Below are 72,089 nucleotides of genomic sequence, written 5' to 3' on the forward strand. Positions count from 1 at the left end.
AGCGTAGGTAGCTGCGAAAAGCGCTTACGTCATTGTAGCCCATACCAAACTTTAAAGCGTCTGACGAGTTTACTAACGCCACAAATTGTATAGAATAACTTGACCCACATAAGCGTACGGTAACATTCGTATAGCTATGTATACCTACGACGTAGCAAAGTTACTAGACGCCGGCCGCGAAGTACATTTTTGGCGCCGTCTGGCATACGTGAGTGCAACCGGTGCAACTTCTCGACCGGGATCGAAACGTGCCGCGTAGCAGCGGCGGTGCGTCGAGCGCGCTCGAATAGGCAATCGCGCTTGGCTTCAATCCGGATTGAAAGTTTCCGTGGGATAGGGGTATAACGCATAGGAAGTGTCTAGCGTTCCGTCCAGACGGAACGCTAAAAACTGCTAAAGTTCCGACCAGACTGAACGCCAAATCAAAACCAGCCGATTAGCCGCCACTTCTCGTCCTGGGATTTGGTGTAGCGGTTCCGCCGCGGTGTACGGACGCCGTAGTCCCTGGTTCGATTCTTGCAGCTTTTTTTTTTTTTTTGCTGTCGTGGTTAGCGTTTTGTAATAGATATGCTTCACGCCCGCTTTGCAATTCACGCTATGAGAGCAGTCGGTCTTGATTTTTTACTCAAGCAGACGAACCGCTCCCGCTCACTGGAGCTAAGGCCGACGTAGCCATCACCAGTTACGCCCGATCTCCTGTAATTATTACCAGTGATTAATAATTAACAGTGACTCTGGCTAGTCAGCGAGCGGAAGCGGTTTGGCCGGTTGGGTAAAAATCAAGACCGACTGCTCTCGCTTAATTATTGTGAAGCGGGCGTCGGGTGGCGGCTTTGAGATCCGTCCGGATCTGTATCTGTACTTATTAATAATGATTAATAATTATCAGTGATTCTGGCTAGTCAGTGAGCGGTAGCGGTTTGGCCGGTTAGGTAAAAATCAAGAAAGACTGCTCTTAACGCCAGTTGTGTTTCCTCTGAACGGAACTTTAGTGACAGTTGCCGTTCCGTCTGGGCGGAACGCTAGACACAGCCTAACGCATAATATTGTTACGTGGCGATGCCGATGAGGACGACGCAGCTGGGGCCGGGACGGAGATGAACCCGCACCACTCTACGAAACATGTTACGCGGCGCAGGACGTGAACCATAAAATGCGGACGATGTTTTTACACTATTTACATAGCGGCTATCGCAGAGCGCGCACAGGCTGCACGTGAGCCACTCCCTGATCATCGTCGATGGTGGAACATCGGGAATTGTCCACTTGTTCCGTAATGTAATTAAGAGCTCTCGTTAAACTCATCCTTAGAGCCTTTATACAAAATGAACTTCCAAATTTTCTTCATTAAATGTACCGGTTGTACTTCTTGTATACGTATAAGATTTGAATCAACAATAAATTCACTCTGAGCAACCTTTATTCCGAGGAGTGACACAAATACCATGCTTTATGAAGGAGCCTCTTTATAGCTGTGCCAGGATTTGATCGCTAGGTTATTAAAAGTAAGTACGTTTGCTCGTAGCTGGAACCAAATGGTTTAATTTACAAGTTTGTCAGCATAGACAAGCAAGGCTCAGTTTCGCGCGTGCACAGGTGCGCGCCATTTGTGCTTGATCATTCTCATCGTACAACCAAATTGAGGCCAAATGGAGAAGCGTTGCTCCTGGAAGACGCATGACTTCACACGGAGCAAGGAGAGCGTGGTGGCTTAAGCTCCGGGTCGGCGTCAGTGCCAGTTGAGGTGGATCAGCACCCCGACCATTAGGCCAAGTGCACACAGGATGAAGACCCCGCAGAACACTTCTTTCGTCATCAGTGGCAGAAAATCGCGCAGGAGGTTACTCCTCCACGTGTCACGGGCGCCCGTGTCAGCGGCGTTCCCAGGATGTGGCGCTGGGACGAAAGGGAAGAAAAATAACGAGCAAAAATGTTGTTACTTCGGTATGCGTTTGGAAAAGTTGGGATATTCATTCTGATAGTAAAGCTGTCGCATCAAAATTAGCCGCAACCATGCGAAGGGCGACCGCCTATGAATCCGTCGTGTTAGCGCCTTTGCAGCGTGCAAAGAAGCAAAAAAACCATGAATAGCGCCAACAGTATACGGTGTGAAAAGGAAGAAAACATGTACCGTAATGCAAGCAGAAAGAGATCCGTGCAACCGCGGCTTCACAACAATAATGTCGGGCTGACAGAAAAACAAAAGAAATGTGCTTGAGATATAAAAGGGGAAAAGAAGAGCGAGATTGCTCTCACCAATTGCTTGAATTCTGTAGCTATTGAGTATATGTACGCCTTGAGGATGAATGTTATATTTACTCTGGGGCTTCAACAGAAAGCAGTGGGTGTTAGTTGAGGGTAAAGTACGCCAAGGGCGCATTTGGTTTGGGGTTTAACGGGACTGTTAGGTGGAGGGACTGTTTACTGTACTTTCATGATAAATTCGGCATGGAAAACTCTCCTAACGAATACCGTGACGAGAAAGTTAAGGTTTCACTCTCAGATACACATGACCCCAAACCAGCCGACAAAACGACCACCTTAGAACACTGTCAGAAGTTGTCGATATAAAGTAAATAGCCAGTAGGTTGGGAATAGAGAGAAGTCACTATAGGCTGAGAGCCGAGGAACTGTGCTTACAACTGCACTGCCGGATTTAATGGCGGTAAAAGCTCCTCCAGCGAAAAATCTACTGGAAAAAAAGCCAGACATCGCTAGAACTCACTTATTATTTCCGCGGAAGGAGGCATCCGTACAAGCTCGATGATTCGCGACCGGCTGTCGCTGTTCTGATTATTGGAGGCCTCCTCGTTGTTGACGGCCTGGTTATTGGCTGCCTGGGTGCCGGGCGCCGTGTTGACATTCCCAATCTGTGTCGCTGACGGGAGCGCAGGAAAGGACTGCGACACCAGGGCCTCGACGTCACTCAAAGATGGCGACCTTAAAGGGCGGATTCTGGCCAGAATTTGCGCAAAGCGGCCAGTTCCAGTTGCTTCGCCCATCGCGACCGAGAAGAGCGCACGACGATGATGGCGGAAGGGTCAATGTTTGGCACACACCCGCGAGGGATATTGCGTCCTGTCATAGGTTCAAACCTGGCACTTCCTCAGTGGTGCAGAGCGTTAAAAATATGTGTTCATATATTGTGACTCCTCCTAAACCCGCCTGAAACATGCTATATTACCCTTATTTGCAGCATGTGCGCCAGGATTGATCTGAGAGTACATTTTACAGAGAAACATCCCAGATGTTGCAAAAAAACATTAGCATTGCTGAGACTCGAACGTAGGTCTCTCACTCCAAAACCTGCGATGTGGAGTGAGCATCCATTCGGCCACTGCGGCAGAAGAGCTGACTGTCTTTACCATTTGTTCAAAAGTACGCAAAAAGTGCTACGAGCAAACGAGTAGATTGCGCATGGTGCATACAAGATATTTGGTGCTTGTACCCATCTGGGGACGGAATGTCGCAAGCCGAAATGAGCTAAGATACAGTTGAAAGTGACACTGCTTTTGTTGGGACCATGTGCTTGGTTGCAACGAAAGGCTCTGGAATGATTTTGACCAGCTGAAAATCTTTAACCTGCACCGGGATCTTGACCCGCGGAGTGCGGTTTCGCTTTTCGCCTTTACGAGAAACGCTGCCGCCGGGGCCGGGAATAGAATTGGCGTCCTTGGGCTAAACAAAACAAATTACATTTCAATGGATTCTCTCCCACAGCATAATTCCTGGTCACGCAGCAGAAGAAGGTGAAGGCGAACAGCACATGATATTGAAATGGTAGAATCTTTCTCAACTTCAGTGGAGTCACACGTGCTAAGGCCATTTCTTGCTCGCCTTTTAAACTCTGAGTGCTTTTGTGGACCAACGCAAGATAGCATGGTAACATCACAATTATAATAACCACACAACGATGCCTTAAAAAAGCCTGGAAATTAAAACAGCTGGCACAAAGGTGCTTCATCTCGTGAGTGCGGACCGGTATATGCATATCTCTGAAGGTCCTATCTTCACTACGGGTTCAGTAGCAGAAGTTTGTCATGAAGCGGTCGCAAGACGGTTTACCATCCAACTTGCCCGCAAATGCAAGACCCCGTCGGGTCACTCAGCATACAGTCTGCCTTACTGTGCTATAGGGTTGAAGTGCATGATAATTTAGCAGAATACGCTGGCTTCAGAATCACAGTGCGGCCACGTCTTTGGGGGAGGACGAGTCACACTTATGTCTGGAACAGCGCGAGACCCGTTAGAGGCTCGACGTCGCCGTTTAGATAGAATAATTTAAAAGTTGTCTTCGTACGAATTCAGTACGGCGTTCTTGGCCTACTCGTAGCTCATGCTCATTGTGGTCAGATACTCAGAGACTCAGGTTCGTAGCTAGAGTGCTCAGGGATTATATTAACGGTATAACTGAATGCAACCTTTCATGCCTTCACTCATGGAGGCCATTTTGAGGGTTCCTAAGGCTAGCCTGAGACTGCTCAAAGGGACTTCTTTTCAACCCGCAGCGGCACAATTTCAGGAGCAAAGAAGGTTCGCGGCGCACTAATCGAAGTTAGGCATTTAGATCAGTAGGGTTTGCCATTTTTTGAGGAAGGCATCCCTACCCCGGCTCAAGCTTGCGGAGTGCTACTTTAAATGATAGAGGTTGGGCACTACTTGTGTCGGATGACTTGTACAGGACACAGAGGAAATCCAGCTGCTCTCACTGTGCATTCTACCCTGGGATCTTCCGCACGCATGACCGCGAATGTATCTCGCGATGCAGCCCCCGTAGGAGACGTTTTTAGGGGCGAAGCTCCTCTTTCTCGGGCCCTGTCCCGTCCCTTGTTGCTGCTGTATCCGGCACATAAATGATGATTGTGGCAGGATCCCCCTAAGGATTGGCCAACCAAAGATTGGCCGAAGAGGTCAAAACGTTCAACGCGTTCGTTGCTACCCAACAAGGAGGAGAGGAAGAAGAGGTTGTCGTTCGTCGCCTGCGAGGTAAAGACACGTACCGGGGGTACGCGACACAAGACGGTCTGCAGAAGGCGACGACCAAGGTGGCTAAAATTTCACACACCGAATTCGCCAACTTACCCATGGAGATTCTCATCGTCCCAAACAAGCCCTACATAATCACCACAAACATCGACGTCGTCGTCGGGCTTGTCGACGGAGCGGTGGTAAGCTTGACGTGTCGAGTCTTTATATGATGTGCTGGCGAACGTTTCACGGTTTTACCGATAACTATTTTAGGTTCGCCCCTCTCATCATCATTTCCTTCGTGGAGATGGCGGGATTTTTGTGGTGTTTTTGCCGGGAATACATAATACCAGAGCTTCAAGAGCACGTGGGAGGCGTGACACCCCAAGAGCGACCCAGCTTGCGTAAGCATGGGTGCTGTGGGCGGGTTGAGGGTGGCGGCTCAACGCGAATGTCGAAGCACAGTAATACATCCCCTGGTAGCTACATGGAACCGGCAGTTCTTGAAAGGAAATTAACGAAGACTTCCCTACGGAAACAGCAGTGCATGCGAAGCAGTACCTCAGTAAAACAAAAAACAAAAAATTCACGCATCTCCACGAAGTGAATCATGACGAGTGGGGGAAGCACTGGGAATCGTTCTTACCGTAAACCACCCGTAGCATTGCCCCTCGCGCATGCAAATGAGTGACAACGCGTGTGTGCGCGTGAGTGACAACGCGTGTGTACGCGTGTGAACTCCGCGGTGGCTTGTTGTCGGCGTTGCCGTTGAGCGCTGCTTCCCGACCACGGAACTCCGGGTCCGCTTGGCGATTTTGCCGTTTCGCCGCCGCTTCCCGAACTCTCGCCTCCGGGGTAGCTTGTTGTCTACTTAGACGCTGAGCCACCGCATGCCGCAGCTACCGTTCGTTTTCATCCATGGCAGAATGAGAATGTGTGGTCTCGAACGCGCTTATATACGCATTTGCACCGCAGCGCGCGCGCTCTCTCTCTAACCTTTTGTTAACCTCTTATTTTGTTCTTGCGAACCTTTTGTGAGCCTTTTGTTCACAGATGTTTCGATTTACACGGAGCTGTGCCGTGAGCACGGACGCCGGACGGACGCCGGACGGACAAGCCTCAGCCCTAAGGTGCTTAGCCCCTAAAATTAGCAGTGGCTTAGCTCGGCTATGGCACGATATACGTTGCGTGAACTAAGTTTCAGCTGGTTATTCTCAGGTTTCCTCGTTTTCTAAGGTTAGCCGATTATCATGCTTACTGCTCCTAAAACGATTTCCAATCCAATCCAAAAAATATCATCTAATCCAATCTAATCGAATTCAATCCTGTCCAGCCCAGTCCAGTCGCGACGGCTGCGGCTCCGGCGCGCCAGCTTTACGCCGGGAGGCGTTTCTGCTCTTCGCTCATGCGCAGCACGGCTCTTCGGGAGCCACACGAAAGTGCTCAACCTCGGACAGTGTAGCTCACGCTACAAAAACGAATCCCTCCTGGTAAAATCAAAACGCCAATCCATTGACGGACCACTACGAGACTCTTTCATTTCGCTCAGGATTACCCGATCGTACGTCGTAGCGAATAAAGCGCGGCTTACGCATGATGCACCTTCTGCAGAGCGTACTTCCGATTTCATGTAATGCGGCGCGCCAGATACGGTGAAGAGCTCCACTGACGGCTCAAAGAAGCCCCCACAAGCACCTTCTAGAAAGAAAGGCTTGAGGGCAGGAAGCGGTCTGGGCACTTCACTTGGAATTCGAGCGTACACCCGTCCAGGTAAAATTGCACAACGTCGTGCATACAGCCTCAGCCAAAGAGAAGGGGCAATGGGAACAATCAAGCCGTATGAGACGTACAAAATATCCAGTATACTGCTGCATTTCGCGCGCTTAGGACTTTAGTGTCACGACTTACGCGCACCCCATGGTGTCGATAGCCACAGTAACTGTAATAGCTCCACGGGCTCTGTTTGGCTGGTTTTTGTAGCGCGAGCTACACTGGCCGAGGCTGAGCAATTTCTCGTGGCTCCTGGAGAGCATTGACCTCACACGGCGCACAGAACGTTGCTCGCTGCCCGGCGTGTTTCACACACACCACGCGCCCAGCGTCTTCGCCGACCTCCGTTCCGCACGTGGCGGCCCGATCCACTGATGATCACGCGGGAGCCAGCTTAGCTCTGGGGCGATTGGTTACGCTGCGCCGGAGCCACTTGTTAAATACACGTGTGTCACATAATGCGTATACCGCGTGTGTGTGTCATTAAATCAGTAGTAAGCATGATAACGAACCTAATCCTAGACAACCAGGAAAGCTATGAAGAACCTTAGCTCACGATACGTTTATCCTGGCATAGCCGAGCTAAGCCACTGCTAATATTTTTTTTATGTTATGGGCGTTGTGTCTGAGTGGTATGAATATGTCTCTCCAATGGGGAGTCCTTATGAACCTCCAGATTATTGCCGCAGGATTGTACACAGGGCTTCAACACCGTCTTTGGGGCGGTTGCACAAAACTTCAATGAATTTATGGATGCAGAGTTGACTGTTGCCAAAAAAAGCGATGGCAAGCCACTCATCGGTTCAGAAAAAAACGGCTAGGAACACTGCACTAATAAATTGCTCAAGACGAGTATTTTTAACGGCAGAACAACTTTTGCTGGACATATCACGGGTGAGATAATATCCATCCAAGTTTGAAGCAGGCAAACACTCTTGCTTAAGCAGGGTACGGAGAGCCATCGCCTTTAAACACTGGCCTTCAGTTCACACTCAAAATGTCTTCGATGGGTCCCGAGGCAGATGGTCCTCAAAGCATGCGAAGCTAATAGTATGCGACAACGGGAGGATTGGTTCATATGTAAAATCAACGACGGTGGCTCCGTGACTGAGGCATTGTGCTGCTGTGACCAAGAACACGGCTTCGATCCCTGCAGACTCCGTTCTAATGTAGGCGAATAGAGAAAATGCCGGTGTGTCGGGATTCTGGCGCACGTTAAAAGTGGTCAAAATAATCAGGAGCGCCGCACTACGACGCGGCGCTAGCCTCCGTGCAGCTCCGGCGCGTCAGGCCCCCATTTTTTAAATTTGCGTACATGCTTTAAAATAAAGGGAGCGTAGTAACAAAGACCAACGGGTTGACTGTACGGGTGGATGCTTCCAAAACAACATCATATTTTACAAACGTCATCATGCACTAAAAACGGAATCTGATATAAATTATAGTAGAACAGAACCGAAGCCGGGCGCACACACTTTCGCGAGCAAAACGAGCCAGATGTTGTAGAATCTCACTAAACTGACTTTACCGTAAACAAACTCTGACGTTCTAGAAAAAATACCTCTACATCCTTTCCAATGTGAAGGCCTCCACTCGTTGGTGTTCCGTAATTTCTCTGCTATGGCTCGGCACACGTAACTCTGCAAAACAAACGGAAACAGCCACAGGCAGCGCAATGCGCACATGAGCTTTTTCGGACTGTATCTTGACGTTTTCATGCGTGAAACTCACAGTGTTGCGCTCTCATGTATGGTAAACTTAGAACCCGCCCTCCTGTAAACCTGTAGAGAGAAATCGCGTTATTCGAACTTCAATAATTTGAATTTATGGATAATTCAACCTGCACTATTTGTTCCGTCCACGCTCCCACAGGAATCCATATACGGTAAAAGCTCGTTAATGCGAACTCAGAGGGGACCGTAAAATGGCTCGAATTGAGTGGACTTCGAATTGGCAGGAGGGCGCTATAATGAATGGACATCCTGCCACATTGCGCGGGTGGAACACAAAGAAGCCACCTCTGGACTCGTTATCGAATAGTAGGCGCCAGCACGCGTTTGTGGCAAGTTATTTATTTAATAATGTTCACAGAGTTCGAAGAGGGAACGAAATTAAGGGGGCAGTCAGTTATACGCCCGAAACAGGCGTGAGCAGTGAGCCGTAATGACGAAATAAAGATGCGGTTTATGCGGGAGAACAAGTTTATTTACCAGGCAGGGTCAAAGCAATAAAATGAAAAGTAATCGGTGATATGCGTTTGCTTGCGTTTCTTCTGACACGACTCCACGAGCATTGCTGGGAACTTGCGGAAAAACTCCACCGCAGCGTCAGAATTCTCATCTGCTGAGATATAACGTGCTGCAACATCCAGACGCGACGCTGCTTCCATGCATCCTCGATGCATCCCTAGTAATTATGGCTTGGTTTGGAATTGCAAATGAGTGTAATAACTCTCGGCCGACTTCTTCTCCCAGGAGCGATGGAAACCACGGGATCCAAGTTCGAAATAACCGTTCCGGATAACGACGCCTTCTAATTACCGAGAGTTTTCTCCTATTAAAATATACAGGGCTGTGGCTGGACCAGGGCGTTAGCTCGAATTAACCGTAAGTTCCAATTAATCGAGTTGGAATTAACGAGCTGTTACTGTACAAGAAAGCCCTTTAATTCGAACGCGGGTGGCTTCGGCCCCGGATACTTCGAACTACGCGCACCACCACGCCGGCAACTTGAGACGTTGCCCATGGCCCGAGAAACGCATCCCCAGCCTAAACATCGAGGCTGCGCCGCGTCCGGAAAGGCGAGAAAAACGGAGACAAGCTATATTGGGCAGAAGCAACGTAAAACACGCCTGGCGGACGTTTCCGAAGTTTCTTTGTGTACCACGTCGATACGAGTTCAACGTGTGTGTGTGTGTGGGGAAGGGGAGGGGGGGGGAGGAGGGGGGGGGAGGAGGGGGGGGGGCTGCCAAATGACATTTCGGATGTCAGAAGCATACAACCTGCCAGCGCCCATGACCACGACGAGGGGGCGAACACAGCATGAAGGTGTCCCTTGCTCAAAATTAACGGCCGGATGGAATGCCGCCCGCCTCCTGTTCAAGTTAAAGAAGCTAACGGGAAGGCCTTGGGCTTCATTCGCTTGTTGATAAAAAAATTAGCAGTGGCTTAGCTCGGCAATGCCAGGATATACGTAGCGTGAGCTAAGGTTCGGCTGGTTATTCTTAGCTGCCCTGGTTGTCTATGATTAACTTGATTATCAGGCTTACTGCTGCTTCAATGACACACACGGTATAGGCATATGTGACACATGTGTATTTATGAAGCGGCTCCGGCTCAGCGTCACAAATCGGCCCAGATCTAAGGTGGTTCTACAGGCACACGCCGTTGTTGTCGCGACGAAAGAACCATCGGTTCCACACCCGGCCACCCCTCGCATGATCATCAAGTGGACCGGGTCACCACGTGTGGAACGGAGGTCGGCGAAGACGCTGGGCGCGTGGGGTGTGTGAGAGACGCCGGGCAGCGAGCAATGTTGTGTGCGCCGTGTGACGTCCCTGCTCCTCGCGCATGCGCAGCACTGCTCTCCAGGAGCCTCGCGAGACTGCTCAACCTCGGCCAGTGTTTCTCCTTCAAGGATAAAAGGCTGTCTTCACTCGCGCACGCCTTGAAGCATTCAATTGCTGTCATGGTCTGTTCCTCCCTAATCACATTGTGCGACGTTTGTTCATAAGTTCGTTAGTGCGAATGTTCATTAATTAGAACTGAGCTAAGGTGCCTTTGCAGTTCTAATAAACAAGGTTTTTACTGTGCTATCATGTAGATGGGCTCACTGAAGTATTATAAAACACTTTATCGAAACTGCGGCGCAAGAAAATTAGGAAGAAAGAAGAAAAAACATGTAAGACAACAGTGTGCTCGTACTGTGTTGTACGCGTTTCCCCTTCGGCTGTCCTTGTTTCTAGCGCCAAAGATACTGTCAAGAGTCACGTACCAACGTTCCCGCATCAAGCTTCTGCGACTGTAAACCGTTTAATTTCGATTTCCAACTTCGAGACTTACCAGACAGTCAGAAAAAAAGCTTAAAGTCGTCATGGACGGCTCAACGAAGTGTGGAACGAGATTTCGGCGCCCGGCGAAGCCCTGAACTGTTTGAAATTATTGTGTAGTCCTCCACTACGGCGGACTCAATACCAACGCTGTGAAACCCCAAAATTCACTTTGTTTCCAAAGATCAATAGAAGGCAGGTGTAAATGTTTAGAGCAGAAAGGTATAAACGACGACAAAAAAAAAAAGAGGAAAGAAATTCTCGTTTCAGACATTGTTGCCTGCGTTAAAAAGAAACCGTCAAGCTGTAGTGCAAATTGCCGAATGCATTTGGATTATGGATAAGAAGCCTTATGGATAACTGGTATTATTGCTTCTACAAAATTCAAAATTAGCGGGTTTCACACGTTGAACGTGCGCTGGTGTCATGGTGCGCGCCGTAATGGAGGGCTACAGAATCATTACAGTCATACCTACAGATATCTTTAACGTCCGGCACCGTCTGGCCACACGACCATTTTTGTTTCTCGCGCCATAAAAAAAAAGCGGCCGCCCTAGTCGGGGATGATGACGCCACAGGGCTTTCTCAGAAGCTGAATGCCAACTGAGGCTCCGGGCCAGAGCTCTCACCTTTCGTAGATAATGCGCCAACTGGAACAGCTTATTTAGGAAGCGCACTGGATAAGGAATCCGGTACAGCCAGTGGGCGCGTCCCTTTTGTAGCCGCTTTTTTCTTGTCTTGGTACCCTTTCCTTCCTATGTCACTTTGTGATTCATTCAGCGTCGCCGCAAAGCCACAAGTCATTCTCTTTAGCTTCACCGGCAATCCTTTGGTTTGATTCGCTTCCCTTCCTTGCCGGGGATTTCATATTAGATGGCGTAGTAGGGTTGAGCAGGTGTTGACGCCAGCGTTAGTTCTTGCGGATGAGGCCACTCGATTTACGCACAACGATTTCGCACACGCCAGCTGGGTGCGCACCTTGGCCTGCTTTGCCAAGCACAACTTTGGCGTTGTGTAATTTGAAATTCGGTTCATATTAGGGAACACAGTTTTGCCGCCACATGGTTGGAAACAGCGCGTTAAAACGGGATCACGAAGGAAAGAACCGGAGAGGACGAGCGCTAACTATCAACTGAGATTTATTGAAAAAGAAGAAACATTTATACATAAAAAATTCAAAACTGCGCATGTGCAATGGTGAGAATCACACTCAAACGCTGAAAGAGATAACAGGAACGATTTACCCTTGCTTCGACGTTTGACAACAATCAACGAAAGCCACTTCTTTCTCGTGCAGACATACAGAGGGCTGACTCACACACTTATCACCAAGCGTGGTTATGTTAAATGCCTCTCTAATCCCTCGCTTATGCTGAATGTGATGACGGAATAATACAACTATTTTATCGAAATGGGGCTGACAGGCGCGCGAGGAACAAGAACGGCAATGATCCGACACATGACATGTGGGTGTGCCTTTCAAGCAATTAAAGTGCTCTCTTATACGCACATTTAAGCACCGGCCCGTCTGGCCAACATAAAACAGACCACATGACAAAGGGATTTTGTAAACAACAGCAACACAGTATGGCAAATATTTGTTCTTGTGATTAACCGAGCACTTTTGTATACCGGATTCCTTACCTTGTTTCTTTCTGTCTACTAACGTACATACTTTTTCTAGTTTGTTTGGTGCCGATATGGCTACCTGCACCCCTTATCTAGAAGCAACTTTTTTTAGCCTTAGAAGAACCCAAACATTATGCGAACATACTCGGTTGTTTATGTTAACCGAAATGTATTGGGGAAGGGTTTGGGCCTGAGCTTTGACTGTAATTAGGCCACCGCGTCACTACGCGTCCTAATTCATTACTCTTCAGGTTGAGCTTCCCCGCAAGCTCATTCCCAAATAATGTTCTTCGCACTGCCCGTGGAGTAATTATCATAACCCTCGTCCAAAATATAGTTTATCGACAGTATTGCCTGACTACTGCCGCTGATGTCATCAGTGGCACCCATAGGCGCATTATTAACGATAATCCGTGTTCAATTATTAGATGTTCCAAGTCTTTGTAGGAAGCATAAGCCTGGTGTTGCTTCTTTTCGAACGCAAGGATAGCAACGCCTCCACACTAGCAAATATAACTGTACTCGTGAGCCCTATTTGGTAAGAAGCAAACGAAGCGAAACATTCGGTATTTCATGACGGCCATAACTTCCGGCAAGGCCTTCCAAGCGCTGACGTCGGCGATACGGCTTTAAAATAGCATCGCTTTCAAACCGGACGTGCCTGTTTCCGGTACAAAAAGGCCCTCAAAGGGTTCTGCGAATGCCTGATAATTGTTCAGACTCCGCTGTGGTCATATAAACTAGACAGAGCAATCTGAACCGCACAAGCAGCCACAACTCCCTGCAAAGAAGGCAACGTAAAGCGGATCACTCCGGCGTCGTAAATGAATCCGTTTACTCCAGTTTACGGAGTTCATGTCGTTTGAAGCAGAGGAGAAAAGGACTTTATAGGATTTAAAGCACTGCCTATTCCACTACAATATTTCAAGGTAAGCCAGCCATATGTTACTCTCCGGCATCCCTGTTCGCTTTTTTGACCTCTTGAAGGCCGGACATGGTGAGTTGAAGCCCTTGCAATGTACAAGAAGAGCTTATGAAACCCAACGATTCAAGGCCACAACTGCAAGGGGGTAGGCTGAGTTCCCCAAATTATACCCTGACGGTTCAAGTTCCCGCTGCGCCAGTTCAGGTCGTTACTCTTTAAAAACATGAAAAACATTGTTTACGATACAGTCAGAGTATTTTCGTCTTCAGAACAAACAGGAGAATTTAAAGGCGACATCGTTCACGGGCGAGCAGGCCTTACAAATTGTTTTCATTGATGGGAAAAGTAACAATTCCTCATTTTTGCCGGTTAACATTTACAGCTGTCGCATCCTACATCCGAATTCCCAGAGTGCAAAAAGCGACGTCTTGAGGGCAATGAGTTCGGGATACAAAAGACATAAAAGAAACTAGATGAATCGAAGAATGCCAACTATGGCAGCTTAAAAGAGTTTTAAGCATAGGTACCGCCTACCTGAATCCTGTGTAACATTACGTGTGTTCATTATTGTTATGATATGCTTAGTACCGCGCTTACAACAATGCACCAAACCTCTCAAGTTTTTCGTCTGGCGCAAGCGAAATTAGCCTGGTTACTGCGTACACAAGGGATTCTTCATGATTAGAGTATAGAACACAGGTTCCTCAGTGCCGGTTCCAGGTGGCAGTTCTAGTATAAAGGATGCTTTCTATATGTATAGAACCAGAGAGTCGCGTGATGGTCCGAACTTTCCAAAAAATGTGGAGGCGAATGCCTGTTTGGCCCATCTGGTCAACTTTTCATCGAATCTTCTGGCCGGCCCGTCAACACTACACCAGCCACCGGGAAAGCATCCTCCGAAGCTCATTCCACTGCCTTGGTATTTCCATTTCTAGGGGTGCGTTGTTTCTCCCATTCCCAGAGATTCGTACCGCACTGCTGTTCTCCTCTCCTCGCGCGCAATACCGGGCTCATATCCCCCGGGTGTCGCCCTTCTCTGAAGCGTGATCACTGGCTTATGCTTCCTGGCTTGCGCACTTAAACTGAACCCCGTTCCGATTTTTTTTGCGGGGGGAGGAGGACGCGGCAGGGCGCATCTTGGTGTTATAATTGTGATACGCACGTTCTGAAATGCAATATACTGAGCTTTCACTGAAGATTGAAACATGTCACCTAGCGGTGTTCCTGTAAGTGTGCAGGAACTTGACCCTAGTATTGTTCAACGCACGCGCTCTGTCAAGTGAGGGAAGCTCAGCGGTACTACAAGATGAGCTCTCGGACATTAAGTGGTATATTATAGGGTTAAGCGAAGTTAGAAGAAGAGGAGAAAGGTGCCTGGAGCTCACTAGCGGGCGTATTCTGTGCTACAGTGGACCCCAAGAGAAGGAACAACACGGTGTGGGAGTTTTATTTCACGGAAAAATACCACGAAACCGGCAGCAGTTTTTCAGCATTAGTCAGAGAGTCCCGGCGGTTGTGATCATGTTAAACACGCGATACAGGTTAAAGACAGTCCATACGAATGCGCCAACAACCAGCTATAATGCGGAAGCCGTAGACGTTCAATCCTACGTCCTACGAGGATGTTGAATCAGCAATGAAGAAGGTAACCACAATGTACACGATTGTGATTGCGGGCTTTTACGAAGAGGTGGAGAGAGAGAGAAAAAATATTTGTATTTCTCCGCTGATGTGCGGGCCTCGCTCCATAGAAGGCGTCCCTAGTCCGGGATGCCTTGACTTCGGCTGGCCGTCCGTGCTCGGGTCACCAACTTAAGCTGGATATCCGGGTCCGGGCTGGCCAGGGAAGCCCTCCACTGCTCCAAGGTTGGGTTGTAAAGGGGGGGCAAGTCTGGAGTTCGTTGGCACTCCCATATGATGTGGTAGAGGGTGCCAGGCTGGGGACAGTAAGCGCAGAGGGAAGGTTGTTGGGTGGGGAAGATGAGGTGGAGGCGAGTGGGATGTTGGTAGGTATTTGTTTGGAGACGCCGCCAAGTTGAAGCTTCTTCTCTGGAGAGGCGCCAGTGTGGTGGTGGGAGGCTGCGGCGAGTTTGCTTGTAATGTGAAAGAATCTCTGTGTAGCCGCTCAGTGGGTGGGGTTTATCTTGAGGGGCTAGATATTGGCCACCGTCGGCAATGGCTCGGTGTACCAAATCGTGAGCCGTGGAATGAGCCGCTTCATTGCCGGTGATAACGGCGTGTCCAGGAGCCCAGACGATGCATGAGCAAATGGGAGAAAGGTCAGTGGGAAATGTCATAATAGCCAATCGCAAGAGTCGAGGTGATACGCTGGTAGGATTTGCAGAGACATATAACATTAGGCTGATGAACAAAGTCTTCTACAAACAAAGGAATAGGAAAGGGATATAGAGAAGACCCAATGGTACAACCAAAAACAAAATTGACATCATTCCAAGAAACAGCCCAGTTATCGTGCACGACGTAGAGGGGCCAAATAAGTTTCGCGGGTAGCGATCACAATCTGGTTAGATTCAAGCTAACGCTAAATCTCAGAAAAGAAGGAAGGAAACTTGTGAATACAAAGAAACCCCGCATGGAGTAAGTCAGCGCCAGATCTCAGGAGTTTAAAATAACTCTACAAAACAAATTCGCGCCTTTGAACGAGCTGAACGAGGTCAGTGTAGACTGGGTAAATGAGAACCTAACATCGGCACTATGCGAATCAGCAGAAGCTGTGGTAAAAGCAACATGGAGGGAACGAACTGGAAAAACTAAGAAAACTAAGAAACTATTTGCCAAACATAAGAATATGAAAGCGTCAGGTACGGTGGACCGGAATGAATCAGCCGAACTGTCAAAGATGATTAACAGAAATAAAACAATAGACAATCGTGCATGTACCATGCCAGTGATTAAAGAAACGCTGCAAATACGGGGCAGATAGAAAGCAACTGAGAGAAAGCTGGCCATCGGCAAAGACAGAATACACGGACTCAGAGATGAGCAGGGAAACATTAGGCACAACTTGGACGACAATAATTAAGGCAGGAGAACGATTCTACACCAGGCTGTATGCGAGTGGCGTGGTGATAGAAAATAACCAGAGCAAGAAAGACGAGGATGAAGAAGGTAACAGACACAGCGTGGCGCTGTGTCTGTTACCTTCCTCGTCCTCGTCTTTCTTGCGCTGGTTATTTTCTATTACCATGAACCAATACCAACTCGCCCAGCTTGCCATATTGATGCGAGTGGCGTTAGACAAGGGAAACTACTGAGAACACAATCGCAACTTGCGATGTCCTAGTAGTAACTTAAGAGGAAGTTCGGAAGGCTCACAAGGGCATAAAAATAGACAAAGCTGCAGGTGACGACGGCATAACCACAGATATTTTGAAGGGGGGAGGGGATATTTTACTCGAAAAGCTTGCTGTGCCGTCTCCTGAAGGCTTGAAGGCTGAAAAAGTGCCCATGGCCCAGAAAAACGCCCACATTATTTTGATTCATAAAAAGGGAGTTCCCAAGGACTTCGAATTACAGACCCATCAGCCTACTCTCAGATGTTTACAAGTTGTATACCAAAGTTACAGTTAGCCGCACAGGTGACAGCCTGGATTCCCATCAGCCCAGAGAGCTGGCTGGGTTTAGGAAAGGGCACTGAACCATGGATCACATCGATGTCGTCAATCAAGTGATAGCAAAATCAGCAGAGTGCACCAAACCCCGCCATATTAGAGAGAGGAGTTTTATTGAAATGAAAAAACACAGAAAGGTCGGCCTGATGATAGTATATCTGGCCAGATATTCTGTGTGTGGGATGGGAAGGGGGAGGAAAAAGCGTGGATAGAGGACGAGAGAGATGAAGATGGCGGAGAAATAATTAAATGGCTATGCATAGAAGACGCCTATACCGATACTGTGCATGTGTTAAATTTAAGCCGGTCGGGCCTCAACTACAATATTTCTGAGAGGCCGCTGCTGCGCAGAAATGTCAGCACAGCTTTAAATGCCTTGTGGGAACGCTTCGCGTCTTGCCAAGGTACCAGCAGCACTTCCTCCGGCACCACACGACAGTCCAAACGGGCCAATGTTCTCGCTAATTGTTCTCGAGGATGCGCATAGCGTGGACAGTGGCAGAGAACATGTGAGATAGTCTCTCGTACATGGCATGCCTCACAGTCAGGGTCACTCGTAAAGCCAATGAGGTGCTTTTAGCGACGGGTAAAGGCTACACCAAGCCGTAGTCGGTGAAACAGCGTGGCGTAGTTTCGCTGAATACCAGGAGGTAACCGAAACTTGCAGTCGGGGTCTAGGCGGTGTAGTCTTCTATGACGATTGTCAGGGTGGGGCCAGTGACTCGCCGAGGCGTGGCGAGAATGGTAGACAGAAGGGCGGTCGTGTCCGTCCTTGCGAAGGGCAGACGTACAACATCTGCATTTGCAGAAATCGTCTTTGCCTCCTGGTCAGCCCAGTCGTTACACATACATAGATAACGAGATAGCGTTTTATTCCGCATTCACCGCAACCGTTTTAAAAACAATGAAAGACCAGGAAAGAGAGAAAACCTACATAAGACTTCCGGAAGACATATATAAGGAATTCAAGGGACAGGATAGCCCTCCACAAGCAAAGCGATAAATTCCTGATCTGAGCGGCAGTAAGCCAGGGAGGTACCATCTCTCCTAAAGTATTCACAGAATGTCCGGAGGGGTTGTTTAGACAGCTTGACCGGGAGAACATAGGATTAAGGACAACCGGAGAAAACTTGAGCCATTGGAGGTTTGCGGACAACATAGTCTTTCTGAATGAGGCTGCGGAACACCTGCAAACAATGCTTGAGGAGCTTCGACCAGAAAGCACGGCCATGGGGTGAAAACAAATATGAATAAATCTAAACAATTGAGGAATAAGCATCCCAAGCGCGTCTTCTTCAGCTTAGAAAACTAAATGCTTGAAATAAGAGAATATAACTACCTGCTGTCCCTAACCACGAGAGAGAACTCCGGCGCAGAATAGATACGGGCCGGGGAGCACTCGACAAGCACTCCCTAATAATTAAGTAAGCTGCGTCTGTCACTGAAAAGAAATATCTACAACCAATATATACGGCCGGTGATGACATACCTAGCTGAAACTCGGAGCTTTACTGAGCAACCACACAGCAAAAGTATGTCGGCTCAATGGCCCATGGAACAAATAATGCTAGGAATAACATCCAGGGACAAGAAACGAGATACGTGTATGAGAGAATAAACTAGAGTAAAGCATGTCACAGTTGATTTCAAATAAAGAATAAGAAATGGACTTGGGCTGGCCAAGTAGTGAGGCGCAGCTGCTACCACCAGTGGACAATGAGGGTAAGAGAGTGTATACCAAGAGACGGGTATAGATGGGCAAGGTCATTAACCTGGTGGAGGGATGAAATAGGGAAAACTGTGGACTCGAGCCCCGCAGGACAGGAACGGTTGGAAGTCAATGGCAGGATGATGATGATGATGATTAAGATGTAAGGGTACAGAAGCAAATTTTAGCAAGGTGACGTCGGCAAGATTATTGCAATTGTTTCAGTTTGTTTCTAATGTTTTGAGGTAATATTCAGCTGAGGTAACCGGCAGCAAAACCAGCTCTCGGGCGGAGACGTGTGAAGGGACGCGTGCGTTTCCGCTCATGCGTTCGACCCTTAAGGTTTCAGGTTTCAGGTTTCAGGTTTTATTGAAAAATATTTGCATGCAGGAGAAGAACAATGGCAATTATTATTACAGAAGGAGGTCCCAGAGTTTACACTGTCGAGGGGACCTCCTGTGCTGAGTACAAAACAAAAGCACACACAGGCAGGTAGAGCGTTACAGAGATCAGTGAAGCGATATTTGGCAAAGAACAAACAAACATCAATAGAACATAATTAAACAGATATATTCAAAAAACGGGTTAGATGTAATAAATTAAGGTATTGGTCACTGATTACCGGCAAACGGTTGACCACAAGTGATTTTTTAAGCAGTTATGAAATAAGCGTTCAGAGTTGATGAATTTGATGTCTGTGGGCAATGAATTCCAAAGAATTATTCCTGAAAAGAGGACTGTTTGTTTCCCATAATTAGTGCGCACTTTTGGTAGTAGCATATTCTTTTGTTCCGCGAATCTGGTAATATTGGGGTTTAGTTATTGTGGGGCAGAAATATTATTAACGGCAGTACCTTTATTTCGAATTCGATGAATTAGAAGGCCGAGCTTTAACTGTAGTGAGTATATGAGCGGAAGAATGTTCAGATTCCGGTAGATTAGGAGGGCAGATGTCTGGACAGGATTGAATGTAATCAGGCGTACTGCTTGGTTTTGCAAGTGTTCAAGGTGAGACATGTGAGTTTCGTACGTGTTTCCCCAGGAAGATAGGCAGTATGTGAGGTGGCTGTGTATGAAAGCTTAATACAGTGACAGAATAACATGCTGCTGGAAATAATGGCGAGATTTGATTAATACACGTATACCAAAACCAATTTTTTTAACAAGGGACATGGCATGTTTGTTAATCTAGTTCAATGGCCCATGTGATAAAGAAAAAACTGAACACGTGTTGAAGAAGTCATTAGCAAAGGTTGAAAAAGGCTGCAATGTGGGCGGTTCATTTTCCCAAGATATGTTTGGAATGTTAAAGTCACCAAGTAGGAACAACGGAATATTAGTATGACGCGTGCAAACCAGGTTGATAACATCGTGTAGCTCATTTATAAATGTAGGAGTATTATGGGGTGGACGGTAGCAAACACCGATGATAAGCTTTTGGGAAGTTAGTTCGATGATAGCCGAAATTATTTCTAGGTTTCTTTGCACATGAATACATTGTGATGGAATGTTTTTATTTCATGATCTGCGTTTTCGTTGTGACCGCAGATAATTCATGATCTGAAATGTGCGGCCGTAGCCACCTCTCAGTTAATACTAAAAAGGCTGTTTTAATTGTCTCAACTGCCGATGTTACTGAGTCACGCTTGTTGAGGATACTACGAATGTTAGTGAAAAGAACTGATACACGCGACAGGTCCTGACCACTTCCCCTCACGCGCCCCTACGAGGACGTAGTAGCGCGCGGGTTCAAGCGACGCTGATCGTTAGTGATTGAGGGTCGTCGTACGTCTTCGGATATTTCATTAGTAGCCTTATTGTAGATGTAGTGCGTCTTGTTAATAACGAGTGTTTTGTATCGAAGGTGAAAGAGTGGTTCGCCAGGTTGATTTTTCGCAAACGCAGTTAGTTTGTTACGAATTTCCCGCGTTGCAGGGCAGAAATCTTCGGACACCGTTATGTCATTTTCTTTAAGTTTCTTGCGTGCAGAAAGTGCTTGGTCTTTTGTTTTAAAGCTTGCGAATTTAACAATTATTGGACGGGATTTAGTAGAAAAAAACGACCCTAAACGATGAGCGCGTTCGAACGCGTCGTCCGGAAAAGTGGGGAGAACGTTAGTTAGGACCCCTTCACGAGCGATTCAGATTCCTCCCAAGTCTCGCGGGGAGAGTCCTGGAATCCATAAAAGATCCGGTTATTTCGACGAGATCTATCCTCAAGATCGTCCACACGCGACTGCAAGGAATCATGATTAGTGACTACTGTCGCTATATCCTCGTCGATACGCTCGAGCACTTCAGTTTTCTCTTCTACTGTCAAGAGACGCGTTTGGATGTTTTCTATGCTGGCTTCAATTTTCTTTTGTCCTGCTTGGAGTGATTTAAGGCCAGCCTCCAAATCAGCCTGACACTTAGCCGCATGTATGGAACGGGACTGCAGATCCTTAAGTAGGTGAAACACGACGTTCATCTGCTCAGCGGGGTCATCGGGCAAACTTTCAAGTGCAATAATTTCGGCAGAGCGAGTCTTTGGGGGACCGGGATTGGTTTCCACATCGCCCGAGCATAGTAGCAAAAACGACATTGAGAAACAGTCGGCGATAATGTCACACAACACCCCGGGGCACGGTTATCTAGAATGATGCTCGGAACTAAAAAGGTTTGCTTATGATGGGTATGAAAAACCATGAAGCATGTTTTTGTGGCGTTTATGTGCAGCGCATTATCCTTACACCATGACACAATGTTCACCAGGTCGTCGTTAAAGGGACACTGAAGTGAATTTGTCAAGCTCCCGTTTTTGCTTGCACTGCGTAGACTGGCTCAAATTAGCACACTTTTCATCGTTTATCCGGTTGACAAATCGGTAATTATTTTACAAAGCGCGAAAGAAGAAAAACTACCATGCGCGGTTTGCGGCGGCCGCACCAACTAAGGCTGTGACGTTGAGAGGAGGGGCGCCGTGATTGGACGATGCCCAAGGTTAGCAATCACACAAGTTTCGGTTTCGGTTTCGGTTCTGTAAAACATAACCAATGGCTTTGTTGGGTGGGCATTCTCAATATCTCAGTAATCATCGTACCGCGCTTCTGCCATGTTGTCGGCTGTAAAATGCACAAGATAAGCCTCCCAGGACGGCTTGTAGTCGTAGCATTCACTAGCCGAGACCTACGCAGTGCATGAACGCCCTCCGCGTACCCGCAGACGCCCAAATGTCATGCGCTTTTCCCCCATATTTGGAGCTTGCCTCCCTCATGCCTGTATCGTAAAAAGCGTGTTCGCACCAGGCCAAGGGTCTCTTCATTCTGGCCTGTGCCCACTGCCTGCAAGCAGTCGGTGCTTATGGCAACAGCACGCCAACGAGAACTCGCTAGCGCGCCAGTGCCAGCCTGCGCGCGTTTTGTGAACTAGTTCGTGTAGCCATGAACGTTGCGGCCCCAAAAAAGGTGAACTCAATATAGAAAACATCGGCGGAAAACACAAAAGTTAACTTACAAAAAAAAAAAAAGCACGTACCCACGGGGATTCGAACTCGTGACTCGCAAAACATTTACGGTGAATTCCTAGCGCCCCTGACTGCTAGGCTACGGAGCGGGACGCGAATGCCTTGCTAATATAGGATATATATTGTAGAACCGGTTTACACTTTTATTTAGTTTTGGCATTTCAAGCCGCTTAGGTGACTATTTGTTGTACTGCGATCGTGCAGTAAGCGTCGCGCTTGTTTCCACAGTAGCTCACGTCTAGCAATTGCATTTCGTAGACGGAAAAGCGTTCGCAGATGCGTAGTCGTGCTGCTGACCGCTGTGCTTGTTCGCCCAGCGCAAAAAAGTGCTTTCCGCGCCCTAGTTTTACGCCGTACGGTAAAAATATCAGTTGCTTTTATTTGCTTAGTACCTATATTGACTTCGCGGACTCTTCTCCCGCCTTCAAGAGGCCTTATATTTTCCTACTGGCGTACCAGTCAGCGAAGCGTCGCATGTGCAGCGCTTGTGTGAAGCGACCTTGACTTGGAGCTAGATACAGTGTACAAACAAACCAAGTAAAGAAAGGCACATTCTTCCATTCACAAACGTGTCCTGGCTTCGTTTCAACTAAGCGAACGAATTGCGACCAAGCAATTTTTTTTAACCTCCTTGATTGCGACGACCCGCCGGCGGCCGGCGGACGAAACGCTGGGCCGACTGACTCTGTCGGCCGGGGAGCCGTGCAGTAGCGCAGCCGTGGCGCAGCCAATTGCCAGCTCATCCCCTCCTGACGTCACACGAAAACGCCACAGAAAATGGGCGAGCGTAAAGAGAGGAGGACAGCGTTTTCGAATTAGGTTTTCTACTAAATAAAATCGCGTAAACGCGCCTAGAGTGGTGGAAACATGGCCTGGGGACTCCGGACTACAATTTGCGCTAGTAATCCCGCTATGTTTACATATCACTTCAGTGTCCCTTTAAGTCGCGTCGTTAAGTTGTTAAGATTCTTATCACCGGCAAAAATAGTCGTGTCATCAGCGTAAAGAATGCAATCAGAACTGTTAAGGCAACTAGGTAAGTCATTAATATACAAAAGAAAAAGAAGCGGCCCTAAAATGGATCCCTGCGGAACACCTTGATTAATAAACACCTTGATTGGCTGCGATACGGCATCGGCAAATTGAACAACCTGTGTGCGGTCACACAGATAACTTTTTAGAAGGGTTATTGCCGGTCCACATATACCATATGAGTTTAATTTTGAAAAAAGTATACTGTGGTTAATTGTATCAAATGCCTTAGTAAAATCGATAAATATTGCCGCAGCCCACCAACCGTTGTCAATAAACGTTTTAATCTGGTTGTTACCATTTTTAATAATTTGATTTTGACAATAGTCCCGTTTTGCGGCTTTTGGAACTTTAGATAACGTTTGGGAGTAATTTTTGAACCGCTTCTGTAAAGCTAGATTAAATTGGCGCTTTTTAAGTTTTTTATGTAGGTTTTCCTTTTTACGAATACACCGTAGTAGATTGTTTGTGATCCACGGGTTTCTCGGTGCAGAGTAGCGTTTGTATATCACAGAAAATGATGAGCATAAATTAACTGTTTCCGTTAATTTAGTAGAAAAATTGCTGAAAGCGGCTTCAACATTCGGTTCCTGGAGTATAACGCTCCGGTCAGTGTTTGAAATTAACTGTTGAAACAATTTGGTGTCGAAGAAAGACCTTGTTAGAGTTTTTCCCTTGCATTGGTTATGAGTTTCGACCAACAAGAAAATGGGGTAATGGTCCGTAATATCAAAGTTAACGATGCCCGCAATCTGAGACGAGATGACGTTCGTTAGGACATGATCAATGAGAGTGCCATGGCGGGGTGAAGTGCAGCGTGTAGGCGATTGTAACAATGATTCCAAACCACGACCAACAAAACAGTTTACGCATTCTGCGCAGCAGCTGCTAGTGATATCTGTAATGTCAATGTTTATATCACCAACTATGATTATATTTTTGTTTTCGTGATTCAGGCGGCTCAAAATGATTTCCAGTTCTGCGCAGAAATTCACGTACGATGACGAAGGTGAGCGATAAATGGAGGCAATTATGGTGTTTTTGTTAGACGGGAAAGAAGCGCGGTCAAATTCAAGCCACACGGACTCTACTTTATCAAGGTTAAATTTTATGTCAGAGCGGCGTCTGTATGAAAGCTGATTCGAGATGAATATGGCTGAACCACCGTGGCGATCACTTCTTCGGTGGGCGTATTCCGCTTCATAACCCTGTATGGCAAACAGCCTATCGTCATCGTATGACAACCATGTCTCCGAAAGGCATATAATCGAAAAATTATGATCAAGGAGTGTTAGAAAGTCTATTACGTCATCCTTATGTTTGGGTAAACTACGTGCGTTAAAATGAATTACAGATTTGTGCGACGAAGACGACTTTCTGAGTAGTTCTTTTAGTTTATCTACGCTGTAGTACATGCTAAACTGGTTATCTGATAGGTGATTGTTCATGTGAAGACGGAAAGATCACTGACCCCCGAAATGCGGTGCACACGACTGTCTTTGCACTTGCGGGCTAGAATCCTTCCGTTTGCGGTCCAAAGGAATTCCCACTGTTTCTCTCGTTTCAGTGCAAGTGCTTGCGCAAAGAGCCGCTTGTTTTCGGGGGTCAAGTGATCGTTGATGTAGATGGGCTTTAGGTTGTCGTTTACCGTTGTGAAAACGATAGTTCCGTCAGTCGTGAAGGTTACAGAAACGAGCGTCCTGGAACAGGTAACCAACTTGAGTAGAGGGTATCACTTCTCAAATAAAACTAATAAAGAAAAAAGAAAGGGACTTGGGCAGACCATGTATTGAGACGCAACGACGACCGGTTGACCACCAGAACAACAGACTGGATGCCGAGAGAAGGGTTCCAGAAGAATAACACTAGTAACGTGACGGCGTAACGAAATAAACAAAATTCGGGGGCAATGAATGTATTTGAGCACCGCAGGACAGAAGCGGTTAGAAGTCAGTGGGAGAGCCATCGTCCTGCAGTTGACCTAAGTAGGATGATGATGATGATGATGATGATGGGTTAGGGAAGCACGCTGATGCCTTCGCATTGCGGATTGGCACGTTATCAACGAGAGGAAAGACAAATTGTGTTTTGTCATTGCGACAGTTGATGACTTGGCTATGAGCAGTTAAGACGCTGCCAAAGGAAGGAAAGCAGGTCTTCTTTTGTCACAAATTTTGCATTTTACTGTGCCGGTGGACAGTCGAATTCAAGAGCAAAGTGAAACCAGACAAACTGAAGTGGTGAGTTATAAAACGTTAAAATGTTCCTACTCTGCGCATCTAGACTGATAACACAAAGAATGATACGGGACTGTTCGAGAGAAACCAAGATGTAGTTTATATAACAGACACAAGGGCTTACTTTTGATGAGTAATTCTTTTTAAGCAAAATCCAGAACCCCCTGCTATGCGCAGGAAAACCCATTTGTAGAAGCACCGCTTTGGTGGCTCAGGGGCTGAAGTGTTGTGCTGCTGAGCACGAGTACGCAGATACGATCCCGGCCACGGGGGCCGCTTTTCTGATGGAGGCGAAAAGCAACAAAAACGCCCGTGTGTACGAGATTTTGGTGCATGTTAAAGATCCCCTGGTGGTCAAATTTAACAGAGCTCTCCACTACGGCGCGCCTCGTCACATGAGTTTCGTCGGTGCTTTAAACCCCAAAATCAATCAATCATGGGTAGAAGCAGCGCTACATGAATGAGCAAGAATACCTGAATACATGAATGAGCAAGAATGACAACGCTTCCATTGTCCTTGCAAGGTCATCGCTAAAAGCGGGCATCTCATTCATATCGATAGAAAGTCACGTAAAGCGGTTAAAGAGCCTCTGCAACACTTTCGATAAACGCTTTTGCTCCTTCCTTCGCGTCTGGAAGTACTGCGAAAGCTATAATTATCGCCAGAACAAAGCAGCACTGCGTGATGTGGTCGACCCAGCAGATATGCCTCCCGTTTCTGGTTTGCTTTTGTGTATTTCTTTTTGAAGTGGCTAGAAAATGCGTTCGTTGCTGCAACTGAAAGAAACATGGACAAAAGACGCTACACAGCCGTAATAACGTAATTTGAGCGCTCGAAGTACTCCAAGATGGGGAAAGAGAGAAATCTCTTGTGAGCAAGTTTTTAAGTTATATGATCTGTACAGAGCAGTAATGTCTGGCAGAGGTACTTTGTGACCCCCTAATCTATTGCTGGTTGGGTTGGTTGATTCCGTTCTGCAAGCATTTAAGACTTCGAAAAAAGTTGAAAAAAGTGTTGCAGGCTCCTTTCAAAAGTCGCACCAACCGACCGCAACGGCCGAGAAGTAACATTGCTGGGCCGACTGCTTGCCTTATACTGCATACCGCAAGAACTAATATTCCTAAACCTTGTGCTGTTGGAAAGTCTTGCGCACTAAAAACTTTAAAGCACATCGGGGTATGAGTGCGTAAAGCAATCTTCGCATCTGGTGCGAAAGCGCAATGAGCATTATATAGGTTCAATGTAATTTTCAACTCGTTATTTTGTACCTGACATTTTTGTTTTGTTCAAACATAGAGAAAAAAAATGCGCCTTTTCAAGCAGTGTTCCTGCTTTGTGCGGGTAGGAAACATTTTTTGCTGCGCAGGCAAAACACACAAGTTCCATTCGCTGCGGACACGTATTCAAGCAAGAATGAGAATCAGAGTTTGGGAGCTGCTGGCTTTATCGGTTGCCTTGGTAAGTAGTGCGTCCACTTTTAGAGGCGAAGCAGTTAGGCCGAGGCTTCTCCGGCGTCCGGCGTCCGTGCTCACGGCGCAGCACCCCGTAAATCGAAACATCTGTGAACAAAAGGTTCACAAAAGGTTAGCAAGAACAAAATAAAAGTTCACAGAAGGGTATGGAGGGAGAGAGAGATAGGGAGAGAGATATAATGAGAGAGAGAGGGGGAGAGAGACGCACAGCACCCTGTAAATCGAAACATCTGTGAACAAAAGGTTCGCGAAGGGCTAACAAGAACACAATAAAAGTTTCACAAAAGGTAACAGAGCGAGAGAGAGAGGGGGAGAGAGAGTGCTCCTGGAGAGCCGCGATGAGCATGCGCGAGGAGCATTGCATTGTATTGGATTTGTTTGAATTGAAATAGATTGGATGGCATGGATTGGATTAAACTGAATCGTATTGGACTGTATTGGATTCGAAGCCGTTTTAGCAGCAGTAAGCAGTCTCACGGGTGATTTACCGCCAAAACAATCCGCAGTGCTTCGCCCCCTCGTCATAATTCACTTCGTGGAGATGCGTGATTTTTTTCTCTTTGCAAAGCTGGACGAGAACCGAATATTCGTTTTCTGGTCGCGTTTATGCTCGGAATATCCTCGTGAGCGTGATGCAACGTGGATTATTCACGTCTAACAAGGTAATTATTCCCATATAGACCAATGCAGAAGCTGTTCCAAGGCCATTGTTCGTGTTTGGACACATGGCAAACAGTTTGCCGGAAGTGGAGGACTTCATGGCGCAGGGCGTTAACGCCATAGAGGCTGACGTTACTTTCGCTGCCAACGGAACGGCTTTGAAATTTTATCATGGACCAGGCTGCGATTGTGGTCGTGACTGCTACAAAAAGACAGAAATCGGGACGTACCTCTCGTACCTAAGGAACGCTGTTGGTGAAGGTGAGTATATTCTACAAATAGAGACGATAGAGGCCTTTACATTGTAAGAAAAAAAAGTTCCGGAATAACTGCTTACGTTCTACTTATTGCAATCCAATAGAGGGCAAAGAGTGCCGCAAGAACCCTTCATCTAAGTATATAAGAAATTATAAGACCAAAAGATTTCATTAGGTGTTAAATATTTACCCTAATCACCCTTAGAAATTAGTTCGCAAAACTAAATTACGAAGTCCAGCTATAGATATCTTACAACACACTTGAAACCTACAAGCTCGCTATACCTGCCCCTATTGTGCACAAGTTAAATGGCACCATCTCAGAGAGACCCACCGTTTGTCTTCTGATCCACACCTATCTCTAATATGGAAGGAGACGACAAACATTGCACACCACATCGAACGTCTCTTGAGTAGGTTGAGGAACAAAAGGCAAAATGAGATTTTGCCCGCCAAACATCAATTTCCTGCTTTCATTGCCGCCCAATGAGACGACCCTGTGCTCTAACATGATGTTGATAACCATAATATGATGATATGATGTCGGCGACACCGTCACAAACGTTAGTTTTTTCACAGCCAGGGAAATAGCATATTCATTCATTGAATTGGTTTGGATTACATCGTTTTCTGAAGGGGGACAGTTCGCTGGCAAGTTGTTGCTCTTCTACTGCGACATCAAGACGGGGGATATCGACGAAGGTAACAAATACGACGCCGGAGTCAGCCTCGCAGAAAACCTCATGTCACACCTTTGGAAAGATGGTAACTTGCCTTTTGCTTTACTAGGTTTGTGATCACCGGAACGGACGAAGTTGTCCTTAAAAATTATTGAATCGTATTTCACGCTTCCGAGGAAATGGTTCGCCAGTAAGTTTAAACTAATTATCCTTAAATCAGGGGGCGAGGACGTCACATGGGGATTCTCTCCTGGTGTGGAGAGGACTTCTTACCCGCCGCATCTCGCTTACGGGTGACTGAGGCTGGCGAATGTCAGGCGGTACTGCGTGTGCACGTCTATGTGGCATAGCAGTTCTTCCGACACAGTCCGGCATGCGCGTGGCCGTTAGCATACGGCTCGTGTTTCTAAATAAGACTGATTCCAGGACCTGCTAGGGTAACACGTATGCCCATTGTTCCTTGGTATACCCAGCGGAGCATCTGTTGTTGTTTTTGTACTGTTTCCGGATAGTAGCACGTTGCTTGTCCGTTTTACCGGCCCTGACTGGCTCCCTGTGTACCGCGCTCTCCGCAAGTGAAGCTGATGAGTTGGTATTTTCGGAAAGCATTAATAAATCCTCAGGCCAAAAATGAGACCTCTCAGGAAAGAAGTGGGGCAAAAAATTGTCCAAGGGCGCAACAAAAAATGGGCTTGCATTAGAGATAAAAAACGTGAAAGAGAGTGCCCGGAGTGACACCAAAGTGTCACAACAGGTTCTAAAAAATGACGTATTCGAATGAACTGGGTAAAAATGTTGACAGGCATTGGTGCCCAAGTCCTCCAGAATGTGCAACAAAAGCTCATTCCCGACAGCTCACCGAGCGCATAGGTTTAAAATACTAAAGTTAGACCTATGAAATGCTTCTGTGCCATAAAAACACAACTTCATCTCGATCATCGATATATGGCCGCTCGGCCCGTGCTCGAGTCCGGCTGGCAGCATTGAACATAGAAAGCTGCATTAGAAAGTCCTGTCAGCCGATACTAATAATTTGAGCAACATAAGTACAATAGAACTATTGGGCGAGTGCGAAAAACGTTTAAAAAAAAAAGGACAATGTTCTGGTCGTGCGACAATGCCACTGATTTGCGCCATCGAATGAAACCTGCGCATGTGCGGTGCTCTCTCCACAGAGGCACGCGACAGCTGTGCGTGCAGGCCAGCTTGATATAATAAACTATAGTCCGAAAGGTATGTCCTATGATTTAATTTGAGAAAATGAAGCTTGGGATAAGGGCGTCTATGCGAGTGGGATAACAGTTACCGAATACGTTCGTGAATGTTGCACCTATGACCTCGCATTCACTGGATCATATCGAGTGCTTATTATTTATTAATTAATTAATTAATTAATTTATTTATTTATTTATTTATTTATTTATTTATTATTTAATTAACGCGCTAGCATTACTATGCTCATTTTTAGATGTTGCCGCGCCGACTAGCCGTCCGCTATCAGCCGTGCTCATCAAGCGTCCACTGAGGTACGTCATCTGTGCTAACAGGAAACTCCCACTGGGCAGCCAGATATGAGGGCTCGCCGGAATCTAGAAGGCGGAGCAGCGGCAATCAGATGGTGGAAAGGAGGACAACGATACTGCGGCCGAGGCAGAGAAAAGATACGCGATTTCAGCAGGCACCGCTCTTGCGCATTGAAGTTCGTTGCTGAAGAGAAACGATCCCCAGCCGTGCCCGCACCTTACGCCACCACCAAAGCGCCTCTCCGACGTCCTAAAATGATGACGGCGCCAACATTGTGTAACGACGCTTAAAAAAGAAGCACACGATTAACGGTAGGCTCTCGAAAACCAAGCAAAGCCTACATTGTAACCAGAAACGAACTAAAATGTGTCCCAGTACGACACCAAACGGAGTAAATATGGCGTCTAATTACATGAATTTAAAAATTACTTTAATGATTTTTGCGGTCGTGTCACCGTCGCAAGATCTGTCCGAGTAACGGTGAATGGTGCCACGCGGCTAAGTAAGAAAACCCCTCAAAATTAACCTGCAGCACGTGATCCCGGATAGAAGTCAATTAAGAATCATATGCATGACCTAATTTGCACAGAAAGGGAGAGCCGATTTCACAATCACAAAAATGCACGAAATATTTCGCCATTTAGCCCACGCCTTCCGCGGTGGCTTAGGGGATATGGCGTTGTCCTGGTGAGCACAAGTACGCGGGCTCGATTCCTGGCCGCGTCGGCCGCTTTTCTAATGGAGGCGAAAAGCAAAAACGCCCGTGTGTTCTAGATTTCGGAGCACGTTAAAAATTTCCAGGTGGTTAAAATTAACCCGAAGCCCTGCACTGCGGCCCGCCTCATCGGGCGTGAAGCTTCGGCGCGCTAAACCTTACAATCAATCAATCAACCAACCATTCAGCTAACATTTTAAAACGCCTTATAGGGGAAGTCGACGAATGACCGTAAAAATGATAAAGCTTGAGCAAGCGGATATCGTACAGCCTACATTACCAGAGACTACTCCCCCGCTTTGAAGAAGGTCACATAAACACCACCACCAGGGTAGCATATATAGGGCAGCTTTATCCTCCCTATATTCACAATTACCGCAAGGCCCTTTGCATTGTGTCTTATAGTACCTTTGAAGAAATTTGAGAGGCCCCTCTCCTACCACAAAAGGAGCTGCTGGGAAAACAGAAGGGGGACCGGTCATCCTATAAAATATAGGCACACCTCTAAAAAAAGGTTGGTCGCTACGATAGATACGTCACCGGTCCAGCGACTCTCCATAAAAGCCCTCCACCCCTTTACTGAAAAATTAGATATAAACCTACGCGAGGACAGGCTATAAGCCAGGATCAAATTTTTATAGGAAAATACCAAAACCACGAAAAGAAAATGTACGCCGACGCTTGGAAAGTTCCAAATTACGAAGGCAACAATTGTCGCAGCACACTATACTGTTGGAATCGCGTGAAATTGCATTAACTTCCCACTCACGCGAATTGAATTCTTTTTGCAATTACCCGAGCGGAACAACCAAATTGGTGCTTAAAAATCATTACACACGCTCAATCATCGACCATCAGCCTCTTAGCTACAGGCAGAGTACATAAACGGTTGAGAAAAATTCTCCAATCCCCAATCAGAAAAATTCACATTACATTAATAGACGGGAACGGGTCTGGAAAGGAGCGACGCATCCGATCCTGGTCTACTGGAACTCACAAATCGTGCTCCCTGTTGACCGCGACTAACACACTCCACTCTCCGAAAAATATGGAGAAGGCCCTTTCATCCTAGGACTAGGAACACTATCCTTCCCGGGCCACGCGGGTATGTCGTCACTTAAAAATGAAAAACTCTGCTCAGGATACATGCCACCACATATATCTCCAATTCGAGGTGCGCGAAAATGTTTGGTAGGTAGTCTCCGACATTACTTAAATATGGGCAAAAACCTACTCTATTTTGAGAAACCTGGTCATAATTAAGGATATGCTCAAGGGGTTAACAACTGAAGCATTACATATGGTACTTATATCGACAATGACACGCTGCCCCGACCAGTTTGTCACGTGAGGATCAGCATGAGCTGGTTCTGGAGCCCTGGTATTCTGGTTGATCCCACAGGGTCTACTGTCTGTCTGTCTGTCTGTCTGTCTGTCCGACAGAAACGCACAGCCAGGCCACCACTATAAATACTTTTTGACTTCGATACTTGTTTTATCTGTCGGACTGACCTACACACCGCAGCCTCAATTTTTCATGTCAATATTTTAAGCCCCGCAAGTTTAAAGGTCGTCTGAGTTTCCGTGGAGCAGTGGAACGCGGTAAATTTACGTTGACTTGAGCGAAACCCTAGCGTGTTTATCTTGGGAGGAGCGAGAAGGTTGAGGAACAGTAGGAGAGATGACTGGAAAAGAGAAGCGTGGCATTTAATTGTAGAGGGGGCAGAGGGGCAGATGACTATCGTGTTTCGTCGACAATTGCAACGAAGTGAGCTGATACGCGGCCAATTTCTTTGACACCTCTATAAAGGCATTGCACCATAACATTAAATAGCATTTGCGATTGCCGCCTTGCCTTATAAAAACCATGCAAGTAAATGCTGAAACTCTACGTAAACGTCTACTGCAGTTCCCAGCAGCAACAGGCTGAACGTTCTCCTGTCGATATTCAGCCTGAACGACAAGAACGTCTTGAAGGGTGCACTGGATACGTTCTCGAAGGCTGAGAACCCCTCGTCGTATCTGGACTACGTAGGTAAGTAGTATTATCTATAATAGTCCCAAATGTATCAATACTCGATTCAAACCATCCGTTACCAACGTAACGCTTGTTGCTCGTTTTTATTCAACAGCCTCTGCAACAATATTAAATTTGTTTGGCCAGTACGCCCATGAAACGTATTCTGTAATAGGTGTAGTTTCGAGGCTTCATTTTCCCTCCTACGTTTACTTTTCTTGTATCTTTGCCTGCGAATTTCGGGTTACCATTACAGTTCTCACGGCGTATCTGCGGTTGTGTGTGTGTTAATTCAAAGAGCCGTTAATACACATAATACGTTGTTCAAGTTGAAAGTAATGGGCTTTGGTAACTTACGTTACTCCATTGCAGCCACGAAAAGCGTCTTTTTAAGAGTGACGTATTTATTCTACTTATTCTATGGAAAAATGGGAAAACAAGCTAGGCAGCCCTCATGGAAGACACTGATGCTTTCTATGCGTATGAAGGGGTTAGGCCCAAATTGGAATAACCTCCCCAATTACTTGTCTTCTTCCACAGGCTTTGATGTGAGTGGGTATGACCTTCTGAGCCTGATTTCAAGCACATACGAAGAGCTGGGCATTGGGCGACACCGGTGGCAAGGAGACGGTACCACCAACTGCCTTATCGACATCTACCCGACTTTACGAATGAAGTTAGTAACAGCCCGGCGTAGCGCAACCAATTCCAGCAAAAACTACGTGGACAAGGCTTACGTCTGGACGGCTGACAAATCCGCCACCGTCCGAAGGTTTTTGAAGTAGGTTCAGCATTGATTGTTGAAGTAGATTCAAGAAATACTCAAGCTGTCGATGACAGATCCTTCGGACGTAATTTTGCCAGTAAAAAGTATGGCCTCATAAGGAAGTCGCAAAGATCGAGTTCGAGAGAGTTAGGGGGTGATTTATGTACGTTCTCTTAGTCAAAGTACTTCAAACTCACACAAAACGGCTCGGCGCAGCTATGAACAACGTGGAATGAGTGCTGAATAATTAGCCTGTAACATATGACGCGTACTATTTGGCTACATTGGTGTCACCGAGACCCGCGGCTTCGGTGTCGTGTTTGTGGTCTGTTAAAAGCGTGCGAGTGCCGTTACAATAGCTATTGAGGATACGTCGAGGCCAAATGAAGCGCTGAACGTACTCATATTTTGTGAACGTTTGTAGTACGGTGTACTGGAGCGCTGATCGCAGAAAGGTCTGGAGGACACACTCACGGATTGCGCCTGTGAAGCGTTTATGCCGGTGCGTTTTTAAAGCGTAGCTTGTTCACCCAGCGCAAACAAAGTGCTTCCTGCTCCCTAGTTTTGCGCTGTACGGTAAAAGTTTCAGTTGATTTTATTTCCTTAGTAACTATATCGACTTCGCTGACTCTTCTCCCGCCTTCACGTGCCTTTGGTTTTCCTACTAGCGTACCAGTCAGCGAAGCGTCGCATGTGTACTTGTGCAGCGCTTGTGTGGAGCGACCGTGACTCGAAGCTTGATAGTGTGCAACCTAACAAAGTAAAGAAATGCACATTCTTCTCTTCACAAACGTGTTGTGGGTTATTTTCAACTGAGCGAGCGGATTGCGACGACCCGTCGCCGGCCGACGGACTAAACACTGGGCCGACTGACTCTGTCCGTAGGTCGCCGAGCCGTGCAGTAACAAATCCAATTGCCAGCTCATCTCCTCCTGAAGTCACACGAAAACACCACAGAAAATGGACGAGGGTGCACAGATGAGGACAGAATTTTCGAATTTGATTTTTCTACTAAATCAATTCGCGTAAACGCGCGCAGACTGGTCGAAACATGGCCTATGGACTGCGGACTACAATTTGCGCCAGTAATCCCGTAATGATTACAAATCACTTCAGTGTCCCTTTAGCGCTCATCGTTCACATGGCCTTTGTTCTGGTGGGAGATTTAAACGTGGGTGTGTTGCGGATCAACGCGACCTGTCTGCAGTCGTTCATGGTCGAGCGGTTTGTGTTGGTGCGTTACATAGAGAGTAAGATGAGGAGCTCCATGTTAGACCCTTACAATAAAACTTCAATCCTTCCATGTCTCATCGAGCTAGTAACCAGATAGCATACTCAGTCGCAAACTAGAAGCAAACGCATTTTGTTATACGCACTTTTTGGACAACGCCCAGCTTCGCACGCTATTTTTCTTACAGAATGGAAGCGCACTTCATTTTTAGGTATGGCTGAATCACAAACCGGTGTTTGAGGCAGCAAAAAGGTAATATTACCAAAAAAAATTGTATTTTGAAGGCTTCGCTAGCATGAAACCAATTTCAAACACGCGTGATGCACCAAAGACGTTCGTGCGGCAGCCACGAACGACACACGATGTTCGTCTCTTCAGCCGCTGATTACAGCCGTGCTGAGACTTTAGGCTTCCGCTGAACAGTCATATTATGAATCCCTTGGGTTACACTTAATACGCGGACACAATTCGGATTTCGACAAAACCACTTCACTGTCAGTCTTGCGTCTGACCTTTTCTTTGTTGCTGGCCTTTTTTTTTTTAGCGCCTAACTTAGGTATTGAACAGCAACTAGTCCAATCGATTACGTCACTTCACTATTCATTTTCAGGGCCTAGAAGTGTCCTTCTCTTCGAAAGTATGGGTTCAAATTAAACGTTAGGATTGTAGTGAAAGAATAGTTTGCGAAAAGGCGCGAGGTACAAAAATTTAAGTCCTCTTGCAGGTCCTCTTAAGTACTCTTTAAGTCCTCTTGCAGGGGGGGTGACGTGACGTAAACATTCAGGGAAACAATTAAGGCCACTTAACGGAGTGATTGCAAAAACATAACATTTTATTCGAAGCTGTGCGATGATCTATGTCTAAGGAAAGGTCACTAATGATTACGTCCTCCTGTGTTGCGACAATGACATCTTCGCGAGGGGGTGTATATCTGGCGTCTAATCTTCATGTTGTAACCGTTGTGGTGGTCACGGCCTGTGGCGGTTTCAATTGTACTGAGCGCATATCTCTTTGCTCGCACAGCCTCGTTTTAAAAATTACTCCCACCTCCCCTCGCGGGAACCCCTGTGTAGATGCGACGCATAGGGGCTTCCGTTGTTGTTTCCGTTATGTTGATTGTTCCATCGCGTGAAACGTGCCGTGAACCCCCCCTGCCGCGGCTATGGCGTAACGTGGCGCGGCTATGACGCAACACAATCCAACACAATCCACTTTAATCCAATCCAATCCAAATCCAATCCAATCCCATCCAAGCCAAGCCAAGCAAAGCCAAGCTAATCCAATGACCCTCGCGAGAGAGTGTTCGCTATCGGAGAGGAGAGGGGGTGAGCGGCGGAGAGCGCAGCTCGCGCGGCGAGGAGAATGGGGGAGGGGTGTGGACGGACAACAACAACGCCGTATGGAGGGACAAGGCGAGTGAATGAGATGCAGTCGCATCTAAACAACACCTTGACTTATCTCGCCGAGCCGTTGCGCCGTAGCGAGGAATTTGCCCACCATTTGACCGCAGCGGCGCCGCACCCGTGGCAACGCATCACGTGAATCGGCCGGCCGAGCTCCGCCGACGGCTACGTTCTCTGGCGCCGCCGCCGCTGCTGCCAGCATGGCGCAAGCGCTCTCCTCTGCTGGGTCTCCGCCTGACCACGTGACGCGCCGCGCGTCCGTCGAATAGGAACCCCGCGTTTGCCTTACATGAGAGCAAGACCAGGCCGCCTTCCTGTGAGCTTTGCGCGGGAGTTGGAGGCTCTGACCACCCCGCGGATATCTCCTGGGGGTCTGCTTTACTGGAGAGGGACCGTATTGCCAAGCGGGCGAAGCTGGCTTCGCAGACTGAGAAAGAGCGAACCGGTCGGCTCGCGAAACGCCGGAAGCGTGACGACAACCGTATACAAAGGCAGGGTTTGGACGGATAGTGAAATAATTACAGCGCTGAAGTTAAAATTAGACTTAACCAGGCTAAGCGAAGCTGTCGCTTTGCGTACCCAGGCTTAGCTGCGCTAAGCCGCCGCCAGTTTTTCTTCTCTTGCCACCTCTTCGGAGGTATTATTTACTAGACGACGAAGTATCACAGCAGCCGCGGACGTAGACGCTTCAGAAAATCCATCCAAGTGGAGACTGCACAGACGTAGGGAACGGGTTCCATGTGCACATTTTTCTTTTATTACTATCGTCATTTTCCTTTTCTGCTATGGCTAAGAGCTACTATGGCTAAGCTACTCTTAGCTACTATGGCTAAGAGGCCTGGCCGATCGCATTTTATCCCAAAACATGCGGACTATTAGGGTACGGCGGTTGCTACTTTTCCCGTTTGGATTAGTCATGCAGGCCTCCAGTGGTTGGATCGTGTCGCCCTGTTGTAATTTTCTTATTATCCTTTTTTTGTTTCCTTTGGGTTCCTGCTTTCTGTAACTACGACTGGAAGGCTTGGACAATCGCCTAATGCCCAATACTCTAAAACAGCGGCCGTTACCCTGCAGCAACGCAGCCACGGTGGCCAAATGCAACTAAGCCTTACCTGGAGCGCGCGACGGGCTTTCCATGGTTCGTCGGCCGCCCGCATGGCTGCCGAACCATTCAATACATTCATCTACATGCCATTGCAGTGTCACTTCAAGGTAACTGCCGCCATTTTAGGGAATTCAGGCTCTTTTTAGCCTTGTACATATACACTTACAGCGTTAAGGCACTTTGTTAGTGACGTAGTTATTACGCTCAAGATTATCCCGCAGGCCTGTAGCGATGAGATTGCACTGTCATGGACAAATGAAATGCGATCACGGAAATATGAGCCACAAAACACAAACAGCGCGAATTATTTCCACGCAAACTAAATTGATGCGAGGGTTAATTACATTAGCAAATTTTGGAAATGTGGTTTCAAAATACTCCAATAGAGCGCTATTATTAGACCTCCGCGAACCGTATTTTTCAGTTGTGCGTGTTGTGGTTCAGAGCTGCGCTTAGGAAGTAAATAACTTGCCGGACGCCGTCCGCTTTCTGCGTACAGACATTGGCGCACACGTTCTCCTCGCTGGTTGAATTGCTTCGCTTAATAATGGCGACAGGTATTGCAGCACCTGAGAAAAGCGTTATCAGGTGTTGGCGCAGTGCGCTGTGCCTGTACTTACTGATCGCGAAGGCACTACCTGAATTCGACCTTTTTCAGAGGAGTTTCATTTTGGTTACACAGTTTGTTGTGTTGTTTCTTTACCTTAGTCATAGTTGTTTCATTCAGAAGTTCCGTACTATGCAATTCTGGTCTCCAGCTTCGTTCTGTTGCGAATTCATTGTTCATATTGTTCATGAGGCCGCGGTGGGTTGCGGGGGGCGGTGGTTATGTTAGGTGTTGGCTTAAAATACATACGACTAAGGTGCGCACAAAACAAAGTACAGGAGCAGGGAAGATAGTAAAACACTGACTGCCGGTGAAATAGGCTCACCTGTTCATTAAACGGATGTAGCTACCATATGACAATTCCACGTAAGCTACGTCCACACACGTGAAAGGTCAGCGCAAACTGCAGCCGCAGGATGCACAGCATGTCGATTTGCGCCGCTGGCCATGGTTGTAAAAAATTACTTAGCGCTCGAGAGAGCAGGATGGCAGAACACAGGACTACAGCGCTTGTCGCGTGTTCTTATTCCGTCTTTTTCTGTCGTGATTGAAGTGACTGGACGGGAGGGGAGAGGCAGTGCTCTACACTCGTAGCCAAACGAGAGCAACGGGGGAGTGCCATTACTCCTTTGGGGGACTAACTGCGTGGCCCTCATTACTCCCTTCCGGGAGTAAATACGAGGGGACGAATGGTTACTCACCCAACCGTTCGTCCTCGGCGGACGAACGGTTGCTCTATTCTGCTGTCCCCCTTTTCCCTGGGAAACGACCTAGGAGTGGCGGAAAAATAAACCCGCTGACCGGGAATCGAACCCCTGCCCTCTGCAACACTAATATGACGTGCTACATACTAGACCACGAGATTTTTTTCTTTATTGCCTGTTAACTATACAGAACAAAACAAACACAAAACACATAAGACGCCTCACCAATTCATTGATTGCCTATTGTGCCTAGAATTTCTTTAAAAATGGCAAAATATCAAGATCATTTGTCCCCTCCGGCTGTTCATGCTGAGCTTGATACAATTCGCGTATGTAGCGCACTTTCAGTGAAATTTTCCCTTACCGGGTGGGCATGGGAATCTACATTGTGCCTAGACCACGAGAGCAGATGGAGCATTCGGCAGAACATGGGTAGTCATGTGCACAACGCTTGGTACTCCGAACTCGGCGTCATTGCGTTTATTGCTGGCGTCAAAATTCCTAGTGTGCAACTGTTGGCAATTGACTTTCTGCACGCCACTGGACTGCATGCATACGTGTAGATTTGAACACCTGTCGGATTCGTGACATTCTGTGCTCTTGGCAGCCCCTCTCTCCCTATTTTCTTCTCTTTCTCTTTCCTTCCTACTTCTTGCTCTACTCCCATTTTTAAAACGCCTCTCTTTCTCTTTCCTTCCTACTTTCTTCTCTACCTCTATCTTTAAAACGCCTTCCATATGCCGCGCGGCAAACACTCGTAATTAAAAAAAAAAAAAAAAAAAAAACTGTTGGCAATTTACGCTCTGCTAACTCTAGACATTATTGCTGAGCTTCAACTGTGTGTAGACGCTCACAAGCATAGTTTTTCCTCCTAAAAGAAAAAAAAAACAACCGGCCTCGTCGTGGCAGGAAACAGTGGTCTAACCACGCACCCGCTTCGGCAAAATCTATACAAGCTTCTTAATGCTCGCAGCTTACCCCAAATGTCTTTGGTCTCACATTTGCCAGTTCATTGTCGTCTTTACGAGATAAATAATAGAACAGGGCTTGTGTTCTTGCGTAAAGGACATAAATTTCGTCCCCGCTGACTTCTTCAACTACAGTTTTGCTAGGTGGGAGTGGAAAATGCAGCCCGGTCTTACGGGTGTTGTGGCATTGTCATCGCTCTTGTAGAAAAGTCGTTTAGGTCCCGCTAATCAAAGCTAACAGCAAAGTGCTTACCTGCAGTGTGCGGTTACGGTTTTCCGCTGTTGTCGTTGTTGTTGACTTTTGTGGGCCGGTATAAACATGTGCATTCACTACACTTAGTGAGTAAGGCTTGCGATTTTTTACTAACAGCTGCCTCACTGTGTCAGGTGCGCGGAATTTTAGATGCGACTGCATCTCATTCACTCGCCTTGTCCCTCCATACGGCGTTGTTGCTGTCCGTCAACACCCCTCCCCCATTCTCCTCGCCGCACGAGCTGCGCTCTCCGCCGCTCACCCCCTCTCCTCTCCGATAGCGCACACTCTCTCGCGAGGGTCATTGGATTGGATTCGATTGGCTTGGCTTGGCTTGGCTTGGCTTGGAGTGGATTGAATTGGATTGGATTGGATTGGATTTGGATTGGATTGGATTAAAGTGGATTGTGTTGGGTTGTGTTGCGTCATAGCCGCGCCACGTTGCGTCATAGCCGCGGCAGGTGGTTCACGGCACGTTTCACGCGATGGGAGAATCAACCTAACGGAAACAACAACGGAACCCCCTATGCGTCGCATCTACACAGGGGTTCCCGCGAGAGGAGGTGGGAGAAATTTTTTGTCTTTTTTGGCTGGGAGGGTAGGCCTGTAATTCTGGCCGTGAGGGCAGCACAGTTGGCAGAACAAGGCGGTTGTTCGAAACGGGGGCACCAGAACATGATGCTGCGGACTTTTACGGAAAAGAGGACTTCCGTTCTTCTAACTGTCTGGAGGGCTGATGTGGTTCCGCCACTAATGCGTGGGTTGAACAGGCGTGCCTCGTTGGCGATGAGAAGGTTCGCGGGGGTCTCGTTTGTGGTTCCGGCGTCTAGGCCGTGGATAACATCGCAGCGACGGACAGCAAATGTCAGGTGGAGGTTCATGTATGGTTGCAAGTTTATATTTAGTAGAGCTGACTTGAAGTGAGTAGATGCGGCTGAGGGATGTGGCTAGCGCTTCGCTAGGTGTACAGTGACGTCTTGAAGCGTCTGAGTTTGAATAATTACTTGAGAGAATAAGTAATTCAATGAAGGCGAAAAATTGTGCAAATCGTATTTGTTGGCAGAAGCGTTCAGGATGTCTATTTCTTACTTTTTGTGTTCCACCTTTTTACGCTACGCAAGTCCAGAAGAATTTCTGCTGGCGGATATTGCTTTGCAGCGGTAGTATTTCTGCGAGATTTTGAGGCGACCAGGCAGAAAGATCAAGGCCAGATTGGGGTCCATAGACAGTGTAGTTATGAGGGGGGGGGCGATGTAGTGCAGGGGAGGACGTCCATGGCGGCGCCGCTGTTGGGGCGGCAGGGGATAGTAATAACGTTGTTTTTGAGTTTGCCACGACGCTGAAGGCCCTGTTCTTTTTGATATTAGCGTCAAAGTCTTGGATACAAGCGATGTCCGCTTGAATGAGGCAACCACTCTTCAATTTTCCTTCCATGTCTTCGGCTCAGGCGCCGTGATTAGCGGGGAGGGCCTCCACCCCGGCCGGAATTCCTGGCGATACCGCAAGGGTAGCCGGGAACCATCTCCTCGAGGCTTTAAGGCTCGCACCTGCTTCCGACACAGATATGACAATTAATCGGGGAAAAATCAAGCACCCTCCGTCAAACGACGACGTTGATTGAACGCGAAGCCTTCTCGTGACGGATTCTTTGGTCGTCGTGTAACTTTTCCAAACAGCTCCGACCATGTTAAAATGGAGAAATCGGATATACGCCGCTTTCATAAAGCGAGGGACCGAGGGTCGATTCCGTTCACCGAAAGAGTTTTTTTTTTCACTTGGAAATTCCGCGTTACAGTCGATATCAGTAACAACACTAAAGCTTCGGTTTCACATGGCCCGAATGGGTGGCGCCTCTGTGCGCAAATGCATCTCTTAGCAAATTGACGATACAGCTTTCTTGAAGATAGGAGCGGAAAGTATAAAAAATTATAGGCACAATCCTAAGCACATTAGGTCTCAAACAAAAGGAAAGCTTTTTCGTCTTTCTACTTTATTGAACCAGTAAAAAAATTCCAAGAGGTAAACTTATCCAACGGGACATAGGATGAGCTTAAGGCAGTAGTAAAGTGCGCTATTTCGACACTTTTACTTTTCGCTGTAAAAACGATATATTTGTTCTACTAAAGATAGGTTGGCTGACTCGCTGGCTAGCTGGCCCAAAGTATTTGGCCACTTGATGCATCCCATATTCGCACATGCGCACACACAAAAAAAAAACTATCTTGCGTTAAATAAACAATGGCGCTCCACTCTTTATCAAGCGCGTTTATCACCCCTGCTATTGTAAATTGCACCTGTAGTATTCTTCAGCGATTTGTTTACTGTTTAGCAATTATACATATACAGTTTGCTGGCGTTGGCTTAGAGTAGACCGTACGAGAAACACTACGTCTGTTCCGTTCGGTGGACACTGTAAGAGCTTATGTTTCGGGAGTACCCCAGCCTGGTACTACGGAACCTTTGTGTAGGTATTATCTTCAACAAACTGTATGTCAAGAATATGTAGCAGAAAGTGTAGCTACCGAAATTCTAATCCTCTTCCAACGAGATGTCCATCGCCAAATACGCTCCTAAAATATTTCGCCTGTCAATAGGGCAATTATTAGATGCGATGCTCAGAGCATCTCCTGTCGGCGGCCCTGTCGTTCCTGCGTGCGTCCGTTGTTGTCCGCGTGCGTCCGTTGTTGTCCGCAGCCACTCTGCCCCTCTCCTCTCCGATAACGAACACTCTCTCGCGAGGGGCATTGAATTGAATTCGATTGGCTTGGCTTGGCTTGACTTCCATTTGGATTGGAATGGATTAAAGTTGATTGTGTTGGATTGTGTTGCGTCATAGCCACGGCATTCTCTCCGCGGTCTCCTCTCCTTCGGGCGCGCTGCGCATATAACCCGTGTGCCGCTCTCCGGCGGCCTTTCGGTTGAAGGTTGCTCTCCGTTGCGCTTGAACCCCCCTCAGCGTCACATCACACCAGGGTTCCCGTGAGGGGAGGTGGGCGTAATTTTTGTTTTAAAGACGTGTTCGAGTTCTAAAAACGCTGAATTTTCATCAAAAAATAATTGGGAGTGTTCTACTCTGTGCCTTCAATCCGTTGTTTTGATCGTGTTAATATGAAATAAGTAACCCAGACCTCGTGCATGGCAATACACCGAAGAAGCTCCACATGTTGTAATTATTTTGAGTGTTGCCGTCCCCTTTAGCATAAAGAGCACTATATATTCCGGCTTAATCGTGCGTTGTTTCGAGAAAATGAAATACAAAAACAAAATAACATCAAACATTACTAGAGGTAAGCCCTTTTGTGTGATGATTTGTATCTTGTGTACACCTCTGAAAAAGACAGCGTGCTTCTATTCGCATTCCAAGTGCTTCATTAGGCTTTCGTTAAATTCCGCATTGTCTATAACGTTTTATCGTTTATGAGCATGGCAGAACACTGCAAAACAGGTATGGCGTGTTCACTTCCAACGCAGGCACGGAGGTCAGGACAGAATGAGGGTTTATTTATTTCTTTATTAAAATACTCTTAAAGCCCACAGGCGTTACAGAGAAGAGTGAGTTACGATTTATACAACATTAGTTACGGCCGCTTTGAAGGATGAATTATTCCGAACACTGGCGACGGAGGTAGGGAGGTAGTTCCAGTCGTCGCAGGTCTTTGGCATGAACGAGTAAAAGCAGGGGTTTGCGCGACAGTTCGGAACCCCTACCTTTACCTGTGGTCGTTACGTGCGGAGTTGTAGGATGCAGCTGAAATGAGATCCTGTTTCAGAACGGGGTTATTAAAGTAATTTGTATTAAAAAGGCACAAACGCGCGATTTTCCCTCAAGTGGCGAGGCTACTCATTTTAAGAGCAGACTTAATTGACGTGATGCTTGCGGTTCGCGAGTAGTTTGTGACAATGCATCAAGCACCGCGGTTTTTAATGGCTTCAAAAGATGAAGACAACGCCACCATATTATGGTCCGAAATCGATTATGCATATTCTAGTTTTCATCTAACCAGGGTTTTAGATAGTCAGAGCTTTATAGAGCCAGCGCGAAATTACGATTCGGTTGTTTGCTGAAAAATACAATAAGTGATTTCTTTCTTCGTTACAGTGCAAACATCGATGGCATCGTTACCAACAAGCCAGCGGACGTCCTTGAGGTCCTCAAAGAAGATTCGTTCTCGCCTAAATACAGGCTTGCGACCATGGGGGACAGTCCCTGGCTGCGGATCGTTTAGGCGGGAGAACATGCTGGTGGTGACCTACGCTTTGAGGTGGTTACTCTCCTTCTTGTTATTTGAGAAATATTCTCGTCATAAAACAAGTTGCAACCCTTCAAGACATAGTGGTTTGTATTCTTTGATTGTATATTAGGTATGTTGCTTAAGGTACTAAGAGAAACTGGGCTTAGTTGTGCGTTTTCATGAGAGAACCGGCATATTGCATATCGAGTGATGCCTCGAACTTGAGAATCGGATAAAAAAAACTAGATCCCGCGATTCCACAACACTAGAAGCCACATAACGGCCTTTGAAGTACTTTCCTGGCAGATACTTTTTGTGGAGTTGGTTATATTAAAGAACGTTTTCAGGATCCCCATTCTAGAAATCTTATTCCGATTACATTGAAGGGTGGTCAACTCGGCTTGACAGTTATTAGGGCAGTGGAGCCCATCAGTAGCAAAAACAGACGCATGGCTAGAAATGCTCAGCGCTTTCCTGCAGCCAAGCTCGCGAACGCTTATATGGCAACCCCTCTGGCATGTCCTACACCGATGGGGTGAGCTACGCTGACAGCAAAATCATGGTTTCAGTGACAGCATCCAAAAACCATTTAACTGCATGCGCATCCATCCCTACTACACCCCCTCGATACGCCGAAGAACCCACCATTGCCTTATCCCTGATCCAATGTTCAGCAGAGTCATCATTGCTGACTCTCAAGCAGCCTGCCGCAGTTTTCTTTCAGGGAAGGTGGCACCAACGACCCTACGGGTACTTCAATGCTACCCTTCATCTCACCGAGGGGCGATAGTTTGGACACCTGCCCGTGCCTCTGTAACGGGCGACAACTTCGCCCACCAACAGGCTCGCGAACTGGCCCACCCCGAACCCGAGGTCACTGCAGCTCCGACACCACTTATCACCTATCTGGAAATTACTCAATGTTACCGCACCACCAGAAAAAATTCCCGTGCCCTCACCCATCCCTCAGCGAAACTCACTAAATAACACTCCGACAATTAGAAGTAGGGAAGTATGTACACACGGTTAGAATGAATTTAGTGTTTACCACACAATACGCCGCTTTATGCAAATCTTGTCCACAGCAATGTACCCTCCACGATATAATTCTGGAATGCACTCACAACCCAGCCCTACCACACCTCTCCACACGTTTTTTTCCTGAGCTGCGGGAGACATTGTTGGCCAGTTGTCAACCGGAGGACTAGACTCTCCTGGTGACGCGGGCCATGACGGCTAGGGCAACGCATGGATTCCCGGACTAGGGTTCCACTCTCACATTTGAGCTCATTAAAATGTTTTCTCTCTCTCTACTGTGTATTTCAAGACGTCTATTTATCATTATTTGGTATTGGCTACATTACCCCTGTATTCATGGTGGCTATGGTAGATGAACCGTTCCGAGCTCCCGAAGAGGATTGCTTGTAGGACTACCACTTCGCTATTTGGTTGAATATTCCCACGTGGAACCCTGTTTTGGGATTCTAGTCTACTGCCGTAAATAATGTTCAAGGCTCTTGCAAAAAAATTTGAAATGCTGCATAGTTTCAATATACACTGATTGTCAGTTATAATGCCACTGCTACAAGGCACAATTTATAATAATCGAATTTTGGGGCAGTATTTTTCATGTATCGAATTTTTAATCGCCCTGCAGCTGTATTGGACGACGCTATATTCCACGATATTTTTCACTTCCTGGTTGCTCTATAATGAACGCAAAAGCGGCACGGGGTGCGGTAAGTTCATGGTGTAGACCCTGTCCTATGGCGGAATGTAGCGGTGAAAGTGGTACTTGATGAAGGAATCCATATCCCAATAGCAGACGAAGTGGCGGACATACACCCATTGGTGTATAGACGAGTGTCGGCACTGTTTTTTTGTAATCAGTTCTACTTCAAAGCAGTAAAGGCAGGAGCAGGAATAACGTGCTTACGCGTAATACCAGGCGCTCTAGTAATTTTTAGGTGCAGGAACATCTGCCGTGGGTGTAGGGGCGGAGATGGCAGGTGGTAGTGCAAAGGTACAAGATCCCGCATTTCAGTGGCTGAGCTCAGCTGCCTATCTGCAAAGCCCAGCCGCACCCGAAGCATCTCCTGCGCTCCAAAGCCCGAGGGGCGACAGAGGTCGGCATTTTATCAGCGTTCCTATAGTCGAGGTTGCCGTCAGGACACTGATAGAGAAACGTAGAATTTTGGCTTGCATGCTTTCTAGAGCTCTTCATTTTTTTTAAGTGGCACGACCAGGCCGACGGACAGGGCGTCGTAAAACCCGAGAAAAGAGGGCACTGAACACCGACCGCAGTTTTTAGAGTGCATGCGAATTATGGTGATGAATAAATCAAGCTTCTCTTTGAGATAGCCGACATGCGCTGCACATATCACAGTCCTGTCAAACATTACAGCACGGAACTTGTAATTTCCGATGTATAGCATCACGTTGCCTGCAACGGTGAGATCCTAGTTGGAAGCACCACCCTGGGTGAAAGCGTTTGTTAGGAATTTGCTAGCTGAAAGTTCGAAGCCTCCTGTGCCAAGAAACGCCATAATTGAATTGACTGCGCTCTGAGCCTCGTTCGCAATACACGCATGTTTCATCACGAGTTCCATATGCAGATGTCGTCGGCATATAAGAAAATTCGTACGATTGCGCCAAGCATTTGTCCGGGACCATGTTAGCGATTTTAATACCCTTGGGCTTAACCATACCCCGGCAAAACTGGGCACCACTCATTCATACTCACTCACAGAAATATATTTTTCGTCATACTCCCACTCACACTCACGCTCACCAGACGCCCTCACCACTCTCACTCACGCGCACCCACGTTCACCTCTCGCCGTCACCACTCGCACTAGCTCGCGTTCGCGCTCACCACTCGATTTTACTACTCGTGCTCACTCACACTCAAAGCTAGCACTCACTTGCACTCGCACTCACCCGTCGCAGGCGAATGTGCGCAGCAGTCCATCCAAATCATATTCCTAAATAAACAAGCCGCCAGAGAGTTAATTCCATGGTGCCCCATAGCAGGAGTGTAGTGACGACATATTCTCGAAGCTAAAAGCAATCGCGCCGTTAACTTCTCCGACGAATAGCCAACAGCGAGTGCAAACGTAAGAGGGGTGCTCACCGCAGTGAGCCCTTCAAATCGCACGAGTAGAATGATGCACTTGTAAGTTGAGATCATGGCTCACAACTCGCGAGTGCTGAGTGGGGCTTCCCACCAGTGGCGCTTGCACTCGCGAGTGATGAACGGCGCTTGCCGGAAGTGCTACTCGCACTCGCGAGTGGTGAGTGGGGCGCACTGCGAGTGGCGCTTACACTCACTCGCACTTGAATTCGCCAGTCCAAAACGATGACGTGGCTCACTCACTACTCACTTGTGAGTGGTGAGTGGGGTGTGTGTGAGTGCACTCATCAGTGGGCCTGGCTAACTATGGGCTTAACAAAGAGCCTTGAGAAATACTGCCTTTCACTCTGTGTAGCGATGTGTCACCGCTATCCGTAGTCACGTAGACGCAGGTGGTTCTATGGTTCTAGGTTCGAGTGTCTTCTGCTTCCCCATGCCGGTCCACTTGATGATTATGCGAGGGGTGGCAGGGTGTGGAACCGATGGCTCGTGCGTCGCAGCAATATAGCGGAGCGTTTGCCAGTGTGGCATAGCCATGGAGAAGGAGAGCGAAACGGCGCACAGCTGGCGCGCCTCAGCCGCCCCCGCCTCTTCTGGACTGGACTGGATCGGACTGGATTAGATTGGATTGGAAATCATTTTAGCAGCAGTAAACACGATAATCAGCTAATCCTACACAACCATGAAACCCATGCATAAGCACCTCAACCTTAGCTCACGCCACGTATATCCTGGCATAGCCGAAATAAGCCACTGCTATTTTTTCAGAGTCAACACGTTTTTTTTGCTGCTCGCTTCTTACAGTAGTGGAGTGATTCGCCTAATTTAAGCAGTTTTACAGCCGATTGTTCAGTAAAATTGCAAAAAGCAGCGACTGATCAGCTTACGGACCTCGTTACATCACGGTTCAGCGCGCAACGCCTTCGTTACGGGGGGGGGGGGGGGGGAGGGAGAGGAGGGGGGGGGAGGGGGGCGCAAAAAGGTGCGCTTCAATGGGGGTGCCAATGGGGAATGTAAAAACTTTGTTAAATCCAAGAATTCGTCTGATAGGGTCTCGCTACATCCAAGTTTAACGGTATAGTAAGGGTCGTATGACAACACGAAATGGCAAATTACTTTTTAATCAGCCGCCAGTGCGTCACCGCCGCAATCTGTGCTTTCCAAACCACAGGTGGCGCCACAAGTCTAGGGCGATGATAGCGCCAGACTACTTCGGAACTCTGAAGGTATCATAAGTTTTCTATGCCTGACTTGCGCCGTAGGTAGGGACACCAAAACGCACTGCAGAAAAGCCAACTTTGTACAATATGTTTCCACAAACGGTACATGATGAAGAGGATAAAGCACGAAGGACCTCGAGAAAAAATGGCTGCGGCTTAGCTCAGCTAAGCTAACCCTGGGTATGCAAAGTGAAAGCTTGGTTTCGCCTGGTTAAGTCTTGGTTTCACATAGTTAATGTTTCATTTAGCTCGAATTATTGCACTATTGGTCCGAAGCCTGCAATTTTCTACAGTTTTGGCCCAGCTTCCTGTTCTGAGCACAAAGGTTCGCCGGTCGATATTCGCGGGGTGGTCAGACGCTGCTTGGTGGCGAAGGCTCAATACCTTTGTTGGATGGAATGCTTGCCCAGCGACATGACGCTAGGTGCATGGCACGAGGCGCGTGGCAAGAGCGCTTTATTCTTTTTACGGTGCTACACGTGCGGGTGCCGCAGGTTGTCACATATCCCCCTTTCTAGGAAGGCCATGGTTCAAACCACGATTTACTCACCGGCCACTCTTGCTGTGAGCGTGGTCAGTGCTTGTGCACAATGGGTTCCATGTGACTGTCTCCTATTGTTTCGACTCGCTGGCCGGCTGCGGCATTGCGACCACATGAGTTCTGTTGCGGCGAACAGATCCATAATCCGTCTCGACCCAGTAGGACCACTGGTCCTCAGCATGCCCTTGGACCGTGCCGAATTTTCCAAGGTCCAGTATCCAGACGCCAGTATCGGGGTCAAAGTCCGCAAGGTCCCGTACCCCATGCCGGATGTCGAAGTAGCGCTGTTGCTTCTTACTGCTCAGCTTTCTGTGCCCTTAACTTGTATTTGTCCGGGAGGCAGGGGGCTAGGCTGTCCGCAGAAACTGGCTAAGTAATGCGGAGCCTTCTACCCATTAGGAGTTCAGCGGGAGAGTAGCCGTTCTTGAGTGGACTCGTCCTGTGCGCCAACAGTGTTTGGTAGACATCGCCCGTCTTCTCGAGGGAGCCCTGGATAACTTTTATGGCTTCTTCCGCGAACCCGTTACTTGGAGGGTACCGGGGACTCGATGTGACATGTTTAAAGCCGTATTCTTTGGCGAAGGTTGCCAACGGTGAATCAGGTCTATTTGAAAATTGTAGGCCGTTGTCAGTGACGACTAGTCCAGGGGTACCATGCCGTGCAAAAATTGACTTCCAGTGATTTACTACTGCCTTCGCAATGAGGCTCGTAACTTTGGCCAACTCGGTGTACCTCGAGTAGTAGTCGGTAGCTATTAGCCACCATGCTCCTCCGATGAAGAAGAGGTCTATGCCGACTCGCTGCCAGGGCCGTTCGGGAAATTATGTCGGCTGCTCCGGCATCTTCCGGTTAAGCTTGTGCTAGAGCAGATTCGGCAGGACTTTACGCGATTCTCGATGTCAGTGTCAATTGTAGGCCACCAGACAGCATTTCTTGCTCTAGCACGGCACTTGTTGATGTCGAAATGGCCTTCCTTCGTGCAGTACTTGGTGAGCTGGCTCTTGTAGCTTTTTGGGCACGAATATCCTAAAGCCATGCGTCAGGGCATAGTCGACTTCGGTGATGCTGTCTTTATGCGCCCAGAATTTCTGTAGGTTTGGCTTGAGGTCGCGACGGCTAGTCTAACCCTTTCTGGGTGAATGCAGGGAGCTGGCGGGAAAGTTCGTGGTGTTTTTGCTCCTGTTTTAGTTCTTCTGAGTAGGGTGGTGAAACTGGTAGCGTTGATAACAGCTGACCCACGTGTCCTTCGATCTCTCTCGAGCTCATTTGTCTGGTAGTGGCTTACGGGAGATCTTGATAGGGCATCTGCTGCGCTCAGTTCTTTGACGGGGACGTAAACGATCTCGTATGCGTAACACAGTAAGCGCATCCGCATCCTCTGTAGACGAGCCGTCAAGTCGCCGAAGGGATTACAGCCAAAAAGCGCAACTAGGGGCTTGTAATCGGTCTCAAGGCAAAAGTTCAGCCCGATAACGTCTTCATGGAACTTCATGTCCAGACGAGAGCGAGTCCTTTCTTTTCAGCCTGGGCGTATCGGTGATCCGTTTCAGTCAGTACTCGAGAGGCGCGTGGCAAGAGCGCTTTATTATTTTCACTTTGCTACACGTGTGGGTGCAGCAGATTGTCGCCCCACCTCCAACTGCCACGCAATGCTCAAAAACGGCCCTGCCTCGCTCTAATCCGTGGCAACGCTCCCATGAACACGGCAAGAGATAGAGACAGAGACAAAACCTTTCTTCCAGCCAGGCCCACTGAGGATTGGTGGTGGCTGGGTGAAGTTACGTGGTCAAGCGTGAAGCAGCTGCGAAAAGCGCTTGCCCAAAGCCGACAGCGGCGGCGGCTAGCGAACGTGGCTTTCGGGGAAGCTGGCCCGCCGAGTACCGTGATGCGTGGCAAGGGTACGGGGCAGCTGCAGTCAAATGAAGGTCAAATCTTTTGCGGTGGCGAAACCGCTCGACGAGATTTGTAAAGCGGTGCTTTAAAAAGGCTTACCGTGTTTGCCATCGAACCTGGCTCCTTCGCATTATGAAGCCAACGTCTACCTGCCTACCGCATTCCGATTCAACCGGATTTTAAATAGCTCGGATTTTGGACTTTTAAATTCAATCATGATGCATGATAGAAAGCCTCGCGGTTTAACCATGTTTGTCTTAAAAACGGGTCTTTATTTCTTTCCTTCCTTGCCAGCCGCTAGAGATTTCCTTTTTTTTACCACTATTAAAATAACGTCCTAGTGCAGTGTACGTCAACTGAACAGACGATGAACGCGAGGTTAACGCCCAACGAATGCGAGGAAGAGTGCCTTTTCCGATTGGCGCCGCCAGAAACCATCGATTTAGAATCATGCTACATTACTGGCGTAGCACTAGGCGTTATCCATTTTTGCGTACTTTTAGGACTCAACAATATGAAAATGTAACAGAGAAGACGCTACGCAAATTGGCCTAATGAAACACGTCACAGAGTACCAGAGGCCTTTGAGGTCCCGAACACGAGCCGAGGCGAGCACCACAAAAATACGTTTAGGAGCAAGTTTACGCGCAATGTTTTATTTGCACTTTGTTTCTTGTACAAGTAGACAATTTCTAACGTAATCAAACGTGAACTTTGTGATTAAGCGTTTGCAATCCCTTACGTTACGTTCACCAAAGCCAACGTGCGGCCAAGCCATGTCAATGCTGAAATTACCGGAATAAGCCACCCGCCGTTTCACGCGGCATTTCGCCGTCGATTCTTGCTCGTGCCACGTTGGAAGGTTAGTTGCGTGTGCTGCGTTTCAGCGTCTTTGACGTACGAAAGGTGAGTAAATTACTTATCTCCAGCGCTGGTGAACACCGTTAGGTGAAGATTTATATTTAGCTTTTCGTGTACGGCATGTGCTCTGCATTCTGCGCCAGCCTTCAGGCAACAATCTGTCGCGTGCACCGCCGGCATGAGCTCGAACAAGGCTCCCGGCCGCTGTTCCCGCTTATAAGTCATGACCCGCCATGACAGAAGTTGACAAGGAAAGTTTGTGACGCTGTTATGAAGCGCTTGGCTTTGGTCCTTCTGAACGCCCTGCGTTACATGCGCGCTTTTTACTTTCCACTATTCATTGCCGATTAGCCCTACTTCAGATGTTGTCTAGCACCGCAAAAGGTATTGCTTCTTGCATGCTTCCTGCGCACTCGCGATTCTGGAAGAATAGGTGTCACCGAACCAAGGCAAAATTCGGTGACATTTTAATTGTTATGCTACATGCACTGTGTATGGACTACGCAGTCGGGGTCTTGAATCCACATCACTGGCGAATGAATAGCACACTCAAAAGAGGAGGGCAAGAAGCAGCATGGACGCATCCCTTAATTCCAACGACCGATTTCTTCAAAGACCACGTATATACACCCCCAAGGTTTATGTTACAACAACAAGAAAAAAGAAAAGAATGATAAACCAACGCAGGACTTTGTCATGCCCTACTGGTACTGTGATTTTCCATGTATGTGCAATCTCCATACTGCAATTTATGCTTGACTGACGCAGTTTCCCGCAGTTTGATTGATTGTAGGGTTTAACGCGCCTACGCAACGCAGGCGAGGAGGCGCGCCGTAGTGGAGGGCTCCGGATTAATTTTGACCACCTGTGGAGCTTTAACGTGCGCCTTATTCTCGTACACATGGGCGTTTTTGCTTTTCACCTCCATCAGAAAAGCGGCCGTGGCGACTGGGAATCGAACCCGCGACCTCGTGCTCAGCAGCACAACGCCTTAGCCACTGAGCCACCGCGGCGGGTTTTTTGCAGTCTTAGGTATTGCAGCTGCTTCAACAATATATCTGTTCGTTTTGTAAAAAAAAAAAAAGGTTAAATTCGAGAAAACCAGGCGCAGGAAGTCGCACTGAAAGTGAATGGACCTTTTTTCAGTAGCGATCTGCGCATGCGCGGGCTGCCGGTCCGCCATTCTTGGCAGGCGCCTCGGGCAAAATAAACAAAAGCGCGCCCTCGGTTTTCTGCTTAGGGAGCGGCTATAATCTGCACGTTTTCTTTTTTTTTTCTCGTTGGACTCCTCGTGGTGGGTTCGTATGTGCATACAATAATGGCTTTCTAAGAAAAGGGGCGAAGACTCTTGAGACTGACCACGCTGCCAGCACATGGCTGCCAGTGAGGGGTTACGAAAAGGAAAAAAAAAGGAGGGTGGGGGGCGCTTGGAACACGGAAAATTAGTCACGAGAACGTTCGCCTGCTACCGTGACATTCATGTGAAAGGTGCGGGTGACGGGTCAGTGCGGGAGGGGCAGCAGGACCAGGATATTTTGTGCAGGAGTTCTCCGAAAGCCAAACTTTCTTGGGGGTGTGCCTTACTTCCATTTTTAGTACGCCGTGGCGGCCGCTCGAGGGACCGGTACTGGAAAAAGGTCCATTAGCTAAAATGCTCGCTGAACTGTAGAGGAAAAGGAAAAAGAAGATACATGGAAAGGCTAAATACGAGGTCAAAAATGGCAGTGCATGGGTGTATAATATACGCACACTTACTCCAGAGTTTTGTTACGAGGCACACAAAGGCTCCTAAGAATGCAAAATACATGGATAATAGGGGAGCAACTGGAATAAAAAAACAAGTACAAACAATATCTAGGTGCATGAACTGTCAGGTTGGGGAGACGTGTAGTGAATGCCATGTCGGTAATATTACAAATGGTCGACACATTGCTGACAGAATAGAACCGGATCTGTGATGGAAGCGATTATGTTGGAAAAATATTTCCAGTATAATACAGTCTTTCGAAGTGCCGAGGAGTTGAATGCGCGCGTATTGCAATACATTCACGAAAAGCTACTGGGATTGTATAGACGTTTGGACATGCGCACAGGGGTCGTTAGGGGTGGCTATGAAAGCTTGGTGCAGGAATATACTTGTGTAAGAAGCAGAATAATGCAATGCGGGACGAACGTCTATTGATATATTGTAATGTTCAAGTTTTTCTGTTATAAAAAAGCTTTATTTATGGCTATAACTACCAGATACTGCCCTGGTTGATCTATTTGCACTGATTCTACCACTGTGATTACGTAATCCGTGAGAGGGGACGACACTGAAGGGGAAAATTAGTGTAGGGGACGTATGCAGTCCCCGTCAAGCTTGTCTAGGGCAAGCGAGCGCGCGGCTCCAGGACGTGCTGGTGGCGTGTGCTGATAGCTGCTCGGTTGTAAGTAACTTGACAGTTCAGACATCCTCGGGCATGTCGTCGTTTTGAATAGGCCGCTCATTTTGTAGACGCCACCAGCTGTGAGGGGCGCTTTGGTTATACAGTGCCAACCGTAGGAGGAGGCACGGGACAAAAGCGCGTGGTTTGACGCGATGCTTTATCGGAGCTGTTAGTTACGTAATCACACAAAAGGACAGATCGGCAGCGCTGCAAGGAGTACTTGTCACCTTAATTTTGTTTGGTACGAACGAGGTTCCGAAGTGTAGCGCAGGTAGCTCTGAAACATTACGTAAGTTCTTTCGGTGATATGGCAGCGCGTCACATAACGCGTAATCTGGCCTGTCGCCGTTTACGGCTTTCATTGTAGATGACATGCGCTGCTCATGTGTTGTGGCGTCTGCAACTTAGACTGGTCCATGCGAAAGGAGGACCGGCCCGACCCTGCCGGAGATCCGCGCACGCGCGATGGCAAGCTATGGCAATACAGTGGCTATTTGTGCATGTTCGTGTGGGTTCTTGGTATAACAGCATTGCGAAATACCAGAGACGCAAGAAAGGAACACAGGACGAGCGCTGGCCTGTGCTTCTCTTGTGTTCTTTTTTTCTGTATCATGTTTTTTATTTCGCTGTTGTTATACCATGAGGTTAAATACCTCCAACCCATCAGCCAGCAGGAGATGTCGCCAGCACACTCCTGGGCCGTACTCTCATTTGCCCTAGGCAGGCCTGACGCGCACAGCACGTAAGAGAAGTAAGCCCATTTCCGCACGTTACTTTTTTGTTACACCAGTTGACTCAGATGCCTTTTCTCCGATACACACACGCCCCCTAGCTTTCTGGTAAACAAGAGAGTTGGGAGGCATATTTAGCTTTCCTGACAAAAATGAAGTTAATAGACATCTGTAAACGAGCAAGAAACAATTCGTTGAACAGAGAAATGCCGTGCCTTTCGACACTTTTATGCCAAAATTTGCCCAGTTCTAGGCAATGGAAAGATCCTAGATTGATAGCACGTTTAGGAAGCGGTGCAGTCTTGTATGCTTTTCCAGGGTGAAAATATGCAATATACTGATTTCAATGCGAGTCCAAGCCAAAACAGCTGTCGTTAGTTGGCTAATCTTCATTAGAATACGTTAGGAAGTGACGCGTAGTGTATATTATGTCTTTTTGTGATAGTCTTAGTTTACGCTGCGTCCCATTAGGATTTTCGAAGGAGTTGGAGAAAAATGTTCTTTTAGAGGTCAAATCATTTGTTTAGGAATGGTGATTTAACTTTCTCAATGCGATTTTCGATTGAGTATACCAATAAATACGGCACCAGTGAATCACAGAGAATTTTTTATTTGGCGACACTAAAATAAAAGCCTAACTGTTAAACTGTCTCTCGAATTTTCTGAATCCTTCGAAAGAAGGAATAATACTGCTTTGTTGAAATATTTATCTTTCTATGGCATTCCAGGCATTGCCTTAGATCTAATTTCAGAAGCCATTTGACAGACAGAACGAGTGCTTACTCGCTGATGGGAATTTATCCCCTTTTTTCCAATGACAAAAACGATTCTCAAGCAACAGAACTGGGTGCTCTTTTTTATACTATGTGTAAGCGATTTAGCACACAGCTAAAACCGCAAAGTACATCGTAATGTCAGACTACACAAGTTGTTTCGTGGCTGAAGGATGAAACGAAGGATGAAACAAGGAAACAAATTTTACATTGAACAGACTGATGGCGCATGCCAGGTTAATTGTTATTAACTGCGCAAAAACCAGCAGCGTATTCTTTGGCTCGAATGATAGAACGTGTATTGCTTAGAAAGTCTCGAACTAAATAACATTGAGATCGATTCTTTCACGGATGACAAAGATTTCATGTCCACGTTATGAATATGTCCAATGGGACGTTTATGCCAACAATGTGGGAAAAAACTTGAGCAGGGTTGTAAGGCCGTTAAGAAGGTGTCAGAAACTTACCAGTAGAGCAAAAGTGCTCTTCGCATAACATCTTTTTAGCTCCTATTGAGATTTGTCCTGCTTGGTATGGGGCAGAAAAAAAAGGTCTTTCTAAGCTTAGTAACCCGTGCAGAAATAAGGAGGCTGTATACGCAATCGGAGATCGCGGTTATAATGCTAAAATGCCTGAATTGTTCAAAAAAATTACAATTATAGCAGGGAATATCCTTCGTAGGTATGAACTTACGTGTATGGGTAAACGAGGCAGCAACAACTGCACAAGATAACATTCATGACTAAATAAACAGAAAGACACCTGAAGAAGTATCTGTTAATTGGCGTGTGGGTTTTCCCGAAACTGCGCACAAGCTATACTTTTGAGAAGTTTCCGCACAGTCTTACGTATACATTTAACACTGCACATCACAGGTAATTGTTTGAAACGATTATTTAAAATAGTTTGAAACAATGTGTCTTTACAATCTGGATGTATTGTTTCCGCATTATTATAAAATATCGGGTAAGGACAAATTTTGTACTCGTACTGGTGCGTGGTAGGGGTAAATATACTGAATGTTTTCCCGGCTGCTGACATGTAGCGCAAAATGCATTGATATTCGTTTACTGCTGCCATTTTCGTGGTTATCTTTGTGGCTGTGGTCATCTTTTTGTAGTGGAAAGTGGGGCGTTGTCAAGCAGCTGCAAAGTTGCTCTTTCCCATTTTTCTCTCACAACAGCTGTTAAACACGTATGCACGTTGGGAGAAATAAAAAATTAATTAAACTGCGAGGACAAAGTGCTGGGCGTTGTAGGTCTTATTATGCAAGATGAGAAGGGTACGTAAAGGAAAGTTTGACATCCACCTAAATGCAGCCATAAGGCTACAAAGGAAAGCTATACAGCTTTCCTTTGTAGCTGTATGGCTGCGTTTAGGTGGATGTCAAACTTTCCTTTACAGACACTTACTACACCTTGGGGATTTCCCCTAAATCTGGTCGATGAGAAGGGTCCGCAGTCAGACTACGCCGTTCCTCCCCCGCATTGCTGATCTGCCACCAAACTGCACCGGTTGTTCATGCATGCCTTTGTTCAGCACACAGAAAAGGGAACAAGAGACAACGCGCAATTTAGTAGAAATATGCACCATGCACGTTCCAAGACTCATTGCAATGTTCTTACGCCATAGCGAGGTTGATCGTTCGCAGCATTTTTATTTACCGTCGCCCTTCACACCAATTGCACGTTAGCGAATCTAACGTCACTTCTTTTACCGCTTATAAACTTTTCCATGTTTCTATCTGACCATACAATTGCCCCTCCAGCTGGTGGTGACAAAGCAAACTTTGCTAAGGACAAATCGTAAAACCAAGGCGCTAAACTACAGGCCGCGCACTGCGTCTTAGAGGCGGTTGCTGCAGCCATTATTACTGCAAAGCAGTGCATGTCTCACCCTCCCACCCCCCAGTTTTCATTCCGATGAAGCAGATTTACTCGGCGCCGATCCGGGGCTCATCCTTTTTTAGAACGTCTATCAAAAGGATTATTCTCCTCGCGAACAGTGATGCCTCTTTCCCAAGTTGCGCTGTCGGCTGTCAGCGGCCGTAGCGCTGTTATTAGATGATTGCGGGGAATCAACACCAGTGCAAATGTGTGTAAAGACGGCCGAAAGCCACCGCCACCGGCGCCGCCGAGAATGTAGCCGCGGCCGCTGACGCTTAAAATTCCACCTCGCCCACTGGGAACTGGCCCCGTTGGAACGGTGGCGTGAGCACTTTATTCTTCAGCTCAAAGGACATTCGGAGCAAAATTGTCGCATCGGCGGGCCTCGTTGACCAGCTGGTGATAGTTCTTCTGGCGGAAGAATAATAATTGATATTAGTCTGGTCGCATATAACGTCTTTCTCTTCCTATTCACCACTGTATTTACCCTAATTAGGCGCCCATCCCCCGTTGCCGGTTTAGGCATGCACGGATTGAGGGTGAAGGGAAGGGGCATGCACGCACAGAAGGGCTTAATGCCGCCACCGATGACATTTACATGCGGCAGCCTCACGGCTCAATGCGAGCAGTCAGCTGTCCTCCGCAATCGAGAGGTTTTGGTTTGGGGTGGTGGTTTGCAGAGACAATGAGATGCCTACGACTAGGCAGTCAAAGGGACACCCACGTGTGCGTCCTCTAGTATAGAGGTCAAAGCCCTTGCTGTATTAGGTCGCTATGGGAAGGACGCATATCGCTCGCTTGGAGGAAGAAGAGCGTAAACTTAAGAAGCATCAGCCCGCACAGAAGGGTGAAAGGGAGCGAAAGCAATTAAAAGCCGCCGCCCAACACCTTTGCCGCTTTAACTTCCAGCTGGTCGTGTAGGTGGGAATCCCTCCCGGAGGAACAGCAACTGGCCCGCTTGCAACTCCAACCTCGGCCAATATCCCTCGTTCAGCTTAAAGGCCTTTCAGAGCGACATGTTCGAAACTATCTTTCACTTCTAAGCACCTGCCCATGACCGGTTGCCAGATTATGCGTGCGCGGGATTGGAGAGGAGGGTAGTAGGGGGGGAGCGCGCACGCGCACATGTAGGTTTCGTACCCTTAGTGATGACATGTGCGTTGTGTTGGCGTGGTGTACAACGTGGCCGCCGAACAGCCCAATAGGACTGGTCCGGTGTCATCTGTGGTAGAGTGGATTGGGTTGGCGTGTTACGCAAACGGTGAGATGCACGCAAGACGGGGCGGAACGAGACACCTCTGCCTTCACCCGCTAGGATAAAAATGGGGCCTGTTCCAAATTTAATTCAGGAAATTGGCTGGGAAGTATGTTCAGTCATTAAGTAGAAACAAACGTGTTTTCTTTCGTGCACTCCGTGGAGGGCGTGCTGCTTTGCAGGTCATCCTTCTTCACTGAGTGGAAGGGCACTCAATTTTCCTTAGGTCTGATGCCTACCGAAATATTCGCCGGAACGTATTCGCAACGTTTTGGAACAGGAATGCACGGCGCTGCGACGCGTGTTGCTGTAGATGCTGCTGATGCATGAGCCTCGCAATAAATGAATCAATAAATTGGATAAATAATAAACAAGCACTGTTCACATCTACAACAACACATCTGGCCCAGTACTTTGAACCATGTACGCGTACAGTGAAGGCTAGGATGACGATACATACAGGCTTTTACAGCACACCCGCATTCCGGTACTGGACGACAACGCTTTATAACCAGAAGTGTGTGCTTATTTTGCCCGATGTTGTGTGGTTGCGGGAGAAAAACGCCGGATAATTCAATGTTTGCATCATTATAGGGATTTTTTTACTCACCTCTTATGAATGCGCTATAATGCGCTTTATAATATTTGGGAAAGAAATAATGCAGTGCACAATGCGTCCGCTTGGCAGTTGTAGCAGAGAGCAACCACCCCTGAGTGAGAGCCCAAGGCGTCCACCTACATCATGCACATATACTGGGTAAACTGAAAACAGTTGTGATCACATTCCGTAGACATTTTGCAGCCCACTATGTACTGTATGAGGGCGGTGAGCCAACCCACCAAGTGTGCAAGTGTGTATGCAGCAAGGACACCCTTCTGATGTCCACAAACACTTCACAGAAGTCTACAGACAACATATTTCACTACACCCTTCGTTTTTCTGGGTGACGATGCCATGGTTTCAGTGAAACGCGTGTTTATATATTTGTCAGACGTAAGGTTTTTAAACCTCATTTCCTATCATGCATAATCAAACCTGGCCCTATACACCTGCCATCACCATTAAGCTTAATTGATTTTACTTTGTCCGGTTTTAGACGTTTTTATACCTACTTTCTTGTGGTAATCACTTCTCTTCATGAAATGAGTTCTTATCTGGCACTCTTTGCCCTCGTTGGCCTTGCGCCATTAAACACCAACCATCGTCATCCTTTCTGATGTCTTAACCGCCAAAACCTGCAGACGCCACGCTACCTTGGATCCACTGGACAATCATACTAGTACGCCCAGATGCGGGCTTTGCGGAGACGCCGATATAACGGGTGCCTGAGAGCGCCCGAACCGACTGAAGCTTGTTCGACAACGCCGTACACGGTGGTACGCGGGCAACGATACTCTGCCTAGTGGCCGGACCCTCACTGCGGAACGCTGCAGGGAGTCACAACTGAAGTGGTGGTTGAGCACCGATGTATACAGCTCCACGGGAAGATTGAGGTGGCGGTCGCATCAGCAGGTACTTCCGGCGGGTGGTCATGAACACACACAAGTTCAGTAGCAGCTCCATCGGAAACAGGAGAACAAATAGAAAAGACCTCGACTCATGGCAACATCATGTAAAGCTGTACAAAAGAGGTAGCATTCAAGCATAGTTACGCCTACTAGGTAACACAAAAATTGCAAACCGAGAAGCGGACACTACGCCGTGAACGTGAGCTTCTCAGAATAAAACAGCTGCACGAGGAACGCGAGGTATGTCTAGGCGCCATAGTTGGTAACTTCGAGAAAGCCAAAGAAGCAGCAGCTCCGCCAGTAGCAAGGACGTCTCCGCACACGATGTGCTCCTCCAATTTTACAAATTATGAACACCATAACCACCAGAGGTGAACAGACAGTGAACATCGCAGGAGCTAATGACACCACCAGCAACGAGGCGGTTGTAACAGGCATAGAGGGCTTCAACAGTACCAAGCGAAATTGTGGTTATGTGAAGGCTTTTTTCCCATCGAACATGTACTACTGGCATAAATGGCGACCCCATTGACACATCCACACTTTCAAACCAAGGCACTTCACCTGGCTCTCTTACTGTTTGGCACAGGAATGATCGGCCTTGCCAGAAAGTTGAGAGGAATCCTTGAGAACGACATAGCCCCTCCGATGTTGATGTGACAATCTGGATCACCAAGGCCTTCTTGGGGGAAAATGAAAAAAATCTACAGGCAGCAGCAGCTAGCGTCGAACGAACAGTACAGTCACGAACTAGCCCACGAAAACTCAACAAAAAAGTAGAAAACAGTCTAGTTATGGACGCACAACCTGAACAGAACGATTTCTTCTGATCCACATCTCTGCCTCAAAGAACGCCTGAAGGGTAAATAGATGCCGGAGAAAACAACGCAGCGAGAGCACGTACCGCCTACCCTTTCTCAAAACCATAACGACGCAAGTAACCAGAATGGTAAAAAGAGTCACAAGACGACCCATTGGAGTTCCAAAGAAGGACACTTTGAGGTTGGTGCGCAGCTTCGTAGGGAGCAGGATGACATGAAGCCTGCCCCACCAGATATATTAGCCTTTACGGAGAGCAACAGGCAGAAATATGCGCAAGGTGAAAAAATTGGCCCTCTTTCTACCCTACGCACCTAAACAAAAAAATTATGCTTGTCTTAGGAGTGCAAAACACACTTTTAGAACTTATAGACGCAAAACTCACCGCTCAGACCTAGGCTGACGCAGACCTCTGGAAGTAGGACGCACCTGCGCCAGCTGGGGTACACCGAACAAATCCGAGAAGACAGCAGAAATTCCAGATGATATATTCCGGCAGTTCCACGGGACCTTAACACCTAAACCCATGTGCCATAACCATGATTAAGAAAACGGGAAGCATGAGCGGACTTCATGCGCCACACGTTCTCCTCCAAGAAAAATACAGTACGTTGACGCAGCAACACAAAATCCAAGAAAATGACACAGGGTGGCTGTAGTCATCGACTCAAGCCTCCACCAGCTCACCAGTGGCTCGCTATGCCAGAGTACCGCCGCCGAAGCCGAGGATCTAGCTTTTACTCTAGCAGCGGTGGAGGGTTCCCGGGCTAGCTGACCACCTAAGGTAATATCCAAGTTGAAGCGGCCTGTAGATGTAGACCTAATGGACGAGTGAGCCAACACAGTCTCCAGACACTCCAGGAGTCTATAGGCGGAGTACCAGAACAACGTGAGCACACAAATACGCTCCCACACAACATCATGTTGGTACCGGCGCACTTGGACATAGCAGGGAGCAATCAGGCGGCCCCGATGGCTCGAGGCGATACTACAATGGGAAAAGCTGAAGATTCCGGCCTCGAATAATCTGCCCCAATCGCGATGGAAAACTCGGCGGCGCTGGCATATTGCCCTAATATCAAGATACCCTTCGCGTCACGGATCCCTGATGAGGACAGAAGCCACCAACAGGGGACAAACGCAGACGGGCACGGTCTAAAACCTACAGAAGCTGAGCAAAGCTTACCCGACTGTACATGCAGAATCATGCCCATGGTGCTGTAAATTGAGCACCCTCTACCACACCACATGCGAATGCCGAAACACAACAGCTGTTCTCGGATACAAAACTTTAAAGAGAAATTATGAGATGCACTGCTGGCGAGCAGTTGTTGCGAAGATCACATCGCTCTCTTCCAGCGGTCATGCAAAGCAGCACAGGCCGTTAGAGCCCTTGACCAAGAATACCACTTTTCTCATCGCTGTCAAAAGCTGTAGCACGCCGATACCCGGTGTAAGGCCGCTCCACCACACAAAAACAGCAATAAAAGTTTATCTTGTCCCCTAAATCCAAGAACGGGTAGGTATTTTTAAAGCAGCAAAGCTTTCCACCTCTACCATCCAACAATTCCTTCGTGGCGTGCGGGACAAGAATCTTCGAACACGGATGAGGAGGGGAAGGGTGATTTTCACTCCCGGAGCACAGTGTAGACGGCGCAGCGATATGGCGTTAACCCAGCGTTCCCCGCGCGCAGCTGCCTGCTCGCATCGGCGGGCGCATTAGAGGGAAGGCTTTCTTGTATGCTTTAGCGACGGTTGTTTGTGGCCTGTTGTAGCGTTCTTCGCGTGCATTGCGCGCTTCATTCGCACGGCTTGATTAATTTGTTCTGCACCCCTCCCGAGTACCCCGGACCCGATGGAATGAAGTGGTTGTACGGTGAAGGTACGTGACAGATTGCTTTGCAGGGGGGGAAAAGAAAATGTAGAGACCACATACGGGCACCAGGCCGCTAAAGAAACGCTATATTTTGATTTTGCGCACTGCTTGCAACGAATGGGACTGCGTTTTCTGAATTGGTTAATACAAATTCCGTTGTTTTTTAACAAGCATTACAAAAGGCGAAAGGAGCAACTGGATCTGATAAATTGCGATTATAATAGTTCCCCCAGCTTTCTCGCAATTCTCAAACTTACTAAGTTAACTAGTTGAAGTCGTTATAACTGGGCATCACTAAGCGCACATGTCGAATTGTTTCGGTGTCTGCGCTTGTGTAGCACGGTGGTGTAACCCCTAGCTAGAACATCAGGATGGCTAGGTTCCGCTGCCTCACCCTTAGAAAGACGCTTCTCTCCGTTTTCTGCCTGCGCATGGCCGGGCTACAGCGGCGGCGTCGCCCGCCGCTATAGCCCGGCCGTGGCCGATGATCCTGCGTTGGAGACGCCACCCCCACGAATTCCATGTAACGCGTCTGGCAGATTCTCTGCTTTCGCTCTGTGTAGAGCCACGTGAGAGAATTCAAGTGACTTCGCATGAGCAATTCTTGTGGGTGTCGTTTAAAGCTTTGCTTTGCAACCACGTTCACAGGGTGGATCGAGCCCACTATTTCTTTCCCAATTCTTGAAATATTTGAGATCCAGTGAGTAATCTTTCCAATAAGAAAACTGCCAGTTGGAAAATGCTAAGGTCGCGTGGTATGTACAGTTGCGTACCTCATCCAGCTTAAAAAAAGCAGAATGCTTTTTGCGAATAAAAATTGGAACAGCAGTAGTTTTGGTTTAATGTACCCGGCCGCACCGATAACAGGTGCACGATTTCCGCTCGGGAAACGTCCTTTTCGGAGCACTCAATCTCCACACCAAATGTTTGCTAGACAGGGTGAAACTCCTAGCACGTGTAGGATTGGAATACTAAATAGAGGATTTAAAATTGAAACCTACCGATACATTTTCATAAGCTAGATGTAATTTGACATCATGAATGTTTCCAAGGAAAACTTACCTTACAAGATTATCACAATAGCCTCTTTTACTCATATCACACAATCTTTAAAGCAAAATTCTAGTTTTAAATGTTGTGGCATATAATTTTAGAACTGGCTTTTGGGCAGATACAGGGTTCTCGGCGTCCGGTTCAAGAGCATAAGTGAGACTTTTTACGCAACGCGGCGAGGCCACATATTATTTGAAATGAATACGGAATGATTTATTTGGATGATTAAAAGTAAGCAAATTGAAGAATAATTGGTGCTTCTTCAAAAATGTGAATGCATCTCGTAACTCTCCCTCCAGAACGTGAGACTATGTTTCAACTGTAAGCTTGCTACACCTTGTTTTGCCTCCCTGAAAAGTCTATGCACTGAGTTCTGCATTGCGTGCAAGTGGTGGCAGGAGTCCCGGCAGCTGTCAAGACTGCTCTGGGCTCCGATCAAAGGTTACCCAGGGAACGTGGGCCCAGTTGCGAAGGAAGCCGTCCTTTCTCGAAGGCAGCTCTCTCTTTTTTTACAGCAGATGTTATCAGGCGCGACGTGATGTACGGCTCCGGATTAATTTTCACCACGTGTGGACCTTTAACAAGGCAGCTATGTCGGCGCACTCTTTAAACTCATTTGTTCTGTGCTGTTCTGTCTCCTAACGTTCTGACAACTGGACGAGCTTGTCCGTAGGGACGCCTACATGCCCTAATATAGCACACGCCTAATGCATCGGCCATATACTGCTTAAAGGAGCCATGAAGAGAAAACACAAGTTTTGTTCATTCGAAAGATTGCCTCGTTAGAACCATAACGACACCACTTATAACGAAAACTTCGCTCAAATAAGCTATATAATTAGGAAAAAAGGAAATGACCATGCGACCCACCAGCTCATTTTCCGCAACAGAACCTATGATGTCACTCGAGAATGCTCTGCGATTGGCGGAGGCCGGCAAAAGCAAACGCATGTTAGGCAGGGCTTACAGCTTTCATAGCGAGCTAAATGCCCGTGAAACATACTGGACATTCTTTTTATGACAAAGAACGGTGGAGTAAACGGTTGAAGTTCCGAACGGACACGGAAGTGGGTGCGCCAATGCGTACGAAACTACCGCCGGCCGAGCTCGACATCTCGCCGTCGCGCAGACGAATTTTCGGGTTCGAGGCTCTTAGGCGCCAACGAACCGTCCCAGCACGCACAGCCGCGACCTTGCTTGGTATCGTAATTCCTTCACAGGAGGTTGGCCGTCATATCGCCAACCGACAAAGGTAAAAATAGAAACGAGGGGAGTAAGGAACAGCAAGCAGCGACGAGATAGTGACAGTCGTCGCAGTTTCGGAATGGTGTTGGCTTGCTGCTATTGTTAGGAGCTCGTTTCCAGATCACAACCACTGAAAACTTCAGTTTGTTCGAGTACTTTATAATGAAATTTCGTTGCTACGTTTTGAAATGCCCATGTAGTACGGGCAAATCGTCGAGGGAGTGCGACATTCCCGGTAAGGAGATCTCCTTTCATGTGCTGCCCAACGGCGAACCTCGGCGAAGCAAGTGGCTACGTTTTGTGAACTTTGCAAACGGAGGAGAAAGAGAGCTAAAGGAAGTACGAGTGTGCTCGCTCCATTTCCGAGGAAGTGATTACGGCAGGGACCCTTACGTTAGCTCACTCCTGGAACATGCTGGCGCTCGTCGCCGACTTCGTCAAATAGCCGTCAAAGCGCTCTGACCTTGGGGGAAAAAATGCCGTAAACACCGCGCATTGACGCTCGTATCTTTGTGGTCGAAGCAGAGAGCTGGCGCGAACGGCTTTCCATACACGACACCGGCCAACTGGCATAAGCGATACTGCTACTGAAATTGAATTATTATTAACCGTAATAAAAATAGGGCACATAAGTACCAGTCTGTATTCGTCCGTCGCGACGGGGCTGACGAGGCAGCGGTGCCGACGGCAGAGCGTTCGTCTGTTGTGGCTATCGCGAAATGGTCGCTTTCCCGTCCACCGCGTATCCCACAACTCTTGCCGCTCGTGCACTTAGAAGCATTGAGCGTTCAAGTGGTGTGAGGTTGTTAAATGCAAGCCAGAGCTCCTCGGCGAGAGTTTTGTTCTCCGGATCAGGGGATTCCATAACTAGGGCTGCGGGTGCACAACGTTTTACTAGTATTTTTAAAATGGCCGCCGTCTCGGTCGACTCCCGCGTGTGGGTGCTATAGGGAGTCGACATACTAAGTATCTGTTTCATGGACCGGATCGTATGGCGCCATTGTTCACGTCACGGAATGTGAAATTTTAGCGGGAGATTTAAAAGTTTGGGTTAAATTGCCCTATTTCTCAGTGAATAAAGTATCATTTGCTTCCGGGAAAGCGCTTGGGGTACTATGAAACACCTAATCTTTCGAATAAAACAAACTTTTGCTTTCTCTTCATGCTCCTTTAACCACAAATATGTCCTACGCTCACCGGCAATTCGGCAGTTGAACAAGTTTTTAAAATAGCGAGATTATGATCAGAAAGGATGCGTAGTGAGCAAATACCGGTCTTATGTTTGCCTGAAGGTTTATTCTACAGACATCCACCGACCCTCTGTCAGCAAGGTAGGCGCTTCTTAAGGAGTGGGTGTAATCGTCTTTGTTTTTTCAAATTGCATAGAACATAAGCACGTTTATGTATTTAAGTTTGAAATGTATCTCTTGCGGATACATAACATAAAAGATGTGGCATATTGCCGCGAACCATACATTGGGTTTGTTTATTTGTGTTTTGCTTTTACCGCCCGGCGGCGCCGGTCTGTGTTATCTCTGCGCCAAGGGAAGCGCGTGTTCCATTCTTTCTTTCTGTGCCGCACGTGTTATCTGTTGTGATAGGGAGAGCATTCCGATCTAACGGGAACAGCCCAGAATAATCTTCTTGGATCTACTATGTTCTCGATGCGAATCGACGTTTCGAGAACCACGCGCGCCAAAAGATAAAAAGCCTACAGTGCGGACGCCGGGGCGTTCCATTTCGACGACACTCGCCTGTGCAAGTCACTTTGTTTACCGCTGCTTCGCCGCCTCTGTATTCTTTTGAGTTGTTAGGGGAGCACAAGTTCGCTCCAATAAACGTGTTTCTCATTCAAGACAACTGCATCGTCCTTGTCTTCGTGACATCTGGTGGAGGTGCTGGGTACGCACCCTTCATGCCCACTACAACCTCTGGAAGCCGCCAAGCCAGTCCAACAAGAGCCAGCCCCCGCCTGCAAGATTTACCACCCGAGTTCGGTTTGATGCCAGAAGGGCCCAAGAAAAGGAACGCTGCAACCAACACCATGGTGCAAGAAACAACGTCGCCAATCGTCCTGCAGCAGCCCCGGGAACCGCCATCGTTCCGGGGAGCCCCCGCTGAAGACCCCGAAGAATGGTTGGAGAAGCTGGAGCACGTCCGCATCTTCAACAGGTGGGACGACGAAGAAACTTTTCGGCATGTCTTCTTTTACTTAGAAGATGCTGCTCGAACTTGGTTCGAGAACCATGAGAGTTCTTTGACCGACTGGACTCACTTCAAAAGGGAGTTCCTGAAGACATTCACTACCGTTGTGAGAAAAGAGCGAGCTGCGCTTTTGCTTGAAACTCGGACACAACACCCCAACGAAGGGGTCGTGATCTTCGTTGAGGAGATGAAGCAACTGTTTCGCCGCGCGGACCCCGAAATGACGGAAGAAAAGAAGTTACGCCTCTTGATGCGCGTTGTGAAGGAGGAGCTATTTGCTGGACTTGTCCGCAACCCGCCCAAAACCATCGCTGAATTCGTGACCGAAGCCAGCACGATTGAGAAGGCTCTCGAAATGCGTGCTAAGCAGTATGACCGGAACTTTGTTGGCGCGGCCAGTGCGAACTACGTCGACAACATGCGGATTCCGGCTGATAGCCTACGCGAGACCATCCGCGCAGTGGTTGTTGTTGTTGAACACGTTTATTTCACATTTTGAAGCCAATTTAAGGCTGCTGTGAGAGAGGAGCTGCGGAAACTTTTCCCGACGACGCCGCAACCCCAAGTCGCTTGCCTAACTGACGTGATCCGGGAAGAAGTTCAAAACGCTTTGGGAACTTCTGTGGCATCCGAAGTACACTGCGAGCCCCAAGCTATGACGTACTCCGCGGCTGTTCACCGACCCCGCCCTGCTCCAACCCGTCGTGAAGAGGCACGTCGTCAAGAGGCCCCGCCCTACCGCCGCCCACTGTCGCCCGCCCGACCTCCGGTAGCACAAACCCAGACGCCGAGGAAGACTGACGTATGGCGAACACCGGACAATCGCCCTCTGTGCTACCACTGCGGAGAGGCCGACCACATCTACCGTCGCTGCCCATACAAGAGACTCGGACTACGTGGTTTCTCCGTCGACGCACCACGCCCCCGACCCGGCCAGCACCCATCTGATATTGAAGAATACCTGTCCAACACCAGCCGTGGACCAGCCCGTTTCAACCGTTCGCCGTCGCCCTACCCGTACCAGTCGCCGGCCCGCCGTAGCAGCGCTGACTTCGCACGTGGAAGGTCTCCCAGCCCACGCGGGGGAAACTAAAGGCGGCAACTTCTGGAGGTGAAGTTGCTCTACGGCGAAAAACTGGAAACCCTCCAACGACGCAAGGACGCACTGAAGACAGTGATTCACGACATGCCCTCATCCCGACGACCCGACCTAACCCTGACGAGACTCCCGAACACGACGACAGCTACACGGCGAGACTCGTAAACGACCTGACCGAGACGTTCGTTGAGAAGACGACGACAACGACGATGCACAGTGTCCGGCCATCAACACGTACAAGCAGAGATACGACGCCCCGACGAACGCGGAACTCGAGGAAGACTGCATCTGACGTCAAGGTGTCCATCGACGGCTTTGACATAGTCGCCCTCATAGACACGGGAGCTGACTATTCGGTAATGAGCGGACCATTTGCGTCTAAACTGAAGAAAGTTATGACCAGATGGGACGGTCCGCACATACGCACAGCAGGAGGCCACCTCGTGACGCCAAGTGGAACGTGCACATCGCGCGTCACCATAGACGGCACAACGTACCCTGCGGCGTTCGTCGTTCTGCCTAACTGCTCCCGCGACGTAATTCTTGGAATGGACTTTTTGATGGACAACGGTGCAATAATCGACCTGCAGACTAAGTCAATAACTTTTTCCCCCCATCACTCCATGACGCCGGAACCGAACCCCGAACGACGTGCTGCTGTAAGGATTGCCGATGATCATGTCACCCTGCCACCCCGCGCAAGCTTGATGGTCGCAGTCTACTGTGAAGATGCTGCTCCTGACGTCGACGCTATCGTAGACACTGATCAAAGGGTGCTTCTCGACCGTGGTGTGTCTGTCGCAAGAGGCATTGCGCGCTTCAAGGAACACCAATCCCACATTTTGGTTACTAACTTCACCGAGGAGTACCAGCATTTAAACAAGGGCGCGGCAATTGCATTCCTCGAAGAAACGCAAGAAGCAAGTGACGTGATCGCGATCGCCGACTTTTAACGCACACCCGTAGAAACCTTCAAGCTCCCACAGCCATTCGACGTGAATCCGGCGCTACCGCAAGAACAACGGAAAAAATTATTGGCTTTGCTGCGTCGCTATAGCGAATGTTTTTCGTCGAGCGCAAAACTACGTCAGACCCCTCTAGCGAAGCACCGAATAATAACCGAAGATGGAGCCCGACCTACCCGACAGCCACCGTACCGCGTCTCTTCACACGAACGGGAAGCCATCCGGACTCAAGTCGACGACATGCTCAGCGACGACATTATACAGCCATCGAAAAGCCCCTGGGCTGCGCCCGTCGTACTCGTAAAGAAAAAAGACGGCACATTAAGGTTTTGCGTTGACTACCGGCGACTGAACAAAATCACTAAAAAGGACGTGTACCCCCTCCCCCGAATCGACGACGCCCTCGACCACCTCTGCCACGCGAAGTACTTCTCATCGATGGACCTGAAGACCGGCTACTGGCAAATTGAAGTGGACGAGAGAGACCGAGAGAAGACTGCATTTGTAACCCCAGACGGCCTATACGAGTTCAAGGTGATGCCGTTTAGGCTGTGCACAGCACCAGCGACGTTTCAAAGAGTCATGGACACTGTGCTAGCTGGCCTTAAGTGGCACACCTGCCTCGTATACCTCGACGACGTAGTGGTATTCGCCCGGACTTTCGACGAACACCTTGAAAGGTTGGAGTCTGTACTCGAGGCCATTCGTACGTCGGGGTTGACGCTGAAGCCTCAAAAGTGCCGTTTCGCATACGGGGAACTCAAGTTCTTGGGCCACGTCGTCAACGCCGCGGGAGTCCTACCTGACCCGGCAAAAACTTCAGCCATTGCGAACTTCCCAAGGCCGAAAGACAAGAAGGGCGTGCGAAGATTTCTCGGGCTGTGCGCATACTACCGGCGCTTCGTCGCAAACTTCGCACGCATTGCAGAGCCACTCACGCGCTTGACGAAAGATAGCACCCCTTTCAGCTGGGAAATCGACCAAGAAAAAGCATTCGGCGAGCTGCAAAAACGCCTGCAAAGCCCGCCCGTGCTCGCTCATTTCGACGAAAATGCCGAAACGGAAATGCACACGGACGCCAGTGATATAGGCTTGGGTGCCGTCCTTGTCCAAAAGCAAAGCGGCTGCGAAAGGGTAATCGCCTATGCCAGCCGTGGTCTGTCGAAGGAGGAGAAAAACTATTCTGCCTCTGAGAAAGAGTGCCTGGCTATTATATGGGCGATTTCAAAATTTCGCCCATACGTGTATGGAAGGCCATTCAAGGTTGTAACAGACCACCATGCGCTGTGTTGGCTCGCCAATTTGAAGGACCCCTCTGGCCGGCTTGGGCGGTGGAGCTTGCGCCTGCAGGAGTTCGACGTTACAGTCGTTTATAAATCCGGCAGGAAACACTCCGACGCCGACTGCCTGTCCCGCGCCCCCGTCGACCCACCACCACAAGACTCTGATGAAGACAGCGCGTTCTTCGGGATCGTGACGGAGAGCGACCTAGCCGCCCAGCAGCGTGCCGACCCCGCCTTACGCGTCATAATCGAGTACCTCGAGGGATGCAACGTTGCCGTTCCTAGGACCTTCAAACGCAGCTTACCAGGATTCAGTCTGAGAAACTCCGTCCTTGTGAAGAAGAATTTCAGCCCCGGAACAAGAGCGAATTACCTTCTCGTCATCCCCGCGGACCTTCGTGACGAAATTTTGGAAGCGTGCCACGACGACCCGTCTTCCGGACATCTGGGCACAGCCCGCACTATTGGAAAAATCAAGGCGAGGTACTACTGGCCCGGCCTTACTGCTGACGTCACCCACTACGTCCGGAGCTGCCGTGACTGCCAGCGACGAAAAACGCCGCCGACAAGACCCGCCGGACTTCTGCAACCGATCGCCGTCCCATCGAGGCCATTTCAACAGATTGGAATGGACCTTCTAGGCCCGTTCCCTACGTCACGATCACAGAACAAGTGGATTGTGGTAGCGACAGACTACATGACGCGCTACGCAGAGACCGCCGCTCTTCCGAGGGGGACTGCACAAGAAGTGGCGAAGTTCGTTATAAGCCAAGTTGTGCTTCGACATGGAGCTCCGGAAGTCCTAATCACAGACCGCGGAACGGCATTTACTGCGGAGCTGATGCAAGGAGTATTACGCTACAGCAACACGGATCACCGAAGAACGACGGCGTACCACCCCCAAACGAACGGACTAACAGAACGACTGAACAAGACAATCGCAGACATGCTGTCAATGTACGTAGACGTTGAACATAAGACTTGGGACGAAGTGCTCCCGTATGTCACGTTTGCGTACAACACGGCTATCCAGGAGACGACGCAGCTGACGCCGTTCGAGCTTGTCTACGGTAGAAGGCCGACTACGATGCTCGACGCCATGCTTCCGCACGTAGAAGACGACGACCTCAACGCCGACGTCCACGGATATCTTCAACGTGCGGAGGAGGCCCGCCAGCTCGCTCGAGTCCGTATAACGGACCAGCAGCTGGTGGATGCGGGCCGCTACAACCTCCGACGCCGAGACGCCGAGTACCAACCAGGG

At 48.1% G+C, this 72,089-nt stretch overlaps 1 protein-coding gene across 3 annotated transcripts; it reads left to right on the plus strand.

Annotated features, from left to right (window-relative positions):
- The first annotated feature begins 13,130 nt into the window (after nucleotides 1–13,130).
- Nucleotides 13,131–44,143, plus strand: LOC144157629 (dermonecrotic toxin SPH-like). Of its 3 annotated transcripts, none has more exons than XM_077688454.1 (7): nucleotides 13,131–13,344; nucleotides 26,800–26,912; nucleotides 27,607–27,847; nucleotides 28,480–28,608; nucleotides 32,672–32,797; nucleotides 33,320–33,560; nucleotides 43,916–44,143. In XM_077688454.1, exons 2-7 carry the CDS (start codon nucleotides 26,868–26,870, stop codon nucleotides 44,040–44,042), a joined length of 909 nt encoding a protein of 302 aa, XP_077544580.1. In that variant the 5' UTR covers nucleotides 13,131–13,344; nucleotides 26,800–26,867; the 3' UTR covers nucleotides 44,043–44,143. The 3 variants fall into 3 exon arrangements, with proteins under 3 accessions (XP_077544580.1, XP_077544581.1, XP_077544582.1); XM_077688455.1 differs by having other exon boundaries at nucleotides 26,821–26,912; XM_077688456.1 differs by lacking the exon at nucleotides 26,800–26,912 and having other exon boundaries at nucleotides 13,132–13,344.
- Nucleotides 44,144–72,089: the final 27,946 nt, after the last annotated feature.

The sequence above is a fragment of the Haemaphysalis longicornis genome, unplaced genomic scaffold (genome assembly GCF_048455015.1).
Source record: "Haemaphysalis longicornis isolate Haplotype H1 unplaced genomic scaffold, Haemaphysalis longicornis Haplotype H1 scaffold_10, whole genome shotgun sequence".
Classification (NCBI taxonomy): domain Eukaryota; kingdom Metazoa; phylum Arthropoda; class Arachnida; order Ixodida; family Ixodidae; genus Haemaphysalis; species Haemaphysalis longicornis.

Bases quoted from the DNA above. Each gene is read 5' to 3' on its own strand.
- LOC144157629 (XM_077688454.1), top strand. From the start codon at position 26,868: ATGAGAATCAGAGTTTGGGAGCTGCTGGCTTTATCGGTTGCCTTG. The intron at 27,848-28,479 runs GTGAGTATATTC...CGTTTTCTGAAG, and splicing joins AAGGAACGCTGTTGGTGAAG to GGGGACAGTTCGCTGGCAAG. The intron at 32,798-33,319 runs GTAAGTAGTATT...CTTCTTCCACAG, and splicing joins GTCGTATCTGGACTACGTAG to GCTTTGATGTGAGTGGGTAT.